We start from the raw sequence: 72,089 nt of genomic DNA on the forward strand, positions 1-72,089 counted from the left end.
AAAATTAGTCTTTATGCGGATGACATATTACTGTTTTTAAGGAATTTACATTCTGTAAATGAAACAGCAATGATCATAAATGAATTCTCCTCCATATCAGACTATTCCATTAATTGGAATAAGTCTGTTTTATTACCACTCAACAGGAATATGGAACAAAGACTCACAATTCCAGTTAAAACAGGAAATATCAAATATCTGGGTATCTACTTTTCACCCAAACTATCAGAACTGGTGCAGCTAAACCACACCCCATTACTGAAAAGCATACAGGACGATCTAACACGCTGGACCAACCTGCCTCTGTCCCTTATGGGCAAGGTAGCCACGGTTAAAATGAAAATCTTACCCAAAGTTAATTATCTCTTCTCAATGATTCCCACACAACCGCCATTAAAATGGTTCAAAACATTAGACTCATCCATATCAAGCTTTTTATGGAACAATAAACCTGCAAGAATTAGTCTAAAAACTTTAAAATCTGCAAAAAGCTGTGGAGGATTAGAATTACCTAACTTCCACAATTACTTTCTTGCAAATAGATTACAATACATCTTAAAATGGTTAAAAAATAATCCAGAAACCAACTCATGGTTAGACTTGGAACAGGTGTTATGTGGAAAGATCAACCTGTCACAGCTACCATTTATTAGCCAAACAGTTAAAAAACAGGATTGTTTCAAAAGCATTAATATAAATGCCACCTTAACAGCCTGGTGGGAATTTCTCAAAATATCAAAATCATCAATTCAACCGTGCAAAATGACACCCATCTGGAACAACCCGGACATCCTTATTAACAAAAAAATGATTCACTTCCCAGCTTGGCAAGCAGGGGGCATAAAACAACTAGAGCACGTAATTATTGATAGAAGATTCATAACCCCCCAGGAACTTCAAGACAAACATGGAATAAATAACTTCTTGGAATATCAGCAACTTAAATCAAGTATTACTAAAAAGTATAAAATTAAAGACGACGATTTAAAGCTACCAGATGTAGTTACCACTCTGATTAATTTTTCAATGAATAGAACTCTCTCCAAAATATACAAACTTTTATGTAATTTAGATAACAATATTGCCCTTCCAACAAAAAAATGGGATGCAGATTTGAGCATCAGCACAGATGAAAGCTTCTGGTCAGAACTTTGTCTAAACACCTTTAAACTGACAAAAAGTCCAAATCTGCAGCTAATCCATCTCAAAACTCTTCACAGAATTTACTACACTGGACAGAGGATGTTCAAGATGGGTCTCAGTAACTCAGACATTTGCGAGCACTGTGATAATAATCTACCCGACAGCTACATGCACGCACTGTGGTTCTGCACTCCTGTCCAGGCTCTCTGGCAGCAGGTATGTGCCGATTTATCAGTCTGGCTTAAGGTCTCAATCACTGCCTCACCGTCACTTTGTGTGCTTGGTGACATGAGTGCCATCGATATAGAAAAAGGATTAGCATCTATCATTTTCATAACTCTTTGTATTGCCAAAAAAACTATTTTAATAAATTGGAAAAACAAGAAAAATATAAACATAAGTCAACACAGAAATCTGCTGTTTGATCATATCAGCTTGGAAAAAATGTCAGCCCAAAGCTCAAGTAACTTTGAAAGAATTCAGTCTCTCTGGTCTCCTGTGGTTGACTCCATGACTTAGGGGGTGGAGGGCTTGGTCGTCGCTGCTCCTTGCCCTTCTGCCGTGGTTTGGGGTGGGGGTCGGGGCTTCCGGTGCCTGGCGGGGGCGGTGGGGGGCTCCGTTGGTCGGGGGGTCGGGTCCGGTGCCTGGGTGGGGCGGGCTGGGGCGCTGCGTGGTCCTCTGGGCTTGGGTGTGGGGGTGCGTGGTGGGGGGGTGGGGTGGTGGTCTGGCTTGGCTTAGGGGGGTGGTCCCTTTGCCTGTGCTGGGGGGGGTTGGCGGGGGGCCCTGCTCGGGTGGGGGGGGCCCAGCGGCGCCGGATGGGCTGCCCATCTGCACCTGGGGCTGGGATCGGCCCTTCCCTGGCTCTGGGACGGGACGGGACAACCCTCTCGGGGCCCCCGGTCGCTCTGGGTGTCACCCGCTTCGGCTGCGGGGTCTGGGGTGGGGTGGGGTGGGGGGCTTGTCGGCCCCGTCCTGTGGGGGGGCGTTCTGGGGGGGAGGGGGGGGGCATTATTAGTACGGGTCGGGGGGGCTAGCGGGTCGGGGTCTCCGCTGAGGCAATCAGTGGTTGCCTCGGCCGGTTGGCCTCCTCGGTCCCGTCGAGGCCTGACCAGTGCTCTTCTAGGGCCGGCGTCTGGGGGTGGGGGCCTGGGCTTGCTCCGGGGGGGGGCGACGCTTTCTGGCTCCTCTCTCTCTGTGTGGGGTGGGTGGTGCCGGGCCTGGGGTGTCGGCGCCTCCGGGGGTGGGCCCCTGGGCTGGGTGGCCCTGGCCCCTTTGCTGGGGGTGGGCTGGGGGACGGCTGTTTGACCACCGGGGGACAGTCTACCAGCTGTCCCCAACTTACCCCCTTCCTTATATAACCTCATATTAGGGTGAGGGGGTGGGGGGTCTAGCCTGCGATGCGCCTTGGGGGGGGGGGCTACTTGGGAGTGGCCCCCCTCCTATGGTTGCCGTATGGAGTGGGCCCCCCCTCTTTCGGTTTTATTTGCACCTTAGACATGTAGGGTCCTTGGTAGGGGGGGTGCTTGGACATCACTGCAAGCAAGCAGCAGATGTCCTCCTGGCACCCTACCCGCCAATTTTAACCGCACCTTAGACATTTAGGGCCCCTTGGTGTGGAGGGTGAGGGGACATCACTGTGAGTAATCAGGAGATGTCCCCTTAGTGCCCTACTCGCCAATTTTAACTGCACCCCCCTTAGTACACACACCCCTCCCCCTTCAATATATACATTCAAACATAAACACACACACATGCACACAAACACCCTCTCAAACACCCATACACGCACACACATTTTACAAGGAAGGTGGGACCTGGGTCCATCTGTCCCCTACCCCTTCCCTGGTGGGGGGTGCGGGCCCCTTGGCGATGGCGGCCGTGTCCCTTGGGTCGCCCGGGGGGCGGTTGTTCCCTGCCTGTTCCCGTGGGAATGGGATGATAGATAGTCTTGCCCTACTCATGGCTGATTACCTAGTTCAGGTGTGTCCAGCCAATAATCTTGCCCTACTCGTGGCAGATTACCTGGTTCAGGTGTGTCCAGCCAATCAGAACATGCCAGAGCAGGGTATGCTGGAAAACATGCAGGAATGCGGCCCTCAGTGCCCACCTCTGGTCTAAGGGGTGGAAATAAATACGTTTTTTTCCCTTTTGACTTGTTACTGAGGATTTTGTCGGAAACTCAACAAAAACTTTCTTAATCTTTGTGCTGTTGAGAGCTGGACTTCCTGATATTTTGAACCACCGTTCTGCTCCAGAACCCAAATGCGGTTGGGTTTAGAACCATGAATCACGATTTTTCTGACGGAGAGCAGAATTCGTGCAATCATGGCTTCTCATCCAGATCCCCCCCATAAGCTGTAGAGCAAAGAAAAAGAAGCAAGAAGAGGGGAGACGCTTTTGCTTTAAAGGGAAACAGTAAATTCTAAAGGTACATTTATAGTTCAGCACTTTTCAGGGTCACTGACCCCCAACACACACACTCCCACTCCTCCACCCTCGGCTTCCTCTCTGTCTGCGTGATATACACATGCAGAACACACACCCCTCCTGTGATTAATGCGCCTGGGAGTCCTCCATAAATTTCTAAATGGAAAAATCTCCAATTCTGTCTGTTTCTTTTTACAGTTAAATAAATCGACCTGGGTGGCTTTCTCAGCAGGACAGAGGCAGAACCTGTTCAAGTCAAATTACCACCAGTACATTCATAAATATCTGTGAGGATTTCTACCAACGTTTGTGTAACAACAAGAGCAACTCCAGACAAAAACTCCATACAAATCTAACTCAATCTTTACGGCCGTGTCACAGAGTCACTACGTACATTTTCTGCATATTGCACGGGTGGAAATTGGTCAGACGTGAATATACGCGGAAAAAGTGAGAAAAGTTGTGGTCTTTACGTGAAATTTTCACAGATGCATCACGATTGAACCACGTTAAAACCACAAAAAAAGTTCAAATAGAAAACGCAAAGAACACGTATATCTACATCGAACTTGAACCGTGCGTGTATGTTGCTCTGCGCAGATGTGATGTGTGCGCCGTATCAGTGATATAAAATGTATACATGCGTAAAAAGTAAAAAATATGCACAAACACAAAAATTGCGTAATTCTCATTCTACCAAAATTTTTAAACATCTCAAAACTGAATTCCCGTAAAAAACCTGCCTGCCAAAACTCTCGCCGAACATCTGCGCACATCGACAAATGACAAACGCAAGAAACACTTTTGAATGTATCACGCAAGATCGAAATTTAATTTGTTAAAAATGCAAGAAATACAAGGAATCTGGAAAACTTCACCTGCAATCTTCAGTACCCAGGTTGAATTTTTAGCTAAAGATTTCTATTAATCAATTTTAGGTCAATGAATCGGGTTGTTTAAAATAAACCCAAAACTGATTTTTTATCAGATCGTCAACCACAAATTATGACACAAATCGAATCATTGTTAAAAAGAATGTTTAATCCCTTGAAAACAACTTCTTTTTCTAAGTTAAGTTTGTAAGCAAACCTTTTAAGATTCATAAGTCGATACAGTTTTTGATCTTTATATCGCCCTCTACTGGCAAAACATGGTAAAACGTATTGGTAGTTTAGGGATTTAATGGAAATGTACCTTCTTCTCTTTATTCAGAAAAAGTTATTATAGATACTGAAATATAATAACAAAAAACAACCTGAACTTGTTTTGTTTTTTTTAACTATTATTTTAAACCAATTTTTGGTAAGTGGACGTTTGTTACGGTTAAAGCCCATCAACAGCTACTTTCAAAATATTTGGATGTTTTAAGCACATAATTGCCAAAGTCCATCAGGGCAGAAGGCTAAAAGTCTGTTGGTGGTTTTGGATTCAATAATACGATTTAAACATAAATTCTGGAAAACATTAAGAGGCTTCCAGTGTAATCAGAACAGCTGAACTGTGTCCATGTAAAACAAGACTGAAACTGCCTTCCAAAAAAAAAAGATTTAAATAAAAAATTAAAAAAATATACAACATCCATTCTGTTTTAAGGCAATACTTATTTTCCATATGACTAGGTTTAAAGGTAATTTAAAATATTAATTATTCTTTCAAGTCCATGTACAGCTTTAGTATGTATTTCTAATAAGATAATTAGAAAACATTTGTTTTTTTTATCAGGTTTACCACGATGAGCCATGCACGTATACAACACATGTACCAGATGTACATGCACATCTACTATGTACTACAAATACTAAATTTAAAGTAACACGTCAGCATTGCATCTCTTTATAACACACATTAGCATGTTAAGGCTAATGCATTGTGGAGTTTATACATTTTTGTCCCTGCTCTCCTCTAAAATGTATTTTCTTTATTTTTCCAGAACTTTTGGGAAAATTACAATAAATGGAGAAAATTGGCAGATAGACTGAATGAATGTGAAATCTGCCCAGTGGAGGAAACCTTTCAAAATTTCTCAAAACTCTGCATTTAATAGTTTGAAGAACTTTGTAACAGTAGTCAAACTAATTCAAAAATGTACCACAATTCATTTCTTTTGTGGTCTGGGCGGACTCCAGACATTTATTTTCTCTTCTATGTCATGAGTTTATTGTTTTAAACACCAGAACATCAATGAAGTAAACACACACGTCAACCTCATCCTTGCCGTCTGAAGTGTGTGTTTGAATTTGAGTGTGTATGTGTATGTGTGTGTTCCGCTAACACCACTCCTGCTATCCAAAGCCTAAATGGAGCGAGGTAAGAAGAAAACAGCTACTTCATTGTTAACGATCGTAATCTTGTAGTAGTGCAGAAAATCGCTTCACTCATCATTAAGCTTTGCAGCCCAACTGGGAAAAACAAAAACATGCACTTGTGTGCACGTTTTTATGCAGTTGTGAGGACCAGAATCTGCCAACACACCAGCTGTTTGGGGACACTTGTAACACTTGATACAGACGATGTTTCCGTGCTGATTGATTGATGAACCGGGTTTCGTGGTGAGGGTAAGGAATTCTTTTGTTACAGTCTTTTTTTATTAACCTGATAAGACCTAAGCTTTTGTTTTATATGGCTTTTTTTATTTCTCTTTGAAATTGCCCCTGTTAAGCAGAATATCCTACTGTAGTTATTTAACCCACAATGTGATGTTCAAACATATGCACGCCCGGTCACCGATATGCCATGCGGTAGAGCAGGTCGTCCAATATCCGAAGGGTTGGCGGTTCGATCCCCACTCTCCCCAGCCAGCTGTCGTCTCCTCGTCTGCAGCTCACCGCTCCCCCAGGGGATGGGTCAAATGCGGAGAACAATTTCCCCACTGTGGGATAAATATAGTACATCTTTTTTTTTTTATGGGTGCTGTGGGTTTTTGGGTCGTCCGGGCCCGTGGAGGTTCATAGAGAGGAGTGGCCACATCTTACGGGGGCAGCCGATGTGTCTTGCAGTTTTTTCTTGAGGGTCATACAGCCGTTTCAGGGTACATTACAAAAATCCATCCCTTATCTTAACCTGGTGTATCCCTTTTATGTCATGAGGTAGCTGGAGCCTGTCCCGGCTACTGTACCCCGCCTCTGGCCTGGACAGAGGCGGGTTACACCCTGGACAGGTCACCAGTCTGTCGTAGGGCACACAATCACTTTCACACACGAGCACACCAGCATAACCACATAACCTATGCAGCACATTTTTGGACTGCTGGAGGTAGCCAGAGTGCCAAAAAAAAAGCAACGCACACATGAGGAGAACATGCAAACTCTACACAGATAGATCCTAGCCGGGATTCAAACCAGAGACTTCTCATTGTGAGGCGAGAGTGCTAACCATTCTGCTACAGTGCAGCCCACGTTATAAAAGTGTAACATAAAATTATAAGTCTATCGTGACGAATTTGTAAGGCTAATGTAAGTTGCAAGCACTTATGATGCAAGGTGACATCTTCCAGTCAATAGAAAGGTGCGAGTCAGTGCCCCCTTGCTGACCGTGCACAAATGCAAGTATCCGTAGGACACCTCTAGGTTGTGCACACACTCTGGTAGTCTAATTTCTTTGCTAGAAACAGCACCAATAGGCTACTTGGACAGGTCGTAGGATTTGGGGGTTAAAAAAGGAAAATCCCTGCATCACACCTACTTTATTGCTTTACCCATGTTTGTTATATAAGTGTTCGCTACAACCATAATAAAAATGTGTATGAACTGTTTCGCTCTACGGGTTCCGGATAAAGCTCTTGTGAAAGCAGTTGTGACCTAGGCTTAAATCAATTCAGTTGGGTGTTGAATTGTATAATTCCCTTTTTTTTTTTCTAATACTGCATTCTTGGTAACAGACCAGTCTAGAAAAGTCCTGCAGTTTCAGCAGCTGCTCATTTGGGGTACTGTGTCATTGATGAGCTTTTTTAGGAGTTCCTGCTTTGTTTTGTTTATGAGATTAAAATGCAAGGCACTCACATCACTTAGTTATTTTAATTCACATACAATCTTGCTTGGCAATCCTTCTGGATCAACACAGTTGGTGAACCATACCAGAGTTCATTTGCAAGTAAATCGAGAACCGCTTTAGTTTAAAGAGAAACATTGTGTTGTGAACCAATCAGTCAATTTTATCCTTCAAGTTTCTAAAGATTGTTGTTTATCTAAACAAAAATACATCTGTTTTTTCTACAAGTTGGAGTAAATGTCTCGTCTCCAAGGCCACTGTGTTCATTTTCTTAGCTTATGCTGACCTATAAATGTGCTCGTCAGATACACATCACATAGTCCTTTAAATATGCAGTGGTTTCTATTTCAAATATACAGTGTGGAACACATGAAAACATATCCAACACAAGTTTTGACCAAAGACCTTGTGTGTCCTCACCAAAGGAAGCCCTGACCCTGAATCAAGAATGTGGTGGTTGGATGGTGATCGTCTTGTGTTTGGGAATCTCTAGCTTGTGGGTTTATTTTGTGTTATGCACAAAAAACCCGCGTAATGTGTCAGTGCATAACACTGGGGGATGTAATAAGATGGGATTGACGGATCTGCGGTTGGATGTGGAACGGCTACTTTAGTAAAAACAGGAATTTATTAGTCATATAAAACAAAAACTAGCTACTGTTACACAATTATTCTCTCATATAGGGCCGCAAAAAGTGTTTATGCATCATATGCGTTGCATGGGGCACCGGCCAAAGGGAGCGCCAAACTGAGTCTGCAAAAATTATTTGTAGTCCGTATTTTTTTTTTTCACAGCTTTTTGTGCACATATATTTACATGATATGATCAGTAACATAGGCACATCGTAACTGATTGGGCGCCGCAGCCGCTCCTCCATCCCTCGGGTCTTGTACAGAGAGCGCAATGGAGCGTGCCTGAGCGCTCTCTCGCGGAGAGACGCGCGCCCTTCTGATTGTTTCTATTTGAATTGTGTGATCATCTGATGACAGCGCGCTTTAAATGGAAAGGCAAAAGAAAAAACAATCTGGGGCTCAAAACAGAAAACGCAAAAGGGACAAAGATGTGGTGAGAATGGAGAAAAGCTTCTCTAAATGGTTGAGAGACAGCAGGTACGTTATAGCAGTGATAAAAACAGGTTTGGAAACATTCAGGTTAGAGCCACTTTGGTCACAAGTGTCTTGCAGCTGTACTGAGCAGGATTTACAGTATCAATAATTATGAAGAGAAAAAATGATCTTGTTTGAGCAGATTTTGTTTTAAATAATTTCTTTAACTAGATGTACCAAAACACTGTAAAGGTTTTTATCCTTTGACTGAAACAGCACTAAATGATGATAAAAGCTGCTCCTACGGGCAGAAGGGAGACGTATGTGTGATGGTGGCTTAGATGGTGTTTTTGTTTCTTTCTATGTTAAAAGTTTGGATATTATTATTTTTTAAATGACTATTTAGTTTACAGCTTTTTGCTTTTAATATCACTTTGGCTGAACGACATTTTGGGTTTTAGATAAACATTTGGAGATTTTTGACAACAATAAATAAATCTATTCTATTCTATCCCACCACTAAGTGATATCCAACACAAATATAATTTAACCCATGTGCTATCCTATGACCCCACCCTTCCATTGACGTGTTCTCCCTACCATGACAAAGGTGGATAAAGGTGAAGGGATTTCATGTAATCCATGGACACCAGTGAAGATCACAAATCATTGAAGAAAAAAGGTTCAGAGCACTGTCTAGTGGGTCAAGATGACCCAACCCCCAATGTTAACGTGCCTATGATAGCACAAGGGATAAAATTAAAAATGTTTCTATTTTTACATAGTTTAGTCACTGTATTCTTTTAAAATCTTCCTAACACAAAGTTTGTATCACACAGCTGTGAGGATGGAGAGAAGGGCGAGAAAAGAGAGAAAGAATCAGGACAGATGGAGGAAAGAAACAGGTTGGTCTTATGGTGGACGTTCAGGGCAAAGCCAGTTCATACCAAGTCAGGCATTATGAAATAGTATTCTTAATTTAAAAAAATGTCTATTAGCAAGATGTTTAATTTATTCAAAACATGAAATAATCCTTGCTTGGCCATATGATTTAGTGGAGATGAACACAGGCAAGAGGTGAAAGAGACAGACGTGAGGCTGGTGATGCATCTGATGGAAAAGAGAGCAGAGATGACCTACAGTAGGGTTCATTCAACTATTAAAGTCACAAAAACCTAGATGCTCATTCTGGTTTAAACTTCTGCTGAACACCTGTTAACTTATTTTGGGAAAACAAATGCAGACATACATGACAAGTCAGTACCAACAGAGAATAACGAGGAGAGAAGTTCAGATGATGATGATGATGCTGATAGAGAGAAAGAGAGACGATCAGCTGATGATGAAGAGGGAGAAGAACAGAGAGGTACAGGGGACAGGGCTGGGGCATTTACCACTCAGAAGATTCTTCTGAATGGCCTTCAACACACAAATTTGGGGAATCATTGAGGCAAAACACAGTTAAAAATAGCTCACAAAAATGTTCTGCTGGGTCATATCCATAATCAGATAAGAAGTAATGAGATGTATACATATAAACAATAAAGGTGTTGTGTGGGTGTTTAGATAGCTTTAGGAGGGGTGGACGGGACGTTTTATTATGTGCATTTATGTCTGTGTGTTTGTGTGTGTGTGTGTGTGTGGGGGGGGGGGGGAGTTACGTGGCCGCATACCCCTATGAAATTAGGCAGTTGTGCCCGTGCTCTCATATATAGTCTTTTTAAAGGCTGTGCCATACAGCCACTAAATACAAAGTGCACATTCTGCAGGTATGACATTTCCATCTTTTATGATTCATAGATTCACAGATGTATCACAAATGCACCACGTTAAAACCACAGGTGAAATTCGAAAAAAACCACGCAAAGAACATGTATGTCAACATAGAACATGAACTGTATGGGATTTTTGTGCTATTTATATGAAATTCATTAGTGATCCTTGCATCAATTGCGCAATTTTAATGTGATGTGGGCTATATATGCGATATAAAAGTTGTACATCGGTGGTACATGTGTGAAGAATCTGTTAACAAACGTGGAACGGTTGTGGAATGCCACAAAGTTGCAGATGCATCTTAAAATAATCACAATTGCGAAAGATTTCTGAAAAGTTGCACATAAACTATGTAAAATACACATAAACTGCTCATTTCTCAACTGGACAAAAGTTTCGAACAGCTCAAAACCAAATTCACATAAATTCCCATCGGCTGAAACCCAAAGAAACACTTCTGAATTACGTATACCAGGCATTTATCATGGAAGACCAACATTTCATATGTGGAAATGCACAAAATGTGGCTGTGGCTCCTTTGGATTGACAACTTAGCAAAAACAGAGACTTCAATACCTTGTGATACTTGTGATACGGTGTTGTGTCTTTTTAAAAAAACAATTTAAAAGAATCCTCCAGCCCTGTCGTATTATGAAGCCATTGTTCCATTGAAGTGATTCCAAAATAAAGGTTTTCCTGGAGGTCAGAATGCCTGCAGAAGCCTCATGATGTAAATGTTTGTTGATCCGTACAGAAAAGAGGTTTAAGTGTTTGTTTTTGACCGCTCTTAAACATTCCCGCCTGACTCAACGATCCGCAGAGTAACCGCATCCATTTTTTCTGCCTCGACTACGTGACACACTGACCCTCTGTACCAACAACTGTTCATACCATCCAATGCAACGACCACAGCAGGATTCCTCTTTCACCTGTTTTGGAAATATCTGCTAGTTTAGCTGCGATCCATGTCACTACCAAAAAAAAAAGGGGGGGGGGGGCATGTTGACGGAGGGAATTCCAGAATAAGACATTTTCAGGGATTATTTACAGAAGGAAAACGTTAAGATGTCCAGAATGTTCTTTTTCCAAGAAGGATTTCCATGAATGTTACTAATTATGTCTGTGGTGTATCCAGGCTGCCGATGGTCAGGAACGGTGGAAAGAAGTCGGGGGAGGGGGAGGGACGGGAGGCAAAAATGAAAAGTAGTTGCAATGTTGGATGATGGAAACTGAAGGGGAAAAAAAGGAAAGAGACTGCTCTATAATATGAGGCTGAGGGCAGGAACTGAGGGGCAGCAACTGGAGTGTGAGAGCGCATTCACACTGACAGGTTCAACTGGCTAAACCACCAAGGGGTTACTTTATGAAATGACCACCATAAACTTCTGATTTAAAATATTTCTTAACCCTTTTAAAGTCGACAATCTTCCGACTACAGTAACCGTTGACGCATTAAAAGTGATTCCAGTGGATTCTGAAGCGGAGAAAAGCAGCCTTGCGATTACATGCGACACTCCACAGTAGTCAAATCCGATGAATCAGCTGATTCTATTGCGGAGAAAAGTGGCTTTGCACCACTACGCAACACTTTTAAAGCAACACTGGTAAAGTATCAGTATAAAGCCGACGTGTCAGCCAAAGGGTTACGGTAGGTCATAGAACGTGTGTTATTTAGAAGTCGGCATCAACATCTCTGGTGTGAAAGGGTTAATCTGCAAGTCAACTGATGGCTTGTTGAGTACTCATTCTATTAGCTTGTCCTCTTTTTGTTTTACTTGGTTTCTCTGCCCTCTTGTGGTCTGGAGTTCTCGCAACTGTTTCTTCTTTCTGAGAACGTTAACATTCATCTGCTTCTTGTTTGTGACAGCTTATAGCTAATGGAAGCAAATTGAAGCGATTGGCAAATATGGAAGGGATAATGCCCAACGAGGTGTCCATTACGTAAGGGATAATGCCCAACGAGGTGTCCATTACGTAAGGGATAATGCCCAACGAGGTGTCCATTACGTAAGGGTTAATGGCCGACGAAGTGTGCGGTTACTACTTTTTAACGCACGCCGTGGAAGCCTGAACCGTCCGACGCGAAGCGGAGGACGGTTGCTTCCGCGAAGTGCGTTAAAAAGTAGTAACTGCACACTTCGAAGGCCATTAACCCGCTTATACCATGGTCACTTACAAAAGCAATACATATTAACCAGGTTTTAGTCCTTAATTCTTGTTTTTTTTTCCGATTTGGATCACTTTTCTCATAAACAGCGTACTATATGTTACATATAGTACATATATATAACATATAGTCCGCGTCGCGCAGCACCACCGCTGCAGTCAAGAATCGGCGATATATATATGCTGATCGTCCCGATGGGTTGAATAAAGCATCAATTCAGAGGGAAAGTTAATCGCTTACCGCTTGTTTTTGCCCAGATGATGAAACAAAAGGTTGTTTTACAGAAGCCGGCGCAGTGATACAAATCATTCAAGCTAGCCGACCGGAACTTCTTTTTTCATCGTGCGGTTATCAGGTTTTAACGCATACCCAGCAGCCAATCAGAATCGAGTATTCAACCGGACCATGGTATAACAGAAATTAACGGATGATACAGATGCCTGAACCGTCAAACGCAAAACGGAGGACGATTGCTCTCATGTAGTCCATTAATTATCCAGTTTATACTATGGTCACTTGCAAAAGAGATAATTATTTGATCCATTTTGGTACTTTATACTTATATGTTATACTTACGTAATTTCTTTTTTGTTTAAATCACCTTTTCACAAAAAGAGCACTATTTTACAGGTTTGCGGTGTGTTGTCATGCTAATGGCTGAGCCAGAACCAACCTCAAAAAGGGAAGGAAAGCGATATCTATGCTGATCGTCACGATGGGTTAAATAAAGCATCAGTTCAGAGAGCCTGTTTACTGCCTGTTTTTGTCCAGATAATAAAGCTAAAATTTGTTTTAACCCTTGTGCTATCTTAGATGACCCCACCCTTACATTGACGTGTTCTCCCTACCATGACAAAGGTGGATAAAGGTGGAAAGATTTCATGTAATCCATGGACACCAGTGAAGATCACAAATCATTGAAGAAAAAAGGTTCAGCGCACTGTCTAGTGGGTCTAGATGACCCAACTCCCAATGGTAAAGTGCCTAGGATAGCACAAGGGTTGCAGAAGCCAGCTCAGTGATATAGAACTTTTAAGTTATGCAACCGGAACTTCTTTTTTAGGTGTGCTATATCACTTTTTAATCCACACCCAGCAGCGAATCAGAATCGAGTATTCACCTGGATCATGGTATTGGTAAGGGATAATGCCAGACGAGGTGTCTATTATCAAAAATGAATGGAGGACGCATAGGCTGAACCGTTTGATGGGAAGTGGAGGACAGTTGAGGACAGTTGAGGAGACAACTTCTGATTACATTCGAGTCAGCAACCACGTGATCTTGGCTTGTCCATCATAGAGACATTTGAGGACAGAGATCTTTTCTACTGTCTTGCTGTTGCGATCTTCCAAGTTTCTGTTGTCCTGGTTACCAAATGGCATTTAGAGCGTTTCAGTAATATAGAACATTTAGGCCATGTGACTGGAACTTCTTTATTAGCTGTCCATTATCACATTTTAATGAACACTCTGCAGCCAATCACAATCAAGAATTCATTTGCAGAATGGAATAAATATTAATTGAGCTAATCATCAGGAGAAGATTATTTTTTAAGAAATCTTATTATTTAAGTGAATAAAACCACAAGTTTGAATTTAAAAAGGAGCGTTTTTCCAGAATCTTCTTTGTTTAATTCAAAGGGGTTTCAGACTATATGTCAGATCCAGTTGTTGTCCGCTCTCCTCTGCAGAACTGTTTATAATTTCTACTCCTCACTGAATATTCCACTGGTATAATGAACAGGCTGAGAGTTTTGGATCTGTAAGCCTGAGCTTGGTGGCTCCATCAGTCGAGCTTTATTTCCCTTTGAACTTGTGAAAACAGGCAGGAGTGAACAGGCGTCCCAGAGTGTGGTTCCGGGGTGAGCTAAACATCCTGAGACCGGCTCCAGGTGGATCCGTGACAAATGCTACCGCGTCACGCCTGCTGGGAGAAGGGAAGGAGGGGAATGCAGGGCCTGAACCAGGGATATTTTAGCATCTGTGTGCGACTGAAGTGACCTTCTGCTCCCCGACTTCTGTGTTTAGACGTCCGCCTGTTTTTCTGCCTGTGTGGGTGACAGGCTGCAGATTTCAGGTCTGCATGCTGACCGCCTGCGAGAGCAGAGGGTAAACAGACACTTTTGACTTTTGGCTGCCCTTCCCTCGACTCATTCTGCTCGGTAATCGTGTCATTCATCCCGCTTTGTTCGGCAGAGGCGGCCGCTCACCGGAAGGATTCCTGCACGGATTCCAGCGCATGATAGAATGAAGGAACAACGTGCTGTCAAAGCACTGGAGGAATCATTTCTAACAGCATTTCATCAAATTAGCATCTAAAAATGAAGGAACTAAGATGCAACTTCTGTGGTGCAACTTACAAATTCTATTCTGTGTTTTCAGTCTCTTTCATGTTTTCACTATCGGCAGTAAAATTGTACATACTTTTTCCTAATGCTACATACACAAGAACATGCTAAACGAGCATTCTTACATGATCTCTTACCACACATTGTTCACACTGGACTGTCGCTACCCGATACTAGCGCATGTACTCAACGTTGGAAGAGTGTGAAAAGTTGAAGCAGCGCACATTTCTTGAATCTTGATCACTGCAGCGGCGGAGGGACATGCAGCCCTAAGTCGTTACAGCTCCCCCTTGAAACAGAAACACTTTTGGACACCACTACAGCTTCAAATACTCGTGCAATTGGAGCAATAGGGAGGAGCCAGAGGGTGAGGGAAACAATTCGGATTCGGCCTTGGTTTTGTAAAATTCCGGCCGGGCACAAACCACGACTAATAAATTATCAACTTTCAAACAGTTTCAAGTCCATGATTGGTCTGCTTGAACTTTTTTAAAAAGGTCATGCACGTAGAGCCTGCAAATGGTCGTACAAACTTGCGTAGAGTTTTGAAGCGATAGAAGCATTTACGCCCGTTTACATAGCCTTTTCGTTGGAAGTGGTCAGTTGACTTCGCAGCTTACCCAACCTGATGTAAATGAAGCATTAATGCTTCCTGATCTTGACTTGATGAGTTTTTTTCTTCATTACTGACACAAGCTACTGTTTATCAGACGCTACAGAGCTTTATTTTATGACCTTAAATCAGAGCTATTGGTGTGGGGATTGCTGTTGGGTTTTTTCAGCTCCGAGGGGAAAAAAAAGGGAAGAAGTCAGACGTTTGTTGTCTGGAAAGCAGACTCTCTGGTGTTTGTGTGAGCTGGATTCCCTGCAGGTCAGCCAAAGGCTACAGGAGCACTTGTCTGGGTCTATTTTTTTCGGAGCTCATCCTCAAAGGTAAATATTTTTCTCTCCAGAAAAAGAAGGGTAAACAGAGTGAGAGAAGGATAATGAGAGAGAGACATCAAGGACACAACGAGACAGAGATAGAGATGACGATGTGCTGCCAAATATGCTACCGGTTTCAGTTTGATGGCGGTTTCCAATATCAATATAATTTATTTTCTATTGAAATGATTTTTTTTATTGGTATGGGTCGATTTGATTACCTTAGACAGATGGATCTGGTTGGATCGTAGGAATAGAAATCGATTAATTGATTACGTTGATTCATTGTTACACCCCTACTTAATAGGATTATTTTTCTTGAAAGACAGAAAAAAGAGGGGCGGGGTTACATTCTGAAAAGAACCCGTGATGGATGAAATCTACACACTTTCTACTCTTTTCTCAGGCAGTCATGAACATTTTCACATTTTTCTTTTTGCTTAAACTGTTAAAGTTCAAACCTTTGTTGAATAATAAGTCCACTCGTTTTCGTGGGTTGGCAACATTCTTCAAGACCGCAGTATCGTTAAGATCTGACCTCAACGGTTCTGCTATCAGTACTGGAGAAGTCAGATTTAGACGCAGCTTTCACTGTGGGAGTTGAAGCAGAGACTTTCTCTGGGACCGGATCGATAAGCAGTATCAATAAAAGTAGTAGTACCGTTTAAACCTTAACGATACCCATCCCTACTTGTCAAGTGAGTATAAAACTCGTCATAATGACTTTCCAGGACTCCAGTGGAAAAAACAGAGATGTCCCAGTTCCAAAAGACGGCGGGTTATATGGAAACATTTCTGGCGTTTGTCATACCTTTAATCAGGAATTCCTTCACAGGCGTTTTTTCATGCAGCTTTTTCAGGTCTGGTTTCATCGGGACGTTTTGGAGTGTCTGATTATGGCATTAGACGAAGACTTTTTCTTGGAAAGGAGCTCCTTCTTCAGGGATGTGTGTTTCAAGTTTCACTGAAAAAAACAATGATGGTCAAACTTTGGGCTCTGATTATTGTAGAAATAACAATTAGGACGATTTTAGTCGATTACAGATTTGGAAAACGACTAATTTCTAAGAGAATATTTCTCTCATTTGAAGGTAAGGTTTCACTAATAAACCCTTTACAAAACTACTTTCTTTCTCGTAAAAACAAACTAAATAAACATGATAAATGGAAAGTAACAAAGTGCTAAAAAAGGAGAATCTTGTCTTATTATGTCCCGCCTTCCATCTTACTACATTTTATGCAGAAATTTTTACAAAAAAAAAAAAAATCGACTAATCTTTTCAGATTGATTTAAATAAAATGTCTTGTAGTAACATTTTAAAATATAAGGTTTGTCAGAAACCGAAAGCTTAAAAAAAATAAATGCAATCTAGGGACCGGTCCAAGTCGGTCTGTGGCCTGAAAAAGGTTGGAGACCACTGATGTGGACTATAATGGTTACACCAGTCTCATTTTTTAATTTTTTGTAATCTTTTTCCATTTTATGTTAGAATAGAATAGAACAGAACTTTATTGGCCCTACAGGGGGAAATTATCTAGTTACCAAAGCTCTATTAAAAACAGCTGACAGATATAAGTAACACTTCCAATTACACGTAAAATGTGACTAAATTTGATCAAGTGAAGGTGGAATCAGAGGCTGGGAAGATCATCACTGAATTGATTCATCATGGCGTTCACTTTCCTACAAGGACGAGGATTTTAAAGTCTAAATCCTTCGAGGCCAAGACTGTGGTGCTCCATGCTCCTAAGATCAGAGAAACCCTCTAAAGCTCAAAGGAACTCTGCAGACTTCCTAAGACTTCAGTTTCTGATGTGAAACACTCGTCTTCACGACTGTTCTTTTCAATTCCTGCCCTGGTGATTAAAAAAAAAAGGATGTTCTTTTGAACTTCATTTTATGTGTTTGAATATGTTAGGCAGAACTCACTAAAAGGTAAAAAAAACAAGAGTCTGATATCAGAAGAAAAGAACAACTTGAGAAAATGCGATTCAATCATCGTCGTTTTGAAGACGTGGTGGAATGGCAGAACTGGACCACACTGCATATTTCCTTCCATCGCGTCTTTAAAGCTCCAGCCAAATTGGCAAACATGTTGGTCCTGGCAAACCCAAGTAAAGAGAATCCCAGATATGTTGTTCTGTGGGGATCAGCTTGAATAAATGTTGAACAGTTAAGCCCTGGTTAGGTCTGGTTCAGACCTGCGTGGAAACCACAGCGCTGGAACATCCAGAGGACTCAGTGGGAAACCTTTGGATCTTGAACCATAAAGATTTGTCACCTTCTGGTTCACTCTGGTTTGCATGATTATTAGTTATTAAATTGACAATTACAAATTTAATAAAGTAGCTCTTGGGGAATGTTTGAAAGTCCATACTATTGGCAGTAGTTGAAAGCAAAAGTACTGGCAGGCCTTAGACAGTAATGAAAAACTTACTCTGATGATTTGTCCATCTGCTTAAAGAGGACATTCAAGGGTCAGAGCTGCTCTGTTCTGCCTCATTGTACTACAGCTCCTTATTTTACGAACTATCAGGGCTAAAACAGACCTGATCTATGGAGGTAAAAGTTCAGTTGTTGGCAATTCGCTGTGTGATGATGGCCCTTTTTCTTCATCAGTCAAACCAGGTCAATCTCAAGCTACATTTACACTGAGCGGTCCGGTCCGGTCCGGTCCGGTCCAGTTTAGAATGGTCGAGGCATATCAGATAAGCGTTTTTATTCCAAGTTGGACCGTCCTGACACACGTGGGGTGAAACTAACAACAAGAAAAATGTTAAAAGTGTATGTCGGTTCAATCACTTGTACTATATTTTTACTGATTAAAAAATATTTAATCAGTAATTTGTGCTTTGCAGTCATTTTCCATTTAAATTGACCATTTTTGGGGGTTTTTTCTTTTCAAAATCGCTGAATTTCCGCATTTGCCGTTCAGATACTAAGAAGTGACGTGCGATGAGGCACCAGCCCGCTGAGCTTCACCTTGGATTGCGCAATACCTATGCAGTCAGACGATACTGCTGTCTCTGTATGTCGGTTCATTCACTTGTACTATATGAGCTGAGTTTACATAATTTAGCAGATGTATATGATGCACAGTGTTTGCTTTTATAAATAACTGTATGTGAGGGACGTGTTTCTTGTGCTGAGCGCTAAACGCCGGCAAAAAAGCAGCTGGGTGAGGCCAGCAGTTCTCGTGCCTCATGTTAGGGGGCGCCGGTGAGCCCTGAGATTATGACGCTAAAAAATACTAGAAGAAGTGATAGCAAGCGGCAAGTCATTTTCTTCAGAAGGAGCAGCGTATGGACTTTATTTACAAGTAAAGGTAAGATGATAATAATGTTTGCGCTTTTTTCTATGCTGCAGTTTGTATATGAAAAAAACACGTTGAAATGATATTTTAAACAAAACACGTTAACTGTTGTCAATCAAATGGTGAATAAGTTACTCAGTATGGTTCATATGTTTGTAAATCTGACTGATGACGTCAGTGCCTCACCAGCCATTAACCTCACCGCATGTCACTGACGTCATCGCCCCGCCTCCCCTCTGGAAATGCTAAGTGGAATTGGAATATGCGACAGTATTCGCAGGGTGGATGTGAAAATGAAAATGCAATCCCCTCTTTGCATTTTCGTTTTAATTATGACACAGAATAAGCGGTTTTTAAGTAGAAAATGAAAAAGCATTTTGAAGTATTGATTTTTCATTTTAATTTTGAGTCATTTGATGCAGTTACATTTTGAAAATGAAAAAATCAAATGAATGAACTCAGTAGGGGTGGAATTATATAAGCTTGCTTTTTCCCATTCCTTTTCAAGCAATAAATCAAACTCTACTTATGCTTTAGTTAATGATCAATGTATTTAATTAAGCAAATGTGATTTAAGTGCCGTTTTTGTTTTGTTTTATTTTCCGTCTTTTTAAACTATGCATTTCATAATTTCTGTAATGAGTTTGATAAATATGTGTAAATTGTTTCTTGCTTTGACTACGATGCTTGAAATAAATCAATAAATCAAATCAAATCAAAAAAGCATTTCTGGTTTTGACATTTATTTTTAATTATGCTACAGAATCGCTTCCATAGAAAGCTAGCTCACTTGACCTTGTTGCAATTATAGTTGGATAAAAAGTGATTGATACAAAATTTTTTGAAACCTTTAACATAAAATACAATTAGTTGCAGTCGTGCACACATTTCTTAGAAAAGTTCTTGTGTTCCTCTTTTGCCGTTGTGTCTCATGTAAAGACACACCAGTTGACCTTTCCGGTTGTCATTTACAGTCAGACACACTCTGGATCAGTCGTGTACAGAACTGGCTCGCTTTCCCAAATCACTGCAGAGGTAAACTAGCAAATGTCATCCATCTTCTGAGTTCAAGTAAAATACACAAAGTTGCATGGGCCAATCACTTGACAGCATAAGTGCACACACGCCCATGGAGGAAAACTGACAACATGATTATAATGATAATGATGTCTTTGTGCATTAAGTCTGCAGGACCTGAAGCTGGCTACTGACACTGCAACACACAGTCAGGCTGGACAAGATTTCCTACCGAGACAAAAGGGGTCTTGATTTCAAATTACACACTTTTCTGTCTACATTTCTTGCTATACACAGATTCAGACAAAAGTCTGGTTGTCTCTGTTTCAATGAGGAGACTTTTGGCCAACGTACAGCTCAAGAAAAACACTGAGAATTAGCGTTCGGTTTAAGATGCGGCATGCTTTTGGTCAGCTGTGCTATCCAGACCTCTATTCATAGAAAGCCACAAATTTATCACTCCCATCTCAATGCTTCGTTCGTGTGCCTCAGGAAGAAAATAAGCAAAAGCTGTGCGTTCAGGAGAGGGGATGGAGACACAGCTGGATGATGCTGATGTTTGCATGAGTTTGCGTTCACCTAACAGTCTGTAATCATGATGTCAAGCTAACCGTTTGACATACATCCTACAGTTGCAATCACAGGAAAGATTCACATTCTTAGGGGACCTTGACTGCATCCCAGTGACAATCCATCATCCAGAGAAAGTGGTACAGTACACACTCACGCAGTCCTGCGGTCATGGAATATTCTTTAGTTGTTATTCAGCATGTGAACTGTAACTGACCCAATCGCTGCTTTGAAAGAACAAAAAGTACTTCTCTGATCTGAACCCAACTCAAGTGATATATGGACAGAGGTATTGGAAGAGCCGTGTTCATGACATCATCGTGGAACTGCATTTAAGTATAGCGCAGGTTCGTCTGTTCTAGCTCCATTCATTCTGCAGAGCACTGTCGAGATCCGACGCTGATGCTGAACAAGGCGGCCCTGTTCCTGTTCCAGTTCATCCCAATGTGCTTGTTGGGGTAGAAGTCACGGCTCTGTGTGAGCAAGTCAGGCCTGTTTTCAATGACTTTCATGGGTGCTGGATGACCCCTAAACTAGAATGAGTAACTATCTTCCACAAACTATTTTGGTCTTAGAAACAAACTACCCTTATGGGTGGATACGGGCTGTCTGCAAAGAATAAAAGGACAAAGCTTAAATTACCTAATTTAGGAAATTAAGCAATCTAAGTGCAGTTGGCGTCACATTCCTACGGGCGTCCTACTGGCACATATATATCACGTGCACACTACATGCATGATGCAGCATTTGTACTTTACTTTAGAGTGTGGCATAAGGACAAAGTACCGCATAGCCATGCAAACATCATAAGTGTGTTACATTCAAAGACTTCACGATACACTTACCATAAGCACAACAATGGTACGTTCCATTTTCATGACGTCCTAAGAGGAAGTTTTTCAAGCCTCAAGGGAAATGCAGGACACACCTGGGCTCCCCTTTATGATGCGTCCATTCCTCTCCATTACCCTCTAGGGCAGGGGTCACCAACCTTTTTGAGAAAAAAAAAGACACAATTTAAGGACTCCCTTTTGTGTGCCCTTTTTTTATTTGCTCATTTTACACACAAAGACATGCATGAATTTTCTATACTCGTATTACAGGGGGGTCAAAATCAGTTGCAGAGGGGGCCTGAATCCAAAACACACTTTAGGTTGCAGCCAACAAGATAAACATTTATTGAACACACTAAAGCTAAACTTTTAAACCTTTCAAACTTTAACTTAATTTTAACTTTTCAAACATAAATGTAAATAAAAACATACAGGAATATTAATCCAGAATAATAAATATATCCTGTCAAAATTATGCAAATATGAACAAATAAAGCCAGGAAATTTTAATAATTAGAAATAATAAATCAAATTATTCTGTTTTCTTTACTCTTTTGTCATTTTCTTAGGGCTCAACTCCTGACATCATTTTCTGCAATAAGTTAATTTCTTCTTGGTGTGTGATGTTCTGTGAAAGTCTTCGGTCCTGTGTGTGTCTTTGGTCCTGTGTGTGTCTTTGGTCCCGTGTGTGTCTTTGGTCCTGTGTGTGTCTTTGGTCCCGTGTGTGTCTTTGGTCCTGTGTGTGTCTTTGGCCCTGTGTGTGTCTTTGGCCCTGTGTGTGTCTTTGGCCCTGTGTGTGTCTTTGGTCCTGTGTGTGTCTTTGTGAAACATATCAGAGGGATTTGATTATTTAAAAACCTGCTATTGTGAAAATCATGTTTAGGTCTCATCAAACAATAAAAACTAAATTACAGAACTCATCCCCGGGATTACTCCAAAGATATTTGGCATTTTTCTAATTTTGTGCAACACCAACATTAAAAATCCTCCAAAATCCTCAATACTTTTATAAACAAATGATCTATAGTTTATTTATGGTCTAAAAAGTGCAGCTGTTTTCCTGCCTGCATTCCTGGCTTTCTTTATTTATAAGTAACTATCACCAACTAAACAACCGTAAAAATAAATTTATATGGAAAATACAGACAATTATTAAAAATGTCCACAATATTTAGTAAAGAATGACGTTATTAGAAGGAGCTGAGTAATTTAAGCCACTCAATGATCCAGGTGTTGCGCAATGGTCTCCATGCGACTTTTCACCTCGCAACCTTTGGCCACTACCACTCCCCTTCTCCTCCTCACAGACACACGCGTCTCTTTTTCAAAGGCAGAAACGCCGATTCGCAAGTTTCAGGGCGTTCCATACTCTGCCATATATTTCACGATAGCAGAACTAACGTGCATCAATTACCAATAGCAAGCACTAAATCACCACCCTCTACTATCCAGGCCGGTACTGTTGCACTCAAGTCTTGATTCACTATCCTCTTACTTAGAAGCAGCTCCACTGCACATGTCAGAATCTGCTACCCGTGCCCCATGCAAAGCACAACCCCGGTTTGTCAAAAACGACAATCACATAAGTTAGCAGACAATCATATCTGTCTGTTTATTTTGTACATCCCCAACACCAGCCAAACAGCATTAACTTCACTTCTGCTCACAGCTCCCTCACTTATGGTGAGCGATTTAACACAACCGAGATTCCCCACTTCCCATGAGTCTTAGAAGCTGAAGGCTGGGCTAACCCCCAGATCGCCACAATATTTTTGATTTGCTATATGAGCAGTGCTATTTTTGGAGCATTCCAGTTAAATAATATTCACCCTTCAAATTATTTTTTTTACATTCTCGCTTTAACTGGGATAGTGATCTTTGTGTCTTTTGTGGAAATGATGTAGAAACTGTGGAACATCTTTTCTTTGAATATTTTCATGAAAAAGAGTTTTGGTCTTCTTTTCATAATTGGCTCAAATCCAAAAATATCATCATTAACCCTTTAAATTGGAATACAATTAAAATTCGATTACAGTTAATTGACAAAAATCTGGACTTTCTGATTAATGCACTGATTGTAATTTCAAAGCATTTTATTCATACTTGTAAATTCTTAAAGGTGAAACCTCACATTAATGGATTACTCAACCGTCTCAACCTAATCTCTAAATCTTTACATTACATGAATCATAAGAACGCCCAGACATTGTGTAATTTATTTGATCTATTTTTACTATTTCTTACATTTATTGATTATTTTTTAAGTTATATTTGTTTTCATATTTGTTTTTTTGTCTACCTTTATCTCAGAATTGATATTGTTGTCATTGACAGACATGCCGTGGTTGTTTGTTAAATATTTGCTTCAATTAGAAAAAAATTAAAGAAAAAAAAAAAAAATTGTGTGCATTCCCTGCGGGCGCCACAAGGGGTGCTCTGGCGCCCGCGGGCACAGGGTTGGTGACCCCTGCTTTAGATGATCCTCTGAGGTCCACGTCGTCTCTTTGGCTGGTGCATCTCTTCCAGAACATTTTCTCCTTCCATCAGACGTTCTGTGGTTCTGTTCAGAACCGGCACTCTGGGAACCGCCTCCTTAGAGAGGAACTTTAGTGGTTTAGCCTGACTCTGGGGGGGTCAGTGATGGTCTTCTGGATAGAGTCTGAAGTCTCCCCACATAGAACCAGACTGAACCAAACTGAATCAGGCTGAACCTGACTCAAACAGACTAAACCAGACTGACCCGAACTGAGTCAGACTGAACCAGACTGAACCAGGCTGAACCTGACTGAACCAGACGGAGCCAGACTGAACCAGACTGAGCCAGACTGAACCAGGCTGAACCAGGCTGAACCTGACTGAACCAGATGGAGCCAGACAGAACCAGACTGAGCCAGACTGAACCAGGTGGAGCCAGACTGAACCTGACTGAGCCAAACTGAACCAGGCTGAACCAAACTGAGCAAGATTGAACCAGATTGAACCAGGCTGTTACTTGACTGAACCAGACGGAGCCAGACTGAATCAGACTAAACCAGACTGAACCAGGCTGAACCTGACTCAACCAGACTGAGTCAGACTGAACCAGGCTGAACCTGACTGAACCAGGCTGAACCTGACTCAACCAGACTGGACCAGGCTGAATCTGACTGAACCAGGCTGAACCAGACTGAGCCAGACTGAACCAGACTGAGCCAGGCTGAGCCAGCTGCAGGACATGTGTGGAACCTGCAGCTGCTTTGATGATCAGTCGGTGAAACTGTTTCAAACATTCATGTCCCTCAGAATTTAGGCAGATTCTCTAGTTTTCTAATCTTCAGAAATCCGGTTTTTGTGGGTTTTAGCAGCTGGAACCCAGTTTATGTCCAAAAGAATCAAGTCAGCCGTGGAACCGGAAACTGGGTTCTATTCGTGGAACAGAATCGTGTAAATGTTTTAATGATCTTGTTTTAGGTCTGTAGGAACCGGTCCGTCTCAGAAACTGAAGTCTAACTTCAATTCTGATGAATCAAAGTTTATTTTAGGCGTCGGGTTCACGGTGGCGGTTTGGCTGCACCAAAAAGAGCAAAGGGCAAACCTTAACTCACCATCCTCTCTCTCTTTTGTGCACGCACACACGCATACACACACACACACTGTGGTAAAGAGAGGGAGTAAAGTTCAAGAAGACCAGGAGGAGAAAGAGATCACCGTGCTGCCACGCAGGAGCCAGCCGGACGCCACGGGGGAGAACGGCGGGGTGAGTCACACACAATCACACACACGGACTCGCAACACAGAGACACAACATGACACACAGACTCACAACACGACACAGAGACACAACATGACACACAGACTCACAACACAGAGACACAACATGACACACAGACACACAACAACACACATGCAACTCAGTTGGTTCTGTTCTCATCCTGTTCAGGGTTCTGTGAGAACAGAACCAACAATGAGATCCGATCCAAACATGAGTGCCAACCAGAACCTCTGCTGTTCCCGTTCTCATGGGGGTTCTGATTGGTGGTGGTGTGAGTGGACCCTGCTCTGCTGGGTTCTTGGGTGTCCACAGAGTCCAGTGAGGGGAACCACGGTTCCCGTGTGGTTCTGTTCTTTGGTTCCTTCTGAGTTTGTCGTTCAAGTCGGTCCACATTTGTGTTTTGGTGCTGAGCCGTCCAGAACCACAGAGCGGGCTGCTGGGCTACATCACAGAGCTCACAGAGGTCTGAGACCCGTCCAGAACCTCCTTCGTCCATCCAGCTCTGTGGAGAGAAGTGGATCAGTACAGTGGCCCTGAAGGTCAAATCGCTCCAAACGTGTTAAAGATCAAAACGACAAACAAACAACAACAACACAACAGGGGGGTATTCCAGGAAGCATGTTTAAACTAGCCTGACTTCAAGCCTGAACTCTGGCTGAAATCCGCCTGAACTTGCTTACTCTGGGTATGTCGGTTCCAAAAGACCGGATATGAGATGGTGTAATTACGCTCGATTTTGTAACCCTGGGTTAATGCACGTGCACTTCAAGTACATAAAGACATTCTCAATGGATCGCCGATTTCCGGAGTCACCATGGAAACGCGTGGAGAATAAAAGAGAGCGCTATACTTCAGTGAGACGGAGTCTGAGATTAATGACGGCGTATGAAGATTATACGTCCATCAAAAAAGTAGTACGGCTGAATCATCAGCAAAAGAAAGAGTTTCTGCTTGGAGAAAAAGAACAGACAAAGTAAACGCACGAGTTTCTGATCTTATTTCCATTTTCATGTGATGCATATATATATATAAAAAAAAAACAAAAAAAAAAAAAACGCCCCTCTCACCCTCCGCGGGTGGTTTCTCCTCCAAGCTCGGGTCCTCTACCAGAGGCCTGGGAGCTTGAGGGTCCTGCGCAGTATCTTAGCTGTTCCTAGCACTGCGCTTTTCTGGACTGAGAGGTCTGAGGTCTTTCCAGGTATTTGTTGCAGCCACTCCTCCAGCTTGGGGGTTACTGCCCCGAGTGCTCCAATTACCACAGGTACCACTGTCACCTTCACTTTCCATGCTTTCTCCAGTTCTTCTCTGAGTCCCTGGTATTTCTCCAGTTTCTCATGTTCCTTCTTCCTGATGTTCCCATCGCTTGGCACTGCCACATCCACCACAACAGCTTGTGGTGAATGTGGATATATATATATATATATATATATATATATATATATATATATATATATATATATATATATATATATATATATATATATATATATATATATATATATATATAACTTATCAAAATTTACCAACTTAAATGAATTAGTTCTATTGGTAACAAATAATTGAGTTAAATTTATTCAACCTAATTTCTCACATCTAAAAAACTCAACACTTGTTAATACAACTCAAATTTACATATTTATTTAACTAAATGTCATATTATTCCAATTCAAGTAATATTTTTTCCATCTTAATGAATTATATTTCTTGAACTTTCATATGTCTAAGTTTGAGCCGGCAGATCCTCATTTTTATAACAATAAAAAGAACAAAACAATGTATATTTAGCGCAAACATTCATTTAGGAATTTTTCGACATTATCTTCATACAATTAGTCTGTAGTGGTGCTATATAAACTCATCATTCTCTCTCTTCCTCTCCCTCATGGTGCAGAGACTTAAGCATAGTAGGTCAAAATAACTCGGCAAAACACAGTAAAACAGCTAAACAACTAAACACATTTGGTCAAAAACCCACACTTAAACCCAAATCCGTCCAGACAGGCAAAGGGAATAGTATCCCACAATCCCTTGCGGTGCATTTAACAGCAGCACCAAAGTTACACCTACTTAATTGAATTAATTTGAATGAAAGCAAAATAAATGTCTGATAACTATGTCTTATTTTTAAACTGACTTAACAAACAAATGATTTACCTTAACTGAAGCAAATAATTAAGTTAGATCAAAGTAAAAAGTTTATTTTTCCAACATCCATTCGTGGTCTTATCACCCTCTCATGGTGGAAAAAGTATCATCGGAGCTTCTTCATCCACTAAATCATCTTCAAAAGGACACGCCATGCTGCTTCACCGCTCTGAAAACAAACTAACCTTCAACTAAACCTACTCCAGAACAGGTTATGTTCAGAGCATGAGTTGCTATTGCAACTAGACATACCCTGAAACATACCTCCATTTCTGGGACCGAAAGCTGAGGTTATCAACTTCCTTAACCTCAAACTTCCCGTGGGAGCTAGCATGACCTGGGGGGTATTCCAGAAAGCAGGTTATGCTAGCTCCCACCTCCAAAAACCTCCAAGCCCCCCCCCCCCAAAAAAAAAAAACCTTTGTGAAACATATCAGAGGGATTTGATTATTTAAAAACCTGCTTTTGTGAAAATCCTGTTTAGGTCTCATCAAACAATAAAAACTAAATTACAGAACTCATCCCTGGGATTACTCCAAAGATATTTGGCATTTTTCTAATTTTGTGCAACACCAACATTAAAAATCCTCCAAAATCCTCAATACTTTTATAAACAAATGATCTATAGTTTATTTATGGTCTAAAAAGTGCAGCTGTTTTCCTGCCTGCATTACCTGCTTTCTTTATCTATAAGTAACCACGTTTATATGGAAAATACAGACAAGTATTAAAAATGTCCACAATATTTAGTAAATAATGACGTTATTAGAAGGAGCTGAGTAATTTAAGCCACTCAATGATCCAGGTGTTGCGCAATGGTCTCCATGCGACTTTTCACCTCGCAACCTTTGGCCACTACCACTCCCCTTCTCCTCCTCACAGACAAACGCGCCTCTTTCTCAAAGGCAGAAACGCCGATTCGCAAGTTTCAGGGCGTTCCATACTCTGCCATATATTTCACGATAGCGGAGCTAAAGTGCATCAATTACCAATAGCAAGCACTAAATCACCACCCTCTACTATCCAGGCCGGTACTGTTGCGCTCAAGTCTTGATTCACTATCCTCTTACTTAGAAGCAGCTCCACTGCACATGTCCGAATCTGCTACCCGTGCCCCATGCAAAGCACAACCCCGGTTTGTCGAAAAAGACAATCACATAAGTTAGCAGACAATCATATCTGTCTGTTTATTTTGTACATCCCCAACACCAGCCAAACAGCATTAACTTCACTTCTGCTCACAGCTCCCTCACTTATGGTGAGCGATTTAACACAACCGAGATTCCCCACTTCCCATGAGTCTTAGAAGCTGAAGGCTGGGCTAACCCCCAGATCGCCACAATATTTTTGATTTGCTATATGAGCAGTGCTATTTTTGGAGCATTCCAGTTAAATAATATTCACCCTTCAAATTATTTTTTTTACATTCTCGCTTTAACTGGGATAGTGATCTTTGTGTCTTTTGTGGAAATGATGTAGAAACTGTGGAACATCTTTTCTTTGAATATTTTCATGAAAAAGAGTTTTGGTCTTCTTTTCATAATTGGCTCAAATCCAAAAATATCATCATTAACCCTTTAAATTGAAATACAATTAAAATTCGATTACAGTTAATTGACAAAAATCTGGACTTTCTGATTAATGCACTGATTGTAATTTCAAAGCATTTTATTATGGCCCGCAGCAGTCATAGACTGCAAGGACCATATTGTAACTGGTACAAGGGTCGAACACTCAAAAAGGTCCAAAACGTCAAAAAAACGCGTCAAAACGCCAAAAAATGGGGTCAAAAGTCCCCCAAAGCACAAAACGACACGACAATTGTGTAACGCAACAAAAATACACACACACACGCACAACACCAACGCAAAAACGTAAAAATTGTAGTCGCAAAAATGACGACAAAAGCACAAAAAAGCCCCAAAAAGCCCTCAAAAGACAGGTATAAAGCCCAAAAGACATGCCCAGCCTATAGTAAAAGACAGGCCGCATTGAAATACATAGGCCACCTGACTGCAAAAACTTCTATATTGTTTCTGCTTCGTTTCATTATTATGGCCCGCAGCAGTCATAGACTGCAAGGACCATATTGTAACTGGTACGAGGGTCGAACACTCAAAAAGGTCCAAAACGTCAAAAAAACGCGTCAAAACGCCAAAAAATGGGGTCAAAAGTCGCCCAAAGCACACAACGACACGACAATTGTGTAACGCAACAAAAATTCACACACACACGCACAACACCAACGCACAAACGTCAAAATTGTAGTCGCAAAAATGACGACAAAAACCCGAAAAAGCCCCAAAAAGCCCTCAAAAGAAGGGTTTAAAGCCAAAAAGACTTGCCCAGCCCATAGTAAAAAACAGGCCGCATTGAAATACATAGGAAATCCTAACCGCAAAAACTTCTATATTGTTTTTCGAATGTTTATTATTATTCTTCTTTCTAACGGATCCGTTGAGCTCAAATTTGACCCCCACCACATACCCGAAAACTCACCAAAATTGGCACACACCTAGGATAAATTGAAAATGAATTTTTGGCAAAGACAACGTCACCCCCCCGAAATTGATGACATCACAGCGAGCGTTCCCGTAAAAAAAATGAATGGGCCGAAATCTGTTTATGGGGCCAAAAAAAAATATTTCGAAATAGAGCTATGAAACCAAAACACGCGTGTTGGAGATATCCCAAAGAAGTTTTGAAATCATTATGGGATGGCCACACGACCTACGGCTTGGCGGCCATTTTGTGGCGAACTCGGAGAAATGGCGATTTTCGTGTTTTTTGACAATATGGGAAAACGACACTTTTGCTTAAGCGATTTTCACGAAATTGCACACACATGCCAAGACCCTGATTCTACAATAACCAAAGAAGTTTGGTTGACCTTTGACCTTGGGAAGGGTCGGCCAGCTTGAATTTTCATAAAAAAGCACCTTTAGAAACGTATACAAACGAAAACTCGTCCTAGGGATTTTTAGCGATCTTTTTGAAACTTCTCGGGCATCAATGGCAAGCTACTGTGGACAAAATGTTGGAATTAGAAGTTGTAGAATTTGAAACGCGTGCGCGTGGCGAATTCGCAACCGTCGCCATTTTAGCTAGCTCGCACATATTTTATCGGAATAGCCTGAAACTGAAATATGCGATACCCTGGCCCACACTGAACAAAACGATGTCACATATGACAAAATCGATGAAGGAATGTGGCCGTGGTAAACAAAAAACGATCGCAAAAAAAAGTGCTGACTCGGCAAAAAAACTTTTTTTCGGATTTTATTTTTATGAATCGGCTAGCGAAACCCAGATAACTTTGTCGGGTATATCCAAAGAAAGTTTTGAAATCATTACGTGATGGCGACACGACCTACGGTTTGGCGGCCATTTTGTGCCAAAATCTGCCATTTTGAGTTTTTCGCGTTTTTACACAATATGGAAAAATGAACTTTTTTTCGAGCGATTTTCACGAAATTTGACGCACATGTCCCTAGCGTAAGCCTACAATCACCTCTGGAGTTTCGTCGACCTTTGACCTCGGGAAAAGGCGGCCATCTTGAATTTTTTATAAAAAACACCTTTACCACCAGATTCAAACGTAAACTTGTCGTTGGAATTTTCATCGATTGGGTCGAAACTTTTTGGGCATCAATGGTAAGGTACTGTGGAAAAAATGTTGGAATTAAAAGTTGTAGATTTTGAACGGCGTGCGCGTGGCGAGCTAGCAAAGTGGCGCACTGTTATAACTCCCATGCATTTCAATACAATACAGTGAAAATTGAATGCATGCATTAATGCCTGAAACAGAATACATTGAAAAACACTGGATATGGACATATAAGGAATGTGGGCGTGGTTAGCATAAAACCACTGTTGCTAAGGACAACAAAAAGTTTACTTTTACCGATTTGTCCGAAACTGACGTCAATCTGTTCGTCCTCCAGAGAGGACCAAAACATAAAATGGTTGCTATGGAGATAAAATCAACAGAAAAGCCGCCATTTTGGAAAAAGTGGGTTTTTTATCAACTTATGACATGTAGCTCTCGCCAATGGAGGAATGTGTTTTTCTGAGTCAGTTGATGATGCTAATCGCTATGCTAGCACTTTAAGCTATGTTAGCATAACTAGCATAGTTAGCATAATTAGCATTTCAGGTATTGTGTTTTTCTGAGTCAGTTGATTATGCTGATCGCTATGCTAGCAATTTTAGCCACATTAGCATAGCTAGCATAGTTAGCACAATTAGCATTTTAGGTAATGGGTTTTTCTGAGTCAGTTGATGATGCTAATCGCTATGCTAGCACTTTTAGCCACATTAGCATAGCTAGCATAGTTAGCATAATTAGCATTTTAGGTAATGTGTTTTTCTGAGTTAGTTGATGATGCTGATTGCAATGCTAGCACTTTTAGCCACATTAGCATAGTTAGCATTGTTAGCATAATTAGCAAATCCAGCCTTGACTAGCTTTTAATTTGCGGGCTGTGAGGGCGGTGAGGTCAGCGGTGGTGCGTAGAGTTGGGCGTGGAAGGCGGGTTGCGTCTGCGGGCCATACAACGCCGCTTGCGGCTTTAATTATTATTATTATTCTTCTTGTCCTATAACGGCGTCTTTGAGCTTAATTTTGACCCCCGCCACATACCCGAAAACTCACCAAAATTGGCACACACCTGGGATAAATTGAAAATGAATTTTTGGCAAAGAGAACGCCACCCCCCCGAAGTCGATGACATCACGGCGAGCGATCCCGTAAAAAAAATGAATGGGCCGAAAATCGCTTATGGGGCCAAAAAAAAAAATTTTGAAATACAGTTACGAAACCAAAACACGCGTGTTGGAGATATCCCAAAGAAGTTATGAAATCATTATGGGATGCCCACACGACCTACGGCTTGGCGGCCATTTTGTGGCGAACTCAGAGAAATGGCGATATTCGTGTTTTTTGACAATATGGGAAAACTACACTTTTGTTAAAGCGATTTTCACGAAATTTCATACACATGCCACAAACACGATTCTACAACTACCAAAGAAGTTTTGTTGACCTTTGACCTTGGGAAGGGGCGGCCATCTTGAATTTTCATAAAAAAGCACCTTTAGTAACGTATACAAACGAAAACTCGTCCTAGGGATTTTTATCGATCTTTTTGAAACTTCTCAGGCATCAATGGCAAGCTACTGTGGACAAAATGTTGGAATTAGAAGTTGTAGAATTTGAAACGCGTGCGCGTGGCGAATTCGCAACCGTCGCCATTTTAGCTAGCTCGCACATATTTTATCGGAATAGCCTGAAACTGAAATATGCGATACCCTGGCCCACACTGAACAAAACAATGTCACATACGACAAAATCAATAAAGGAATGTGGCCGTGGTAAACAAAAAACCGTCGCAAAAAAAAGTGCTGACTCGGCAAAAAAATTTTTTTTCGGATTTTATTTTTAAGAATCGGCTAACGAAACCCAGATAACTTTGTCGGGTATATCCAAACAAAGTTTTGAAATCATTACGTGATGGCCACACGACCTACGGTTTGGCGGCCATTTTGTGCCAAAATCTGCCATTTTGAGTTTTTCGCGTTTTTACACGATATGGAAAAATGAACTTTTTTATGAGCGATTTTCACGAAATTTGACTCGCATGTCCCTAGCGTAAGTCTACAATCACCTTTGGAGTTTCGTCGACCTTTGACCTCGGGAAAAGGCGGCCATCTTGAATTTCTATAAAAAACACCTTAACCACCAGATTCAAACGTAAACTTGTCGTTGGAATTTTCTTCGATCGTCTCAAAACTTTTTGGGCATCAATGGCAAGCTACTGTGTAAAAAATGTTGGAATTAGAAGTTGTAGATTTTGAACGGCGTGCGCGTGGCAAGCTAGCAAAGTGGCGCACTGTTATAACTCCCATGCATTTCAATACAATACAGTGAAAATTGAATGCATGCATTAATGCCTGAAACTGAATACATTGAAAAACACTGGATATGGACATATAAGGAATGTGGGCGTGGTTAGCATAAAACCACTGTTGCTAAGGACGACAAAAAGTTTACTTTTACCGATTTGTCCGAAACTGACGTCAATCTGTTCGTCCTCCCGAGGGGACCAAAACATAAAATGGTTGCTATGGAGATAAAATCAACAGAAAAGCCGCCATTTTGGAAAAAGTGGGCTTTTTAGCAACTTATGACATATAACTCTCACCAATGGAGGAATGTGTTTTTCTGAGTCAGTTGATGATGCTGATCGCTATGCTAGCAATTTTAGCCACATTAGTATAGCTAGCATAGTTAGCATAATTAGCCTTTTAGGAAATGTGTTTTTTTGAGTCAGTTGATGATGCTGATCGCTATGCTAGCACTTTTAGCTATGTTAGCATAGCTAGCATAGTTAGCATAATTAGCATTTTAGGTAATGTGTTTTTCTGAGTCAGTTGAAGATGCTGATTGCTATGCTAGCACTTTTAGCCACATTAGCATAGTTAGCATAGTTAGCATAATTAGCATTTTAGGTAATGTGTTTTTCTGAGTCAGTTGATGATGCTGATTGCTATGCTAGCACTTTTAGCCACATTAGCATAGCTAGTATAGTTAGCATAATTAGCATTTTAGGAAATGTGTTTTTTGGAGTCAGTTGATGATGCTAATCGCAATGCTAGCTCATTTAGGCACATTAGCATAGCTAGCATAGTTAGCATAATTAGCATTTTAGGAAATGTGTTTTTCTGAGAGAGTTGATTATGCTGATCGCTATGCTAGGACTTTTAGTCACATTAGCATAGTTAGCATAGTTAGCATTATGAGCAAATCCAGCCTTGATTAGCTTTTAATTTGTGGGCGGTGAGGGCGGAGAGGGCCGCGGTAGTGCATAGAGTTGGGCGTGGAAGGCGGGTTGCGTCTGCGGGCCATACAACGCCGCTTGCGGCTTTAATTCATACTTGTAAATTCTTAAAGGTGAAACCTCACATTAATTGATTACTCAACCGTCTCAACCTAATCTCTAAATCTTTACATTACATGAATCATAAGAACGCCCAGACATTGTGTAATTTATTTGATCTATTTTTACTTTTGCTATAGAGCCTTACATTTATTGATTATTTTTTAAGTTATATTTGTTTTCATATTTGTTTTTTTGTCTACCTTTATCTCAGAATTGATATTGTTGTCATTGACAGACATGCCGTGGTTGTTTGTTGAAACAAGTGCGCCAGTGCGCCCGCGGGCACAGGGTTGGTGACCCCTGCTGCAGACTGTGTAACTTTGTGTGGAGTTGTGTTTCTACAGACTGTGTGACTTTATGTGGAGTTGTGTCTCTGTAGACTGTGTAACTTTGTGTGGAGTTGTGTGTCTACAGACTGTGTGACTTTATGTGGAGTTGTGTGTCTGTAGACTGTGTAACTTTGTGTGGAGTTGTGTGTCTGCAGAGTGTGTGACTTTATGTGGAGTTGTGTGTCTGTAGACTGTGTAACTTTGTGTGGAGTTGAACCCCCTCCTCCTTTTCCTCCTCAGTCTGCCTTCCGACACTCTGACTCTTCATCTCGTCTTCCTCAGTCTTCATCTCACAGGAACCTAACCCCCCCCCAATGATCAATCATATGATCATCTGAAGATCAAAGAGGTTCCAGCAGCAGAACCTCTTTGATCTTTTCTGGTTTTGTCTACTGTTGAGGAGCAGGAAGTGAGAAGGAGAACCTCCAGAGACCCTCCACCTCCCCTGTGCTCTCGTTGACCTTTGACCTCTAAATACGTTCTCCCGTCTTCCAGCGGTTCTGCAGTGGAGATGATCTCCTCGGTGAGTAAAGACGACTGTCTGCGTGTTCGGGTTCTTATAGAACGTTCCTGGGCGGCATCAGACCTCCTGACTGTTCTGTCTTTCACACTCAGCCCACTAGGGGGCAGCATCATCCGACCTCTGCGTGACTTCATTGTGACCTCTGCATGACCTCTGTGTAACCTCATTGTGAGATCATTGTGAACTCATTGTGACCTCTGTGTAACCTCATTGTGACCTTTGCATGACCTCTGCGTGACCTCATTGTGACCTCTGTGTAACCTATGTGTAACCTCATTGTGACCTCTGCGTGACCTTTGTTTAACCTCATTGTGACCTCTGTGCAAATGATGGTCAGAGTCAGGAGTTTGGTATTTTCAGAGGTTCTCGGGCTCCTGCTTCTGTGATTCCTGTGACATTCATGGATCAGAACCCAGTGTGGTGGGGGGGTCTTGTTGTTGGTGTTCTGGTTCTCCTTCAGGTTGAACATTTCCGTCTCTGTGTTCTCTGTTCCACCAGATAAAGGCGCCACGCTCCTCTTCCTCCTGCTGTGGGCCTTGTGCCACTTTGAGGAGCAGATGTCCACGACCGCGGGGGCTCCTCAACCTCCTCATCACCAAAGGTACAGAAGAGCGGTCCCCCCAAATGAGTAGATAACAGAAAGAAAGGCATCATGATGAACCTGAAACCTAGGAGGAGGAGGAGGAGGAAGAGGTGGAGGAGGAGGTGGGTTAGGCTTCAAACGAAGGCCAGACGAGGACTTGTGTGACCGTTTCCAGAAGATTGATTAAAAGATGGAAAGAGAACTTTGGAGAACACAGAGGAGGTGGAGCTTATGGAGCAGGAGGTCTGTGTATAGGAATCTGTCCCGTCTCTTTGCAGCCTGTCTGTTTGCTCTGCTGTTCGGGGGGGTCTGGTCCATCACTGGAAGGGAGTGCCTGCCTGGGGGGAACCTGTTTGGCATCATCATCCTCTTCATCTGTTCTGTGCTGGGGGGCAAGCTGGTGGGAATGATCCAACTGCCAACACTGCCCCCCTTCCCTCCACTGCTTGGTACAGTCCAGCAAATGAACCCTTTGATGCTGGATGCAGACTGATGGCAGACCGTACCAACTGACTCCAGACGTCTGTGTGTGTGTGGTCATGTTTGTGTGTGTGTATCTGTGCATGTGTGTGTGCAGGCATGCTCCTGGCTGGGCTGCTGTTGCGTAATGTTCCCTACATAACCACGGCGGTCTTCATCGACACTCGTTGGTCTGCGGCTCTAAGGAACATCGCCCTGTCCGTCATCCTGACCAGAGCCGGACTCGGACTGGACCCCTCAGTGCGTCGACCAATCTCAGTCCACGAACATACACTGACCAAAAATATAAACGCAACACTTTTGTCATTGCTCCCATTTTTTATGGTATGAAGTCAAAGATGTGAAACATTTTCCACATACACAAAATAACCAGTTCTCTGAAATAAGTATCTAGAGCTTGTCAAACTAAGCCAAAATGTGCAAGGCGAGAGCAAATGTAACAGCCATTAACTTATTTGACCTTCAGGTGTTCACTTTGATTAATCTGGTATTGTATCGATCCACAACATTGACATCAGAAAACCGCTCACCCACACGACGCCACACACGCTGTCTGCCATCTGCCCTGAACAGTGTAAACCGGGATTCATCCGTGAAGAGAACACCTCTCCAACGTGCCAGACGCCATGGCATGTGAGCATTTGCCCACTCAAGTCGGGCAAATGGAGTGAGGTCGAGACCTCGATGAGGACAACGAACATGCAGATGAGTTTCCCTAAGACGGATCGAGTAGCCCATGGTGATGGTGGGGTTATGGTATGGGCAGGCGTATGTCATGGGCGAGGAACACAGGTGCATTTCATTGATGGCATTTTGAATGCACAGAGATACCGTGACGAGATCCTGGGGCCCATTGTTGTGCCGTACATCCAACAACATCACCTCATGTTGCCTCATGATAATGCACGGCCCCATGTTGCAAGGATCTGTACACAATTCTTGGAAGCTGAAAACATCCCAGTACTTGCATGGCCAGCATACTCACCGGACACATCACCCATTGAGCATGTTTGGGATGCTCTGGATCGGCGTATAGGACAGCGTGTTCCAGTTCCTGCCAATATCCAGCAACTTCGCACAGCCATTGAAGAAGAGTGGACCAACATTCCACAGGCCACAATAGACAACCTGATCAACTCTATGCAAAGGAGATGTGTTGCACTTCATGAGGCAAATTGTGGTCACACCAGATACTGACTGGTTGAGTCTGAGTCCCCTGACCCCCTCAATAAAACAAAACTGAAGATTTCATAGTGGCCTTTAACCAGTGTAAGGCCAGTCTAAGGCACACCTGTTCAATAATCATGCTGTCTAATCAGCATCTTGATATGGCACACCTGTGAGGTGGGATGGATTGTCTTGGCAAAGGAGAAGTGCTCACTATCACAGATTTAGACATATTTGTGAACAATATTTCAGAGAACTGGTTATTTTGTGTATGTGGAAAATGTTTCACATACCATAAAAAATGGGAGCAATAATAAAAGTGTTGCGTTTATATTTTGGGTCAGTGTACATGTGGTGTTTGAGGGACTCACACTGACTGTGTGTTTCTGTGTGTGTGTGCAGGCCCTGCAGCGTCTGAAGGCGGTGTGTGTCCGTGTTGCGGTGGGTCCTTGTACAGTGGAGGCGTCCGTCGTGGCCGTGGTTTCTCACTTCCTGTTGGGTCTTCCATGGACGTGGGCCTTTATCCTGGGGTAACAGAGTGGTTCTGTGGCAGGAACCTGTGGAACGTGTTCCTCACCTGCAGGTTCTGCTGTCTTGTAGCTTCGTTCTGTCCGCGGTGTCTCCGGCGGTTGTGGTTCCATCAATGTTGCTTCTGCAGAGAGAAGGACTGGGAGTGGAGAAGGTAACCTGCAGACCTGCTTCTTGCCAGCAGGGGGCGTCCCGTTGAACTTGTAATACTGTCGTAATGGGGGGGGGTTCTCCTGATGAAGTGTCCATGACTCCATGACTCACTCGGAACTGTCCGGAACCGTCTCTTTAAGGGCATCCCCACGCTGCTGATGGCAGCCGGCAGCTTGGACGGCATCCTCGCCATCACCGGCTTCTCCACCTGCCTGGGAATCGCCTTCTCCACAGGTGAGACTCTCTCCTGCCCCCCACAGCCGCCGTGGACCCTCCCCCTCATGAGAGCGTGCTGTGCTGCAGGTTCCACGTGGATGACCATCCTCCAAGGCCTGCTGGAGGTGGTGGGAGGGGTCATCTCCGGCCTGGTTGTGGGCTTCTTCCTGTGTTTGTTTCCAAGCAATGACCAGGTGGGACGGCTCGCCGTGGTGGTCTCACTCCTCCCCCCGATGACGTCACATGTCTGACCGTAGCTCTGCTGCCCGCAGGAGGACCTGGTTTTGGGGAGGACCCTCATGCTGTTGGGTCTGTCGGTGTTTTCCGTCTTCTTCAGTCACGTGGTCGGGTTCTCTGGAGCCGGCAGTCTCTGTACGTTGGTCCACTCCTTCTGTGCTGCTCTGGGCTGGAAAAGTGAAAAGGTACGAGGACCCCCATCCCACCAGACCACCGGCCCACTGCCCACGCTAACATGAAGGTCCATTCCAGGCTCCGGTGGCTGCCATGGTGGGTCGGTCCTGGGACCTGTTCCAGCCTCTTCTGTTCGGTCTGATCGGAGCTGAAATCACCATCTCCACCCTCAGCCCCAGCACTGTGGGTAAGAGGAACCACGGAGGTGTCAGGGTGTCCATCAGAACCCCAGAACTTCACGAAACACCAGCTTGGTCCCCCCCCCCCCCCCTCACCCTCCCCGAACTCTGACCCGTTCAGGTCTGGGCGTGGCCTGCATCAGTCTGGGTCTGCTGGTCCGTCTGTTCGTCACCTTCCTGCTGGTCCATCACGCCGGATTCAACCTCAAGGAGAAACTCTTCATCGCTGTGGCCTGGCTGCCGAAGGCCACCGTGCAGGTGAGGTTCCAGCAGGAGGAGGCTTCAGATGGGTTAGGGGCTGTCTGGTCCAGGCATACAGCCCCCCCCCTGGAGAACTGGAGTGTGATCTGTGTTCCTCTGCTGTGTTCTGTGGGTGTGGATCCTCACCACCAGAAGAACGTAAAGATCAGAAACCATCAGAGCTGACAACAACAGCAGACATCAGTCCAACCGTAGAACCATCAGAGCCCCGTGACACCCCCCCCCCTCCCCCGCAGGTTCACTGAAGTCGCCTTCAGAGGGTTTGATGGTTCCGTTTCCTCGTCTCCAGGCCGCCATCGGCTCCAAGGCGTTGGACATGGCAAGGGAGGAGGGGGACGAGACTCTGATCAAGTTTGGTTTGGACGTGCTGACCTTGGCGGTGTTGGCCATCCTGACCACCGCCCCCATCGGTGCCCTCGGTATCGGACTGGCAGGACCACGCCTCCTGGCCCGTCACATCAAAGGTCAGTCCTCCTGTGGGTGGAGCTCAGCCTAAACATCTCCACCTGCTGGATTTGGGTTTCCTGCTGAGGTTTGATGAAGCTGCACATCCCCCCGTAGTCATCCTCACTCTTCATTATAAACTTGCTGGCTTCCCCTGACCTGAAAACCCATGAGACGTTCAAGGAAGTGGTCTGACTTTAGCACCATCAGATGGTTCTGCAGAACCAACGAGGCGTTTTGGTTCCAGAGTCCAGCCTCCAGGTGGAAATACTGCCATTTACTGGTTGATCTGAGGATCTAAGTGGACTCAGTGTGACGCTGAGTCACGGTTCCCTCAGTCTGCAAAGTGAGGTCTGTCCTGGAGAGAACCCGACCTCAGACACCATCTGGGATGAGTTCGGTCCAGAACATTCATCAGTTTAGTCTTCATGAACCCAGCAGGTTCTGAACTCCAGAACCACAGAGATGTCCTCAGTGTCAAAATGTTGTTTCTCCGTCTGTCCCGTCCAACTCTTCTGTTGTGAATCTGTGCAGACGAGGCCGACGGGGAAGCCGGACCTTCTGGTCCCACAGAACCCGTCCAAGAGAAGGACAGCAGGATCCCCGAGAGCAGGCTGTGAAGCTCCATGGAGGAGCGGCGGCGCTGCGTTCCCGCCATGACGCGGCGTTTGGATGAAGGATGAGGGACGTCTGTCTTTGCTTTGGTCCTCTAGTCCAAATGTTACAGATCTGACAAGGTTCTGGTTCTGGTTTCAAACAAAAGCATGGTTTGTTTTGGTGTTGGGTTTGAAGTAAAGATCAAAGGAGCTGAAATCCAGCTGGTCCAAAGTGTGTTCTCCCTCTGTGTTGATGGTTCCTCAGCTGGGATCCTGTCCTGGTTCCAGTTCTACACTCCACTGTAGTGGGATAAAGGTCAAAGTCTCTGAGTCGCACAAGGACACCACCTGTCCTTACAGCCCTCTGATCGTCTTCTGGTCTGTTTCCAAAGTGTTCCCAGTATAATGATGATGACAATGATGGTAATGATGATGACGATGATGATGATCATCCCATTTTAGCCTAAATCCAAAAACCTGTCCTTTTCTAGGACATAGTTTCTGAAGAGCAGCAGGATTTCAATAGAAATTCACCTCTGAGTTGTGGGCGGGGCTGTAGGCGCCAAGCAAGCCCCCCTTCCCATCATCCATCTGTTTACCCACTCCCCCACTAGCTTACAGCCCCTCACACCCCCATCCTAACACCAGCAGTTCAACAGAAAGACCAGCAATATCAGATCCATCCATGATCCAGTTCTGATCCAGATTCCAGCTCAGACCAGGAAAACAGAGACGTTCATGGATCTGTTGGTCTGACAGTGGATGATCAGAAAGGGGCGGAGCTTGGATACTATGGCCCCGCCCGCCCGCCCCACAACTGAGAGCAGATTCAAACGGCAGGTTTTCATCTAGTCCTGACCTTCTTGATTTAATTAAAGAAATCCTCAGAAACACTGATTTGATCTTAAATTAAATGTTAAATCTCACCAGAACAAAAACAGTTTTCATCTGAGGGAGTCTCTAACGGAAGGAGAGACGCCTGGATGAGAATGAAAAGAGTCCTTTTCATGATCAACACTTCAGGAACCAAATCTTTCTCTGGACTCATGGCTCTCTGGATTCCATAAGACGTTCAAGGAAGTGGTCTGAGGTTAGCTCCATCAGATGGTTCTGCAGAACCAACGAGGCGTTTTGGTTCCAGAGTCCAGCCTCCAGGTGGAAATACTGCCATCTACTGGTTGATCTGAGGATCTAAGTGGACTCAGTGTGACGCTGAGTCAAGGTTCCCTCACTCTGCAAAGTTCTCTGGACTCAGGGCTCTCTGGACTCAGGGTTCTCTGGATTCAGGGTTCTCTGGATTCAGGGTTCTCTGGACTCAGGGTTCTCTGGATTCAGGGTTCTCTGGATTCAGGGTTCTTTGGACTCAGGGCTCTCTGGACTCAGGGTTCTCTGGACTCAGGGCTCTCTGGACTCAGGGTTCTCTGGATTCAGGGTTCTCTGGACTCAGGGCTCTCTGGACTCAGGGTTCTCTGGATTCAGGGTTCTCTGGACTCAGGGCTCTCTGGACTCAGGGCTCTCTGGACTCAGGGCTCTCTGGACTCAGGGTTCTCTGGATTCAGGGTTCTCTGGACTCAGGGCTCTCTGGACTCAGGGTTCTCTGGATTCAGGGTTCTCTGGACTCAGGGCTCTCTGGACTCAGGGCTCTCTGGATTCAGGGTTCTCTGGATTCAGGGTTCTCTGGACTCAGGGCTCTCTGGACTCAGGGTTCTCTGGATTCAGGGTTCTCTGGACTCAGGGCTCTCTGGACTCAGGGCTCTCTGGATTCAGGGTTCTCTGGATTCAGGGTTCTCTGGACTCAGGGCTCTCTGGACTCAGGGTTCTCTGGATTCAGGGTTCTCTGGACTCAGGGCTCTCTGGACTCAGGGTTCTCTGGATTCAGGGTTCTCTGGACTCAGGGCTCTCTGGACTCAGGGCTCTCTGGACTCAGGGCTCTCTGGACTCAGGGTTCTCTGGATTCAGGGTTCTCTGGACTCAGGGCTCTCTGGACTCAGGGTTCTCTGGATTCAGGGTTCTCTGGACTCAGGGCTCTCTGGACTCAGGGCTCTCTGGATTCAGGGTTCTCTGGATTCAGGGTTCTCTGGACTCAGGGCTCTCTGGACTCAGGGTTCTCTGGATTCAGGGTTCTCTGGACTCAGGGCTCTCTGGACTCAGGGCTCTCTGGATTCAGGGTTCTCTGGATTCAGGGTTCTCTGGACTCAGGGCTCTCTGGACTCAGGGTTCTCTGGATTCAGGGTTCTCTGGACTCAGGGCTCTCTGGACTCAGGGCTCTCTGGACTCAGGGCTCTCTGGAGTCAAAGTTCTCTGGACTCAGGGCTCTCTGGACTCAGGGCTCTCTGGACTCAGGGCTCTCTGGACTCAGGGCTCTCTGGACTCAGGGCTCTCTGGACTCATGGCTCTCTGGACTCATGGCTCTCTGGATTCCATGAGACGTTCAGGGAAGTGGTCTGAGGTTAGCTCCATCAGATGGTTCTGCAGAACCAACGAGGCGTTTTGGTTCCAGAGTCCAGCCTCCAGGTGGAAATACTGCCATTTACTGGTTGATCTGAGGATCTCAGTGGACTCAGTGTGACGCTGAGTCACGGTTCCCTCAGTCTGCAAAGTTCTCTGGACTCAGGGTTCTCTGGATTCAGGGTTCTCTGGACTCAGGGCTCTCTGGACTCAGGGCTCTCTGGACTCAGGGCTCTCTGGACTCAGGGCTCTCTGGATTCCATGAGACGTTCAGGGAAGTGGTCTGAGGTTAGCACCATCAGATGGTTCTGCAGAACCAACGAGGCGTTTTGGTTCCAGAGTCCAGCCTCCAGGTGGAAATACTGCCATTTACTGGTTGATCTGAGGATCTAAGTGGACTCAGTGTGACGCTGAGTCACGGTTCCCTCAGTCTGCAAAGTTCTCTGGACTCAGGGCTCTCTGGATTCAGGGTTCTCTGGATTCAGGGTTCTCTGGACTCAGGGCTCTCTGGACTTAGGGCTCTCTGGACTCAGGGCTCTCTGGATTCAGGGCTCTCTGGATTCAGGGTTCTCTGGACTCAGGGCTGTATGTGGGGTTTGTTCTGCTCACCAGAACCGTGAGGAGGTTCTTCATCAAAGTTCTCGGTGTAGAGGTACCACACCAGTTCCACACATACACACACACACACACACACACACACCCACACACACACACACACCCACACACACATGTGATGCATCCTTTTGTGTTTCTGTCTTTATTTAACATTTTACACAACATGCATGCATTTTCTAGACTCGTATTAGGGAGGGAGGGGGGAGGGGGGTCAAATTCAGTCCCACTGGGGGCCTAAATCCAGAACACACTAGGTTTTGGGCTGAACAAGATGAACATTTACTGAACTCACTAAAATTAAACTATTAAACCTTTAATACTGAACTTTTTGAACATAAATATCAATAAAAACAGGAATATTAATCCAGAATAAATCAAGTTAAACCTTAAATAACATTTAATATTTTTCTGTCAGGGTGGGTGTTAGGACACAAGCGCAGGACGCCAGAAGGTAGGTTTACCGAAGATTTAATTCTAATCGAACTCGAAGTAGTAATCAAAACGATCCGGCGATAAGTGCCGGACAACACACAGAATATATACACAACAGTGAATGGGAAACAGGTGCGTAACCAGGTGCGAACAATGAATGAACGTAAAGACAACAAGTGTGATGAGGGACCAGTAACCGGAAATGTCAAAATAAAACCGGAAGTGAACTGAAACAAAACAAGCCGCCCTGGCCCCGGTACCTAACATTTTCTCTCCATTAAAATATATTCTGTCAAAATCATACAAATATGAAGATGCTGCAGAACAAAACAAACAAATCCTGGAAAAATTAATAATAAGAAATAACAAATCACGTCTTTCAGTTTTCTTTGCTCCTTTATCATTTTTCAGAGCTGGACTCCTGCATCATTTTAGCAATAATTTCTTGGTGTGTGTCGTTCTGTGTGTGTCTTTGTGAAACACATCAGAGGGATTGGATAAAAAACAAATTGCTGTGAATATTATTTTTAGGTCTTATAAAATATTAAAAACTAAACCATAGAACTCATCAGTGGGATTACTCCAAAAATATTTGGCATTTCCCTAATTTTGTGCAACACCAACAGTAAAAAACCAAAAAACATCAGTCCATAAAAAATGATCTATAGTTTATTTATGATTTGATAAAGTGCAGCTGTTTTCCTGCTGTCTGTATGTCAAATACTGACACCAGCTAAATAGTTAAAATATCTACCATAGTCAGTAAATAATGACATTATTAACAAGAACTGCTGAGTGATCAACAGCACGCCATGATGAAGGTGTTGCGTAATCGCACTTCTCGCAGCCTGCACCCACCACCCCTCCCGTTTGCCTTCTCTAAGACAGGAGCGCAGAACTGCTGGGGGGGGGGGGGGGGGGGGGTACCCTGGTTCCAGGCCGTTCCAAAGTCTGTGAAATAACAGATAATAGCAAACCGAAAGAGGCACAATTTTCTTTTCTTCCAAGCAGGAGGAGGCTTTTATTGTGAAAGAACCCAGACACCAAAGCCAGAATCAAGTCCAGTTTCTGATTCCGTGACACTCTGAGATCAAAGCTTCCGGTTCTGCTTTCATCTTTGTGAAATTCCTGCATTTGCTTGTTTTTGCCCCCCCGTTGGTTCTTAACGGTTCAGAACCTTTCAGACCCTGTTCTCCTCTTCTCAGTCAGAGCTGGGGGCTCGGCGGCGGGTCCGCAGCCTGCTGTCGGCCCGCAGCAGCAGCGACGAGTTTGACGAGGAGCCGCGGCCCCAGAGGGCCACAGAGCTGGCAGCCAGGTCCCACCCGGGGGCCAGTCCCAATGAGGAGGAGGAAGAGGAAGAGGAGGAGGAGGAGTCCGACTCTGAAGACTCTGATGAGGATGAAGATGAGGAGTCTTCGCAGGCTCTGGAGTACGACCCGGCGGACTACGCCAACCTGCCCGTCAGCACCGACATCAAGGAGCTGTTCCAGTACATCACACGGTAGGGCCTCCCCACGTGCACGGTCTACACACGTGCACGCTCTGACCTTCCTCTCCTTAGGTACACTCCTCAGAGCTTCGATCTGAAGCTCCGCCTCAAACCGTTCATCCCAGACTTCATCCCGGCTGTGGGCGACAACGACGCCTTCCTGAAGGTACAAACACTCATACGGTCCAGACGGTTCTGTTCTGTCTGACGGCACCCTGCTCTGCCATCTTCTGATTGGCCAGTGATCCAGGTGATTAGCCATGGGTGGAGCCAGAGGATCTGGTTAAGCCCCTCCTCTAAGGTCACCGAAGTTTGAGTTCTGGTGGTTCTGGTTGTTTCACTGACCCAGAGTCAGTAATAGTGTATGGACCCATACAGACCATGATGTTCTGATCTGGTTTCAGTTCCTCCTGAACCAGCAGTTCCAATCTGCTGAGAAACAAGTAGTTGTTCAGAACCAGAACTGGACCAGAACCAGGACCCAGCCCAGCTGGGCCCCTCTAAAAGTGTGCTGGTGTGGCGTTCAGGTCCCCCGTCCGGATGGGAAACCAGACTCTCTGGGTCTTCTAGTTCTCGATGAACCTAGTGTGAAACAGTCGGACCCTACGGTTCTGTCGCTGTGGCTGTCCGAAGAGAGCAAGCAACACGGAAGTGCTCAGGTACACACACCTGCAGACACACACACCTGCAGAGAAACACACACCTGCAGACACACACCTGTAGACACACACACAACTGTAGACACACACCTGTAGACACACGCACACCTGCGGACACACACACCTGCAGAGAAACCCGTGTGAGTCTTTGGTCCCGTGTGTGTCTTTGGCCATGTGTGTGTCTTTGGCCCTGTGTGTGTCTGTGGACCTGTGTGTGTGTCTTTGGTCCTGTGTGTGTCTTTGGCCCTGTGTGTGTCTTTGGCCCTGTGTGTGTCTCTGGACCTGTGTGTGTGTCTTTGGCCCTGTGTGTGTCTTTGGCGCTGTGTGTGTCTTTGGCCTTGTGTATGTCTCTGGACCTGTGTGTGTGTCTTTGGTCCTGTGTGTGTCTTTGGCCCTGTGTGTGTCTTTGGTCCTGTGTGTCTCTTTGTGAAACATATCAGAGGGATTTGATTATTTAAAAACCTGTTATTGTGAAAATCCTGTTTAGGTCTCATCAAGCATTAAAAACTAAATTACAGAACTCATCACTGGGATTACTCCAAAGATATTTGGCATTTTTCTAATTTTGTGCAACACCAACATTAAAAATACTCCAAAATCCTCAATACTTTTATAAACAAATGATCTATAGTTTATTTATGTTCTAAAAAAGTGCAGCTGTTTTCCAGCCTGCATTCCTGGCTTTCTTTATTTATAAGTAACTATCACCAACCAAACAACCATAAAAATAAATTTATATGGAAAATACAGACAAGTATTAAAAATGTCCACAATATTTAGTAAAGAATGATGCTATTAGAAGGAGCTGAGTAATTTAAGCCACTCAATGATCCAGGTGTTGCGCAATGGTCTCCATGCGACTTTTGACCTCGCAACCTTTGGCCACTACCACTCCCCTTCTCCTCCTCACAGACAAACGCGCCTCTTTCTCAAAGGCAGAAACGCCGATTCGCAAGTTTCAGGCCGTTCCATACTCTGCCATATATTTCACGATAGCAGAGCTAAAGTGCATCAATTACCAAAAGCAATCACTAAATCACCACCCTCTACTATCCAGGCCGGTACTGTTGCGCTCAAGTCTTGATTCACTATCCTCTTACTTATAAGCAGCTCCACTGCACATGTCCGAATCTGCTACCCGTGCCCCATGCAAAGCACAACCCCGGTTTGTCGAAAAAGACACTCACATAAGTTAACAGACAATCATATCTGTCTGTTTATTTTGTACATCCCCAACACCAGCCAAACAGCATTAACTTCACTTCTGCTCACAGCTCCCTCACTTATGGTGAGCGATTTAACACAACCGAGATTCCCCACTTCCCATGAGTCTTAGAAGCTGAAGGCTGGGCTAACCCCCAGATCGCCACAATATTTTTGATTTGCTATATGAGCAGTGCTATTTTTGGAGCATTCCAGTTAAATAATATTTACCCTTCAAATTATTTTTTTTACATTCTCGCTTTAACTGGGATAGTGATCTTTGTGTCTTTTGTGGAAATGATGTAGAAACTGTGGAACATCTTTTCTTTGAATATTTTCATGAAAAAGAGTTTTGGTCTTCTTTTCATAATTGGCTCAAATCCAAAAATATCATCATTAACCCTTTAAATTGGAATGCAATTAAAATTCGATTACAGTTAATTGACAAAAATCTGGACTTTCTAATTAATGCACTGATTGTAATTTCAAAGCATTTTATTCATACTTGTAAATTCTTAAATGTGAAACCTCACATTAATAGATTACTCAACCGTCTCAACCTAATCTCTAAATTTTTACATTACATGAATCATAAGAACGCCCAGACATTGTGTAATTTATTTGATCTATTTATACTTTTGCTATAGACCCTTACATTTATTGATTATTTTTTAAGTTATCTTTGTTTTCATATTTTTTTTTTTTGTCTATGAGACGTGATGACGTCATAACGTACGCCCATGAACGTGAACTCAGCCACAGAAGTCTTCAAGATGGCTTAGGTCCGATGCGAGTGTCAGCTGGCCCAAGTTGATAACGCACATACGTCTAGGTAAGTCGTATTATTTTATTTTTTATTATATTTTATGACTTTCGACTCCGTATTATATATTTGTTGCATCTTTTGATGTTCCTTCTAGTATATCCTTTCATGACGTGCCCTACGAGTTTGTATGTATCTTCGAATATTTGTTCTGAATTAAACAATTATGTATGTTTTGCAGTATCATGTCATCAGAGAATTATTGCTTGTGGTTAAAAGAAGTTGTTGGGGCAAAGTTTCAAGTTTTACGTTTACCGAGTTGGTTGGCGCAAATTTTAAATTATCTAACCGTTACTACTAGCTAACCGCTAGCACTGGCAGAGCGGCTGCCACAGCCACATATGAAATATGACTATGAAATACGATGAAATAGACTGGGAATTGCCTTTTTTTTCTACTACATTCTACCACAGGCTCTGTGATTTCGTAATCGTTATGTTTTTGTGTAACTTGTATTTCACGTAGTAACCTAATAAATGCAAATGTGGGCTAAGGTAGCTGCCTTACGCTAACATGTTCTCGTATCTTCTTTTAGTGAACCGGCGGTGCGTTTGAAAAATAAGAGCGGAGGTAAGTTTTGATTGTAATTAACATGGCTGCAATATTTAAGACACGAGCAGCTCCCAGTCCCACGAATCCTCCGGCTATGGAGAACATTTGACCTTATTGACAAATTAAATTAATTATAAAAAAGTAAAAATGTCCAAGCTACCTTAATGTTATGCAGCAGTTATAACTTTGTCCTGAATTGGGCTCGAGTTAAAGTACTAAATGCATCATATAGTTTGCTTAAGACTCAAAAAACGGTATTTTGGCCACTGGTTTGGTTGTGATTTGTGTTTCACAATGTCAAATATTTTAATATAACTGTTTTGTCTCTTCCTAAAACATCCTCTGAAATATGTCATTCTAGCTAATGCACAAATATTAAAAAAATATTAATATGCAACCTAGATTACATATTGTGGACAGAGTATTGAGGCTATTGTAAAATGCAGCGGTTTTTCCAAGCTACCAGTAGCTTGAAAAAGCTTTAAAATGCGTTTAACATTTTAATTTTTTTTTTGTAAATGTGAGCTGAGTTTCATCGCATCACAAATGTCAACCTGCGAAAACAGTTTTATTTTGACCTGGACAGACAGACGCAGAGGATGCTGATCTTGTTGAGACAGAAGGCAGCACGAACCGGAAGGCTCTATGCGACATTCTGCACCTCTATGATAAACAGGTGAGGTGTAACTGCATGGCATGATCAACATTATGCATTAGTGTAGCTAAAAGAAGGGGCTGACTTGGATCGGTTCATACTAATCACTGAGCGTTTCTAATAAAGTGAATGACTGTAAATGTTTACTTGTTTAATTTATAAATAATATGATTAATAATATTAATATAACATAAAAGTAAATTTATATACACAGGTATATAAATATACATACATATATATATATATATATATATATATATATATATATATATATACATAAGTATAATTTCAGTGCATGTCTGTCCGCTCAGTACAGCAGTTGTGGTGGAAGATGAGCTTGTGGTAGGCGACATTCCCAAATGGGTATTTTTTTGAGCGCTAATGTTTGTAGGGAAAGGGCAGCCTAAGAAAATACAGTTTTATGTGGAAAAAGGCTAATAAACCATTTTTGCTTTTCTTGAAATGTAAGAATGCTCTTTTTTATAAAGTTGTATAAGGAAATGGTGTAAAAAAGATTAGTGCTCGTTTTTTGCTTTTCCTGAAGACTGATTTTTTTTTTTATGGCTTGTGCACTTTTTCTTAACACAAATTGTGCAGTGTTTTACATTTTCTAGTACCACAAGTTGTTCAAATGTACTTGTGTAAGGTGGTTTAAAAATAAACTTGCAATTACAATTCTGCCTCAGTTTTTCTTTTGTAAGAATGTCCCTGACTAAGAAGGACAAATAAGACTAGTTTAGACTTCAAATGATTCATTTTGAGTTGAGATATATTAAAGTTTTTTAGTTCATTGACTAATGTATTAAGGTTCAATAAAAACAAAATATTCTAGTTAAGTAAAGTAAGAATCTTTAAGTTATTTAAATGAAAAGTTATAGTTAAATTTAGTTAAATTGTTTTATTTTATTCAGCTCAAAGATTTTAAGTTCAAATAACTTGTACTTTGTAACCCTTGTGCTATCCTAGGCACTTTAACACTGGGAGTTGGGTCATCTAGACCCATTAGACAGGGCTCTGAACCTTTTTTTCTTCAATGATTTGTGATCGTCACTGGTGTCCATGGATTACATGAAATCTTTCCACCTTTATCCACCTTTGTCATGGTAGGGAGAACACGTCAATGGAAGGGTGGGGTCATAGGATAGCACAAGGGTTAAGTAAGTCAACTTAAAAATTATTATGTAATCTGTTTCCTCAAAAATTTTGAGTTAACTGAACTTATTCGGGTTTACAGTGTACATTGTAAACTACGGAGCCCGTGTCCTGACATTAAGATATAAAAATATATCTTGTTCCCACAGATTAATATCTTGTTCCCACAGGTTATTATGTCGTTCGCACGAAATACTATTCCGTTCCCACAAGATACTATTGCGTTCCCTCAAAATACTATTCCGTTCCCTCGAAATGATTAACTCGTGCGAACGCAATATTTATGTCGTTCGAACGCAATAATTAATCCGTTTGAATGCAGTAATTATTCACGTCATAAGTCATACACGCGGATATGCCCTCTGTACGCCGGCAAAACTAAGCCGCTTTCAGCGGTAACTTCCGTGTCTCTGTGACCCATATTCGTTCAAAAAAGGAACATGAAAAACAAAAATGATCACTTTAATACTGTCTCAATGAATATAAGAAAAATATCAAAAGATTTATGATAACTAGGCTGCTTTGTCATACGATAGCTCCTGCTAGGCTACTACTAGCGCCGCCGCAGAGCTCTCTGATGTATGCCGGCATTTGGGCAACTGGCTGGTCTGTTGTCAGACAGCTGATATTGTAGTTTAGGGTCGAATAGGAATAATAATATTCAGGACTTGTCTTTTATTAACTTTAGCAGTCAGTTGCTTTACATTCGAAGGCTATAAGGATACATGCTAACTGACTAGCCGATCATTGATCCTGTTATTAATTTACGTCATAGATTTACAGCAGATCCCTTCACATTTCTGTCTGTGTGTTTCTCATTACATTGCATTGAAGACACTGAGGATGTTTAGAGAACAGATTTATTTATTTTTAAAAGCACAGAAGCATCCATCGTATTCACGTTCACATCATCTGGTACGCCCTCCGGTCATCTTGCTGCAAAAGCCGCTTCCTGCCGCTACTTCCGTGTCTCTGTGAGCATTCAATAGGGGTAAAAATAAAAGCAAAAATGGTCGATCTGTTATTGTCTCGATGAAAATCTGAAAAATATCATATTAAGCTGGCAGCTTCGCCTAAAGCACTTACCTTTAGCTTGTAACATAACAACAATAGCAGTACGTCACGTTTCCCACAATGCTTTGGTGCCAATCATTGGCCAATCACCGTGTCCCTGTGACCAAGGTCTAACAACAAGACCAATGATTGGCCAGTGATTGGCAGCAAAGCATTCTGGGAAACGTGACGTACTGCTATTGTTGTTATGCTACAAGCTAAAGGTAAGTGCTTTAGGCGGAGCTGCCAGCTTAATATGATATTTTTCAGATTTTCATCGAGACAATAACAGATCGACCATTTTTGCTTTTATTTTTACCCCTATTGAATGCTCACAGAGACACGGAAGTAGCGGCAGGAAGCGGCTTTTGCAGCAAGATGACTGAGGGCGTACCAGATCATCATGTCAATGAACGTGAATACGATGGATGTTTTTGTGCTTTTTGAAATAAATAAATCTGTTCTCTAAACATCCTCCGTGTCTTCAATGCAATGTAATGAGACACACACAGACAGAAATGTGAAGGGATCTGCTGTAAATCTATGACGTAAATTAATAACAGGATCAATGATCGGCTAGTCAGTTAGCATGTATCCTTATAGCCTTCGAATGTAAAGCAACTGACTGCTAAAGTTAATAAAAGACAAGTCCTGAATATTATTATTCCTATTCGACCCTAAACTACAATATCAGCTGTCTGACAACAGACCAGCCAGTTGCCCAAATGCCGGCATACATCAGAGAGCTCTGCGGCGGCGCTAGTAGTAGCCTAGCAGGAGCTATCGTATGACAAAGCAGCCTAGTTATCATAAATCTTTTGATATTTTTCTTATATTCATTGAGACAGTATTAAAGTGATCATTTTTGTTTTTCATGTTCCTTTTTTGAACGAATATGGGTCACAGAGACACGGAAGTTACCGCTGAAAGCGGCTTAGTTTTGCCGGCGTACAGAGAGCATATCCGCGTGTATGACTTATGACGTGAATAATTACTGCGTTCGAACGGATTAATTATTGCGTTCGAACGACATAATTATTGCGTTCGCACGAGTTAATCATTTCGAGGGAACGGAATAGTATTTTGAGGGAACGCAATAGTATCTTGTGGGAACGGAATAGTATCTTGTGGGAACGGAATAGTATTTCGTTCGAACGACATAATAACCTGTGGGAACAAGATATTAATCTGTATGAACAAGATATATTTTTATATCTTAATGTCAGGACATGGGCTCCGTGGTAAACAGATAGTTAAAACAAATAAATAAATCACCTCGTTGGCTGCATGCCGAGATGGGAGTTACTCTTAGTGTCCTCTCATCCACACCTGGTATTCTTTGCATACAAACGTGGTGCTCCTGCTTCCAGCGTCTCTCTTCTCTGTCCATACAATGTGCGCTAAGCAAGGTAAGCACTTTGGGTATTTTCAAAATAAAATTACCTTCAAAATAAACTTCTCATAACTTAACCAACATTTATCAAACAAAACACAACAGACTAACAAATGACCGTTACAGTTGGTGACCCCTGCTCTAGGGTACAACCCAAAGTTCAGTTCTCAGATCCAGTCAGTGGTTACGTTTGGAGCAGGAAACAAAGGAAATTTCTGCTGGGACAGAATGAAAGGGACTGTTGGGAACTGAACGTATTTTCAGTAAAGGATGTCAAAACGATTACAGAGAAGAAATCAACAGAAGTACAGCAAAGAGTGAAAGTACTACAAAACATCTTTAACAATTTTTATGAACCTAATGTACTGAGGAGAAGCTTCTCTCTAGCAGGATTCATGGTAAAGACATCAACACACTTTCCGTCCAGCACTCAGTGGGAGGTTTAATCTTGAGATAGAATACAAGCCCTGACAATAACAATGACACCCTCAGGAGACCACCTCTATTCAACATGTAGAACATCAATAACGCAAGTTTGCGTTGGACCCACTCAAGATCAAGAATGCAGTGGGACTACAGAGGTGGACCTCTGCTGGTTTGTTTAGCAGTCTTTCCACATCTCTCCAGAGGAAGACATTCTGCATTAATAAAAGCAGGAATGCATGTTTGGAGACAATTCTCCGTACAGTCCAGATCCACTCTGTGTGTTCTGCATGTTTCAAAGCCAACTGTCTGTTTGACGAGGTTCAGGCCCGCACCATCATCATAATATCACAACTAGACAGAAATAGGCCATTAAAAAGAACAATAATAAATCTAAAAAACACATTATTGGTTATCAGGGCCAACTTCCATAATGTAGTTCCTGAATCTACATTTGATCTGTTTGTCTTTTTTTTTACTCTATAATAGAGAAAAAATAATTCAGTTTAGAATATCTGTGTTGAGTTATAAAGACGATTAATTTTAAAAAAAAGCCAGCAAAGACTGAAAAATATATCATACAAAGTTAACTGTCTAATAAATTACAGTAAGTAACAATCAACTGTAATAACATGACCCCACAAATCCCTACTACTTAAATGTTGTGTGTAAATCTAAGAAAAAAAAAACAGTTCTATCTAAAATAAACATTGAATTAGTAACCATATTAAAAGCTCAGAACAAGTTACAAATTTATGAGAAAACAGTAGTACATTTAACAAAAATATGTATAAAAAGGAACATTTTATTAGCATTGAACTCAAAGAACTTAGCCTGAACGTGTTCTGGCCCAGGGTTTACAGTCCAGCTCTTTTCAAGAAAAGAAACTCATATACTTAGTCCAAAAAAGGAGAATTACAACTTCCGAATGTGGATCAAAGCAACAAAAGGAATTGATCAATTTTTGCTGATGAACATAAAACCTGTAATCAAATTTTCATTGGCTTTCTCCTGGTCATATCAGTGCCTTTTATTATTGTCACAATAGGCTTTCAACCATGATTTACAATGGGAGGAGCCCCTTGAAAACGAGATGACACGATGCTTGACTTGTGTGAAGTTGGCCCTGATAACCAATAATGTGTTTTTTAGATTTATTATTGGACTCTAAGCATCAAGTCCAGCCATAATTAGCCTGTTACATGCAGACGCATGCTTTTTGTAACAGTATTTATCACTCCAAATGTACTTCTGCTGTAAAGACATTGAGATGTTAACAAATCTTGGGTGAGATTGTTTCTGTTTATTTCAACAAAGACGCAGTATTTTAAACTTGAATGACTACACTAGAGACTTTATTTAGCTAAGCTGGCAAGCCGTTTTAAGCAGAGTTACAGACTCATTTGCTGCTCTTTCAGTTAGTTTAGCCTTGTGCTACAGATAAGGGCTAACAACATCAGGAATACAGATGATATGAGCTTTAAAGATTCACAATTGCCTTTGTTGAACTTTGAAATAAACAGTACATTTATCGTCAAAAAAAGAAAAAGAAAAAAAAGAAAACGAGATGACACATCTCAGTGGGCTTATCCTACAAACAAATACATGATAAATAAATTACTAAAAAAAAACAACAGAAAATGTGTTTTTCGAGATTTTTTTTTCTCATTTTCTCTTTCATAGTTTGTGGCTAATTAAAAACTTTCTCCCCCACTTTTAGTAGATGTCAAACCTTCCACCAATGAAATGAAGTGGTAGGCCAACACGACTCTTTCTACTCATTCTATCATTCATCTAAAATGCTCTGATGCAGTTGACTGTAGAATCCAGGCTTGTTTTGTGGTTTCTGGGTTGTGGTGTAGAAGGATCTACACAACTATTAAAGGTTACCAACTGTCCTACATGGTGGTTGACCATCAGGCCACCTTCAGCACTTTAGAAGGTGTTTTTGAACGATGGATGGATGGGTCGCTGGATAGGAAGCAGAAGCAGAAATTAATGGATGGACCAATTGGCCACTGGAAGGATGGATGGATGGTTAGGTCGATGGAAGGATGGACCAATAGACCACTCAATGGATGGATGGAAGAAACAATAGACTGCTGGAGTTACTTGATGGACGGACCAATTGGTCACAGGAGCGATGAATGGATTAACCAATGAGCCACTGGATGCATGGACTAATACATCACTGGATAGATAGATGGATGGATAAATAGACCAATGGACCACCAAATGAATAGATGAACCAATGGACCACTAAATGGATGGATAAAAAGACTAATGGACGACTCAATGGATGAATGGATGGACCAAGGAGTTACTGGATGGACAGATAAATGGGTAAGTGGATAGAGATGGAGAGATGAATGTGTGGATGGATGTTCTATTCAGATCTTTCTATGATCTGCTTCATCACCGAGAAAGTTCCACTTGTCGAAGTGATAAAGACCGAGATGTAAAACAACTTTTGTCTAAAAAATATTTTTCTTAAGGGCCACACAGATAACACTGTTACGCCATAGCATGAAGATTTGTTCTTTTTGCTGCTGCCAAGCATTTTGCATATCACTGTTGAATTTTTTAAAATCCCCAATCAACCAATCATTGAAGGTGAAGGCATGAAACGTAAGAATACAAACATCACACATTACTGCATGTGTTCACTGATAATGTCCAGAGAAGACAAATACACTCTCCCAGAACAGAAGCCACATACACTGAAGAAAACCATGTAGAAACGCACACCTGCAAAAGATAGAGTGGAGTTACAAAAAAAGACAGACATGTATCAGATTCTAAAGCAACATTAACTTGTGTAAACCAAAAGTCAGACAAAGTAATGATTTACTTCTCTGACTGAGCCTCCTCTTTGTAAACATCCAAAAAGCCATTAGCCAGGATCTGAAGCTCCGCCATGCTTCTGCTGTCTTTGCTTATTTCTTCTGCAGAGCACAGGATCTGATTCAGCTTTTTAGAGTGAACTCCTATGTAAACTCAGGCTCAGATAGCAGAAAAAGGGAAAAGAGGTGGAGGAATCTCAACGTGGATTACAACTCTAGGATTACCCACAGGCACTTCCTGTTACACATTCAAATAAACCCTTCTCCTGGGAGGATATGCTTCATTCCTTAGTCATGGAAGGATTACACCTGATTAGCAGCACAAGTTTAAACTGAGCGGGAAAATAATTTTTTTGTAAATAAATGCGATTTTTAAAAGTTTTCTAAACTCTGTCTTTGGCCCAAAAAACCCCCAACACATTTTAAATCACATTTTAGTCTGTAGGTTCATGAACTCGAAGTATTAAGCCATTAAGAGCTGAGATGGACCCATAGCACCCTTAAAACTGAGTCATAACTGCACAATCCATATCCACCCATGGGGATACGGATTGTCTCCGGTTAAAAGATGGACAAACTTGTACAGGACATATGAGAAACAGATCAAGGTTGTAGACCGCTCTGTGAACCAAGTAGAGCGAAAATGTCCATACACAGTGTTTTCTACTGCGGGCGACAGGTTGTAGCAAACATATTCAACACACAAGGGTAAGCAAAGGTAATAGTAGAAGGAAGTAGATGAGACACAGATGTGTCTTGTGAATTTTTCACTTTTTTAGCCCCCCAAATCTTGCAGACCGTGCAAGATTTCTAGTGCTGTTTACATGATATGTGTGCGCTCAATGCATGAAGCTTGTCTGTTAGAAATAAGGAAATTAGACAATCAAATTTGCATAGACATCCTATGGGTGTGCACCTACATACCCAGTCCATGCGGTTAGTAAGAGGCCAGTACCTAAACCCTACTATCAACTAGAGTGTGGTGTAAGGACACCATACGACAGCATCAACCGTATGCCATAAGTGTTTGAAACTTGCATTAGCTATACCAACACTTCACAATACACTTACCACATCCATGACAATGGTATGTTCCATTTTTTAATGAGGTACCTTTAGGTGCCCGTACAATCATCAAGGGAACTGCACGACACGCCTGCATTCTCCGTAAGATGTATCACCTCCATGGCCCAGGACTACCTAAAACCCTCAGCGCTAGTACGGATTAACTCCCTGTACAGGTGCAGGTGACTACAACTTTAACGGTACAAGATCTGGTCCAGTTCAAATTGTTCTCTACTGTCATTCCACCTTTAGATACACATACATACATACATACACATACATGACAACTTAACGTTTTCCTCCCAAATCTGTAGAATCATACAAGTATGCTTTTTCAGAAAAAACATACCAAGACTCATTTGGCTGATGGTTGACTTAGATCATGGTTGTCAGAATCCAGGCCACAAGGGCCGGCGTCCAACATGTTTTCCAACCAACCTGCCATTGAAGGCAGTATTTCTGGAAAACCAACAGGAGGTCGGTCCTGGATTTTGACACCCCTGACTTAGATGAAGGTATTCACAGCATGGCAAAGCTAGATGGTAATGACTACATGTATCCAAAAGACCTTAGTTGGACTTTAGGCCTTCTGCTTTGATTCCTTTCCAAACACTCTTAAAAAAATGTCTGCTTTTATTTGACTTGACCCACCTGATCCAGGTAAGTTAGGGAACCAGTTTCTGGAAAACAACCACAACTCTGTCCCTAAAAGCTGAGAATTCTCAATTGCAACTTTCGAAAGCTCTCTTATCCTTCGGGACAAACAGGTTATCAAGTTAAAGATAAAGATACTGGAGCTAAAGCTAAAATCTCCAAGTTTTTTAAAGGTATTTGTATTATTCAGATGTGGATTTGAGTCCACGATCTTCCATGACAGACGGTTACTCTCAGGGGTCAGGCTGGTGTCTAAAGGATGCCTCAGAGAGAGAAAGAAAGAAGCACCCCACCAATAGTGACAGCTGTAGGTAATTTCTACCAGGTTGGTTTGAAGCTGCTGAGCCAGACTTTAGGGACCAGTTCCAGTTTTTTCTAGCATTCCGTTTGCTTAAAGGTTATGAAGTGTTGCGCCCTTTTGGAGTTTTTGAAATTCCTGAAAATGTCAGAAATCTTTCAGCAGAGCAGCACAAAGCAGGTCATCTATAATCAGAGGTTTTCACAAGTTTTAGGTTTCCTCTTCTAAGAGTCAGAAGGGCAGATGAGGAGCTAAAACCCGGAGTCAGACTGCAGTAGAAGCTGCAAAATACATCAAGTCTGCTTTTTTTGAAAACAACTTGCTTGAAAACAACTCATGTCTTCTTATTGTAATAAAGATGTATATTTTTCTTCATTTTTAAACAGTTTTGTCTGTTATTTGTCTCACAATAAGCTTTCTGTTCCTTTTTTAAATCGTTTGTGTATGTGTTGAAGCTGCAACGTCAGAGATGCAGATAGAGCAACCACCAGTGATAACAGGATTACCAGACAGCCGTGTTTCATTTGAGCACTTAGCAAATACAATCTGTGGATGTGTGAGTGTGTGTGTGTCGATTCCTGGAAATCCTGGTCGGAATTGGCCTCCTCCCCAATTGTCACTCCAGCACACACACATACACAGCTATTTAAAAAGCCTTGGTCGTCTTTCACAGGTTCACAGATCACATTTCTTTTGTTTTCTTCACTACAGTCAAACACAGCGTGTTACACAGTCCAAGAGGATGAGGAGAAATCTATCCTACCATTGATGCCAAAAGCTCAAAATAATGCAAACACACACACAGACTGCGGTCAGAATTCTTGGATTCAGTCAGTTGTGTCCATGGGGGTTTGTTAGGAGAATTCCTGTAACTGAAACACTTTGAGTGCATTTTTACTTCTTTTTTTCTTTAAAAAAAACATCTACATTCTTCAAATAATCATAGTTTAAGATTCCTTCTTGCCTTGCCTGAGTGGAATCTGTCACTCCATTCTCTGATGATATGTTTAGATACATATATTTTAATGCTCTCAGTTTTACCCTAAAAGACCTTGTCATAACAAAACTTGCACCTGCCAAACTGGTTTTATTTTACTGACCAGAAGACTTTGAATGACCTTCCGTCCGTCTGTCCTTATTTCCACCATGATTGTTTTGAATTATTTTAATGAAAACAGAAAATTTTCCCAATACTAAGCCATGGGGTACACCTTTGGAGAAGGAGTAAACAGTAAATGCATTAAAATAAGGGTCGTCCATAATGGGGCAGGCCTGCTAGTAATTGGATTATAATTTTGTGCTTCTGTCAACTGTTCAACTCCTCCACTGTATCTGAGAACTGGAACCAGTTAGTGTGACGCCACCCATAGAAAGTAGTTTATTTTTGGACTCCCATAGTACGGACACCGCGATGTTGGAGCTAGTAAGCAGTGATTGATCTAAGTCAGTATGAGTCATTGTTTCTATGGTAACCATTCTCCCTAATCAGGAGCAAGCTTGTTAGAGGTCCACACCTCCATCACGTTAAAGCGAGAATGTGTCCATCAAGCATTTTAAATGTTGGATGAGGGCGCCAGCAGGCACCACATACTTTCATTGAGGCATCTGATTGGTCAGTTTATAACTTGAACTACAGACAAAATATCCTGAAAAAAAATCAGATTATCAAAAACATATAAAGAAATGTAGCAGAGCAAGAATGGTTATTCTGACCAATACAATGAATGAGTAATAGTTGTTTTTTCTCTATATAGGTCTATGGGATTTTGGCTTCTTGGAGCCAGTGGGCACTTCCTGTTGGACTGTCAGGGGGGAGGGGCCACTCAGTCCAGTTCTCATGTACAGTCACCTGTCCTACTTAAAAATTGTACACAAAAGTAAAAAAAAAAAAAAACAACTTTAAATGGTGGAATATAATCAAACACCAACTATTATTTAAGTTTTGAGGATGAAAATATTTGTACAGTTTGCAACAATAAAGTGATAAATTGGAGAACAAAGATTTTAATGATTTAAACTTTTCTGGGGTGGGGGTGGGTCAGCCAAACTGGCATTAGACGACCCAGGACAGGAAGGAAGGAAACAAGAAAGCTGGAAAAATGGCCGTAGGCTGAACGCTTTGGTGGCGTTACAATTCAACTCATTGGTCCAAAAGATTTTTATGAAATAAATCCATTTGTGTTATTCTAGATTCCAATGACATTATTGAAGGTTTTAGAGCTCTGGGGAGGGTTTAATCATGCCTCTACAAAAAAACAGTTTATGATTTAAAGCATAAGTCACATGGGTTGTCTGTGACCGCGGAAGGTCATAGACAGGAAGTGTCCTTTAGTAGTTCCCTTGAGTTCCATACAACCACTTCAAAGGGTGTCATGAAAATAGAATGTACTATTTTTGTGTATGCGGTAAGTGTATCGTAAAGTATTTGTGAGGCTAATTCATTTAAGCTGCACCCAGCAGTGCCCTTAAGACACTCTGTTTGCTAGAAAGAAGTCAGTACTGGCCCCTTAGTGACCGGACGCAAATGCTGGTTGCATGCACAGTGTGTGCACGTGGTAGGTAAGTTCCCTTAGGAGTCCATGCAACCTACACTTTGTCTTATTTCCTCGTTTCTAACATTCAGGCTGCACGCGATGAGCACGCACTTATCACACGAACAGCACTAACGAGCTGCTTGTGCAGTCCACGGGTTTCAAAGAGGTTAAAAAAAATGAAAACTAGGCAAAACACGACTGTAATTTCTGCTACTTCCCCCTCTCGTATTGGTTAAGTGTTCACTACGACCTGTCGCCCGCGGTATGCCCATAGAAAAAACGCGAATGAACATTGTCACTGAGCGTCCTACAATCTTGATATATCGTGTGGCCACCTGTCTAACCCGTACCGGTTTGACCTTTTTTTTTTTTACCAGCAGACAGCCCGTACCCACGCCTGAGGGCAGTTTCACCGATTTTTTTCTTATTTTTTGTTAATATTTGACTCCACGAAACCGTAAATGTCAAATACTCCCTAACTGGTGGAGACTGGGCTAACTGAGGTGAATCATGGAGGGTCAGAGAAATGTCAGAGGGTTGATTGTTTTTGATCAGAACCAATAAGATCATTAACTGCAGGTTTTCTTTTAAAACATTTGGAGCTGTCAAAGTTTTCTTTGGCCTCTGAGGCCTCCTGTACGGGTTTTGCTGCTCAAAAGTTATTTGATGAATCCAGATGTTCAAAAAGAACAGAGTTTTACAGATGTTAACCACATAACCCAACAGATCTGTTCGTTTTCGAGGTTATTTCCTTGTCTCTTTAATTAGAAGAAATGTCCACACTTTCAACATCCTTTGCGTTGCAGATGCTTTGCTCCTTACTAAGCAGTTTTCCAGATATGAGGTTAGAGTGAGCAGATTTTCGAGGCCCACACTGCTCGGAAGGTGATGACAAGAACTCAAAACCTGAGAGCTTTCCTTCACATTAAAATGTCTTTCTTTCGTTTTATTGCCTCGTATTTTCTTTCAGTCTGTGTTTTCCTCTCCCTTCCTTTCCTTCTCAGTCTGATCCAATTTAACACAACACCAAACTTTATTGAACAAAATGTTTGGCATTGTTTCATGCAGAAAACCTCAAAAAATGTGATGGTTTGTCTTTTTGTACTTAGTTTTAACAGTTATTAGTGCTTTATTTCAGGTAAAATGGAGGCGTTTGCTTTCCAGGACAGCAGTAAATCAGCTGGTTGGTGCTCGGACATTTGGGGCTAAAACCGGAAATCTGCATTCTGTCATGGTTGTCCAAAGATATAATCAACAGTTAATTCAAAATGAGCACAAAATCATTCAAAATGATACAGATTTTCTTCGACAAATTGTGAAAATAAACTTAGATTTTAAAGTACATAAATATGAAAAGTGCCCTCTTCATTCCTTAAATTAACTTATAGCAACTTATAGTGAATCCTGGATTCTGAAGGGCTACAAAGTTTCCATAGTGATAATGGACACCTGAAAAAAGAAGTTCCGATCACATGGCCTGAATGCTCCATGCTAATGGGCTGGTCTGAAAGCTAGTTGGTAACCAGGGCAACAGAAACAGTTTATTTCAACAGTAAGACAGTAGAAAAGGTCTTAGTCCTTCAAATGTCTCTATGATGGACATGACAGGATGAAATGTTATGTTGATTTTAATTCTGGATGGTCATCTTTCTCTGTCTTGTTTACCTTTTTAATTGATGCAGAATAAATAGGTGTTTTTTAAATAATTTGTTATTAATAATTTATATATATAAAATGCAGCAAGATTAAAGTAGTAATAATTGATTTCACATTTGTCTCTTTTTTTTTTTTTTTTTTTTTTAACTTGTCCTGTCCAACAGCTGGGCAGGCAGATGAGAGCTGAGGGCCTCTTGTGTTGGACATATTTTACTTTAGCAAGAGGGGTTATTAATCTTCAGACAAACCAAAGGTATGTCTGAATAAACCCCTTTTGTAATTGAGGCCAAACTTTATTCATTTCAACCATGTTTGAAAATCTTTGGTGTTGGACCAGACGGAAAAGAAAAGAAAGGAAGAAGACAGAGGTATGTTAGAGAGGGGGGTGATAGTGAGAGGGGGGGTAAGACCATGAAGCAGCATAGAGCAGACAGGTTTACTGGTTGTTTATCATTACGGTACGGTTCAAATGTAGTACAAAAAGGGCGGGTCACATAACTCTTTCATAAGTGACCATGGTATAAGCGGGATAATGCCCTTCCAGGTATTCACTATCAGAAATGAATGGACTTTGTGGTTCAGGCCTCCATGTCGTTCACTCACTTCTAGTAATGGACACCTCGTCGGCATTATCGCTTATTTGTTTCACAAACAACCAAAAAAATGATCGAAAATTGAAAGAGAATCCTTTTTGTAGTAAGTGACTCGATAATAATTAACAAAAAAAACCTTCATAGTTCCAATAATTCACTGAATAACACGGAACCCTGTAAGGTCACGGCCTCACCACAACGGAACACGTCTGCTTCATTTTGCTCAGGAAAATTCACATTAAAATGAAAACAAGTGATCTAAACATGTGTTGCAAGTTGTCTCTTTTTGATCTTGTAGTAACTGTTCTGGTGTTTTGTGTCTTTTTTTCCTGTTCTGTCTGATTCCAGACGGTCACAGTAGATGGCAAACACTTGTATAGTGCCTTTTTACCTGGATGAAGTCCCATTCACTCATGAACACACATTCACACTAACACAGCGCCAGCCTTTACCCACCAGCAGCAATGTGGCATTTATTGCATTTCTATTCCAAGGAATTTTGGGAAATCAAACCTGCGAACCTCCGATCAGAGGTCTACCTCTGCACCACAGCCACTATGTGTTGTCTACATAGTCCCCCTGATGGGTTCTGGTTCTGCTGGAGGTTTTCTTCCTCAATTTACTATCAGAGTTCTGCTTTACAGTCCCCTGATTGGTCGTTCAGAACTGAAAGTTTATCTGTTGATATTTTTTATAAATAATCAAATTACAGGGATGATAATCTGGATTTGGATTAACCCTTGTGCTATTTTAGATGACCCCACCCTTACATCGACGTGTTCTCCCTACCAGGACAAAGGTGGATAAAGGTGGAAAGATTTCATGTAATCCATGGACACCAGTGAAGATCACAAATCATTGAAGAAAAAAGGTTCAGCGCACTGTCTAGTGGGTCTAGAGCAGTGTTTTTCAACCAGTGTGCCGCGGCACACTAGTGTGCCGTGAGAAATTGCCCTCATTAACTGATCTAAAAGAAATTACCATCTCCAGGAAATCAGCTCTTTGTTCATCCAAACAGGCCCTGATAAAACACTGAGAAGTTAAGAATATGAAATATCATAAAATTATTTTTTCTTTGTGTTTATATGATTCTATTAAAGACATTTTGATAAGAATAACGGGATACCGCGATTTAGCTGCAGCTATAAGTGTGTAAAGAAAAGTCCCGCCCCTTTAACTGTCTCCACCAATCATTCTTGAAGGCTAAATCACATGTCATCAGTCTGACCAATCAGAAGTGGTTAAAGTCTTCACTTCCTTGTTTCGATTTAGCGCAAAAAAGTCTCTCTGTTCTAACAAAAATACCAGCTAAAGCTCGTCTTTAGCGGTGTAGCTTTCCACAGAATCCGGTATCAGACTGGAACAAGTGAACAAAACCATGAAGCTCAAAGACGCTGGTCTTACTGCGGTCGGCGGATTACGGGCACTACATCTCCCATGATGCAGTAAAGTGACTGTCTTAGCGCACAATGAGTCTCTCCTCTTAACGTCTTAAAACAACGAACACACATCAAACAGTTTTTGAATCTTTTGACTTAATTTTTAATACATCTTTTAGAAAAAACAGCTGCAGCTTCCAGCTTTTTATGCAACATTTATCACAAAAATGCACGTGAGATTGCAGAACGGCTGTAGATCAATACAGACTGAGCTTTTTTTTTTTTTTTTATTTATCTATTTTTTTGGATGCTGGTGTGCCGCGGGATTTTTGTCAAGGTTAAAGTGTGCCGTGGCTCAAAAAAGGTTGAAAAACACTGGTCTAGATGACCCCACTCCCAATGGTAAAATGCTAGCACAAGGGTTAAATAGGAATATAATCATCCTCATTGGGTATTTTTTCTTGGTTTTCCTGTTTAAATTGAAATGGTTTTAGTTTAGTAATCTTCAAATAAGTGGAATTTTATTGTACTGAAGTTTCTTGACAGATTCGTCTAATTCAGACATGAAAATGTAACTTTGGATTGGTCACTGCTAAGCAGTAGTTTTAGGAAAACTGATCGTCCTCTGTTGCTACTTTTTGCTAAAAAAAAACTCGTTTTGTACTGCTTCTCGTTTTATACTAAACACCAAAATGACTTTGCAGGAAATGATTGTTAGGTAATTTAATCCACAAATAAACCTGAATAGGTTGATTTAGGAAGATTTTAATTCCTGATTCTGACTTTGGGAAATGATCAAATTCACAGATAAACTTCTCATCTTCACCGTCTGTCCAAAAACCTTCGTCTCAAATGGTCCATAAGTTCCTGGAGACATAAAAAGATAATGATCCTTCAAGTTCTGTAAACCATTCACTTTTCCAGAACCTTCTGTCTAACCACAGAAAACAGAGCATAGAAAGTTACACAAACACGCACACACTGACCATGAAATGTCTCATCTTTCCATTTTTGGGGGTAAAAATCTGCATTGAGAGTAACTCAGGAGGAACAAAGGAGGAAAAGATGAAAGAATGTCAGAGAAAATATGGTTTGAAAAATCCTTCTTTAAAAATGTAACAATGAGCAGAGATGTTTCTCTAAAGTTCACATCTGCGTCATCTGATCCAAACAATGAGGATAATCTGAAAGAACAAACTAGCTTTGAATCCAGGTCATTTAACCGGCAAACAACAAACAAAAAAAAGAGCTCTGTTTAATCTCAACTGGGCACAAAACTCTATTTATTGTTTTGCATTTTTGCTCACACGTAAACCAAAGACAGCTCGAGAAGTTGGACAAACTTCTGGAGTCACAGAGAAGCCCAACATAAAACAGATGCAAACAAAGGGCCAAATAAGGAGGGAATGTGTTTGTCTTCAGGACCCAAGAGAGCGCTCTGCCGCGGCGGGACGGAGGAGGATGGATGCTGCTGCGAGAGGGCTCCAGTTCTTGTTAGCTTTGGAGGCTTCGGCGTCCAACAAAACCTGCTGAAGAACATTTGATGAAGTGAAAAGCTGCTGTTAGGCCAGAAGAAGGAATATAAACTGATAAAAGGAAGGAAGGAAAGAAAAAATACAAGATGAAAGAATCTAATCAGGAGACAAAGCAAAAGGGAACGATTAAGACGGAGCAGGATTTTTGTAAGGTTTTCATTTCTATAATGCCAAGTTTTCTCCAAGAAATTTTGTCTAAAGAACAAAACTTAAATTTTTGATTGCTACTCTGTACGAGGACTTGATCTGAACAGGTGCTGCGGGTTTTTGGGTTGTCTGGGTCTCTAGATGGTTGTAATTTCAGTCAGGCTGTATGCAAGGAGTGCACATGTATCACATGGACATTTTCACTCCTTAGGCTCACCGAGCGGCCTACCACCTTGATATTACATTCGGAATGTAACTCAAGTGACCACTGGATCCCGTGTTACTGCCTTGCTCAGGGGGACAGTGGTACAATAGGATTAGAGCAAACACGGCAGAAGATCCGTCTCATCAAGGTTCAGTTCGTCCCAAACAAGTTTCTCAGGACTTAAAAGATTCTCTGTTGAGTTTGTTAGAACTGGATACCTGTTTGAAAGACTTAACTTATTTTTACTTTAAATTCTAGTTGTAATATTTATTATAAGGCTGGAAAGGATAGGATAGGGATAGGATAGGATAGGATAGAATATGGATAGGGATAGGATAGGATAGGATAGAATTTGGATAGGGATAGGGATAGGGATAGGGATAGGATAGGATAGGATAGGATAGAATAGGGATAGGGATAGGGATAGGATAGGATAGGATAGGATAGGATAGGATAGGATAGGATAGGATAGGATAGGATAGGATAGGATAGGATAGGATAGGATAGGATAGGATAGAATATGGATAGGGATAGGGATGGGGATAGGATATAACTTTATTAATCCCACAAAGGGGAAATTCCCCCAATATTGAACATGGTTTCAGAACAACCCAAACCAAGATCAGACAGACAACAGAAATGCTCACAGACAGTTCAAGGTTTACTGTGGAGCAGCCATGAAGAGGCGCACCTTCCTTAGAGTGGGTTTAGATGGGTTACGAAAGGAGGATTAAGTCATTGGCGGTGGGAAAATAAATAAATAAAACATCTCAACAGTTTGTATTCTGCAAACAAGCACCCAGAAATCCAGAGCGCTATCCGGGTTTTCTCGCCATTTTTCTGATAGCACGACCTGAGATCAATAAAATGCTGAGGCTCGGTCGTTGTTAAAGAGCGTCGGCACGAACGCTTTTGTGTGCGATTTAATAAGCCAACGATGTCGTAGTGCACGGGGTCAAACGCACTATAAACACACCACTGCGCTGAAAGTCAGCGGGGACAGGCTTCTAACAAACATGTGCATTTCCATTGTGGGTGTCACGTTCTTGTGGGCTTGTGTTTGCGCCTGTGTGCTGTTGTTTGTGTTGCATGTGTCCTTTGTGTTTGTTTGTCTGCAGTTTAAATAGGGGCACTGGGAGGCTAAAAGAGCCAAGCTGGTTTTCTGGTCTCTAAACAGAGTTAACGAAGAGACGAGTCAACTGGAGGGCAGAGAGGAGAAGGAAGAGAAAGACAAAAGAAGTGATGACGGAAATCTGGATTAGAAAGAAAAACAAGGAAAGACAATTCTTCAAGTTCAAAGCTAACAGACAGTGATATAAGGGAGGTCCTGAGTCCTCATATCCAAGCTTTTGATTCCTCTGGTGGCCTGTGAAAAGAAAAGTGTGCTGCTTTTTGATCTGAGTCACAACCGATGGAAGAAAGTGTGACGTAACTCTTGATGAGATTAAAGAGGTCTGCCAGGGCCTGAAATCCTTCCGACTTTAAACTTTGACCTGCCACCATAACCTATTAAAAAACAAAACCCTGATGCCTAAATTACATGTGAACACTTAGATCAATGCTGAGTTACAGACCAATGCAAATGGGACGTAAATGCTAATACTTGTCATGTCAGAATTGAGTCTATTTATCTGTGGAGAACAGATATTCATGGAGAAAAACAGTTTCAGAGACTAGTGGGACTTCCACTGAAAATATAGACTTGAGCCGTCAAGGACTTTTAAAAACTTCCATCTATCCACTTCCTGATCCCAATGGATCCCTTTCGGGGTCACGGGGTCACCGGAGCCTGTCCCATCTACTGTTGGGTTGAGGGGCAATTTAGGCTACGGTCAAATATACAACTACCATCAGCAGAATTTTTACGATTTCATGTCATTGCCCGATATTTTGAAAATCATGACATGGTCATTAATGTAGACGGTGGCAGTCAGGTATCAGTCGGGCTGGGGGGGACGCCATCACGAAATCGGGTGACAGCTAGGCGGCCACAGGGTAGTGGCAGCAGCTCTGATTGCATGATGTGTAAATCCCTCCGGAAGATGACCATCCATATTAGCTGCCACCCACTGACTGTATGATATAACCGGATGAATCGCATGTAACGTCACCCACAGAAAATGCTTCCGGTTCCAACCAAATTAAGTCATTTCAGTTCCCATTTCTCCCCGATACGTCCGTTACCTTATCGGAACCAGATGTCCTCAGTAAGGCGTATACATTGGTCCGTCTATATTTCTATGGCAACCACTCTCTCCAATCAGGAGTGAGCACGTTAGAATACCACACCCCTACCACTTAAAGTGGGCCCGGGAGAAACTGTCAATCAAATGCTTTGAATGTTCGACACGAAGCCACCTACTTTTATTGAGGCATATTGTTTTATTACTTCACACCAAGACTGGGAAAGGCCAACTAAAATGTTTTTCTTAATTGTTACTCATTTATAAGCTAATTAAAACCAGGTTTTTCCCCAGTTCTACATTTTTTTGTTGTTGTTTTGTAATACACAAATCATATATCAACCTGAAACAAAGCTGTGACCCAAAAACCAAGTTTTGAACTAAATCATGGGGAAGGAAAATCGTTGCATCCCAATTATTTATGGCCCCGCCCTCTATAAATCACACAACTATGGAAAGTTTTAACGGAACTGGCAATAATTAAGAGTTGCAATTCTGCAGATTTTTTTTGCCCTACTTCGCGCTGGTTACCTGGATCAGGTGGGTTGTGCCAATAAGAAGCTTCAATGGCAGGCAGGCCTCTGGGTCTTGAGGCGTGGAGTTTGACACTTGTGACCCAAAGTGTGATGTCAAGTATGCAGCATCGCCAGAATTTAAGAACCTATCGTCAGGGATTCCAACTATAGACTTTTCCTTGAGGCACAACAAGTTTACAGAATATATGAGTAACACTTTTGAGTTCAATGGTAGTTAGACTACTAAAGAATCCACAGAAATACTGATAAACCCAACATAGCCTTGTAAAATAAAGGCGTAAAGGTGGAGCTCGACTCCAGGTAGGGTAAGGCCACAACCCTGCAGATGTCACAGCTCATTCTGCAGACCTACTTTAAAAAGGGGGACGGATGAATTCTGTTTTGAGACTGCGGTTCTATTAACAGACTAATCTAAACATTACATGGAAATTTCATTTCAGCAGCAGGAACCTGAAACCTAAAAACTTATATTTAAAAGTGTAGCCTTTGTTATTTTTGAACAGGAGAGCTTTGATTCTTTTTTGCTTTAACGGCCCACATTTACACACTCTGCAATAAAAGGAAGGTGATTAATAACAAGGTTTGCATTTAATTAACCAAACTCTGTCATAAAAACAAGCCTCTTTTATTTGACTTCTCGTTTTGTCCTAAGCACCTTTCCAAGTACAGATTGTTTGACTCAATTCTGCTCCTCTCCAACTGGACCACCACAAAGTTGGCCTGATGGTCACTCTAATCATCCTCCAGTCTGAATCAGCCCTGAAGACACGGACCATCCGCACAGTTCCAGACCCCGCGGAGCCTCGGTTAACAAAGGACCTCGATTTGGTCGGCCCTTCCTGTCTCCAAGCCAAGAATCAACAAATGTGTTGGCGATTCTGGAAGTTAGAAAGAAAAGGACGAAAGAAAAGAACTACATTTGGAACCCAAACTTCTCCAAGATAAACAGTGAAGTCTTTAGATCTTTATTTGATTGGAATAATCCAGATAAACGTTTTATTTTCAGGACACACTGCTCAAAGGGTGTGCATCTCCACTGGGGTCTGACTCAGCCATTATCAAACAATTTGTTTTAATCTCATGATGTCGATCAAGAGCTAGAAAAATGGGAATCACATTAAAAAGTCAAACTGGATAAGGGAGGGTTTGGTCAGACTGGCTTGTGTAATGTCTGGCATTAAAACTACCTAAAATTAGTAAGAAGCAAAGAAATCCACTGGTAGTCGTTTCAAGAGTTCTAAACAATCGAGAATTGCTAGACAACAGGTCTGTTGTTGTTGGCCAGGTGTTTAACCCTTTAAAATCCCACTCCAATCATCTTTGGATCTATTGTCAAAGTGTTTCCAGTGGTTTTTTAATGATGATTATGATATTGTTTTTTTTTCGAGGACATATTTTCTGCAGAGCGCCAGCAGTTCATTAAAAATTCACCTCTGAATTGTAAGCGGAAACGCTGCCTACCTCCCTGAGACCGAGAGCTCTCGAAGGCAGGTAGACAACATGTTTTCCAACCCACCTGCCTTTGAAGCTTCTTATTGGCTGAACACACCTGATCCAGGTAATCCACAGCAGATAAGGCAGCGTTTCTGGAAAGCCAGCAGGAGGCCGGCCATTGAGGCCTGATTTTTGCCGCTAGCTTACAGTCCCTCACACCCACAACCTAACATTAGTAGTGCAACAAAAATGGTGAGCAGGATTTGAAGCTATCCAGCCGTGCAGTTTCGAGCCAAATGTCAGCTCAGACGAGGAAAACGAAGATCTACATGGACCTAGTTGTCTACTAGCGGATGCATCAGATTAATCAAACAGCATTCTTTCGTCTGCTCCTGATTCACAACAATTTAATTGAAGAAATATTCAGAAATGCAATTTTAAGCCTAATTTTCTTTATGTATGTCCTCCATCATGAGAAAAATGCCACAAGAACATGTTAAAAGCACATTTTTCATCACAGCGGGTCTTTAAATTACACAGGAATTGTTCCCGGCCATAGCAACTAACGCACGCTCTTTGAACTTTCATAATCGTTCAACCGTTATCCGTTGGAATTGCGATAGTTGCATATACAGTTGAAGAGTTATGTCTGTCAACACTGGATTCCCTGCACCGTCCAGTCAGATGCATATTAGCCCTCAGACAATTACAGAATGTCTCAAGTCAATGAGCTGTCGAAAGTACAATCTAATGTAAAAGCCTCTATATACAATAAAACAGGCACCAGAAAATGATATAACAAAAAAAAACCATCTAATGAACAGAGAAACGTTTCTAAATGGCAGGAAAAACGAGAACCTGAGAAGCTTTCAGGTATTCTACTGAGGAAAGAAGTTCTTCAAACTATCTCAGGACGGTCTCCGGCTCCGGTCCAACACAGACAAATGCAAACAAGGGAATGCACCGAGACAAAATCCAGAGAAACAGCAGTAAATAACTCTGTGATGTAATGACGGGCCTCTCAAGGAGTTCAATCCCATCGGGATGACCACTAAGAAAGCTTTTCCAGATCAAGCAAACACACTAAAGACGCCATTTACCAAGAAACGGCTCATCATCCTATTGTCAAAGATGAATAAATAAATAAAAAGCATTGTCTGCTGTGGTTTCAGGATTTATGGTGCATGCAAAGAAACCACACAACTTTAAAGAAGACCAAACATCTGCGCTGACATCCTTTTGCTGTCCTTTTCATCTTTTTTCTCACTTTGATCTTCACGTGGCAACATTTTCTTTTCTTCTTTTACCCCTTTCTCAGTCCTGCCACCTCTGTACTCCAGATCTCTGTTTTGTGTCTGGATTGGTTTCTCAACCGCAGCGCTCCTCCTCATCCTTCTCCGTCTGATTGTCTTCTCTCCGGTACCACGATTCTTTGGGTCCTTGCAGATTCAGACCCGGTTCTGCTTCCCTGAGGGGCTGAAAACGTCCTGAACATGAAGCCGTCCTGAACATGCGTGTTTGCATGTGTTTCCATGATGGCGTCCTCCAGCTTTGGGCCAGACTTTTTTCTGGACATAGGAAAGAGGGGGGGATTATGGGAAAAAAAAATCAAGTGAAGCTTAAAATATGACCAAAAAAGCATTTGATATTTAACTGTAACTGTAACTTCCACCGAGCAGAATTCTATCGACTTGATGAATTTGGCTGAGGCTGTGTGTGAAGAATAAACTGATTTATTTTGATGTCAGCAGCCTCAGCATCTGTCCACATTAATGACATGTCCTGCTGTGATGGAAAACACAAGTTTCCTTCGTTCAGATATTTGACCGGCGAAGCGTGGACTCACTTACCTTCCGTTTACGTTGGTTCCC

General features: G+C 42.1%; 2 protein-coding genes and 1 long non-coding RNA gene across 5 annotated transcripts; all 3 read left to right on the forward strand.

Annotated features, from left to right (window-relative positions):
• Window positions 1-25,179: 25,179 nt before the first annotated feature.
• On the forward strand, window positions 25,180-40,491 carry LOC101155059 (sodium/hydrogen exchanger 9B2). 3 transcript variants are annotated; one of them, XM_023948844.2, is made up of 14 exons: window positions 25,180-25,288; window positions 35,125-35,241; window positions 35,740-35,842; window positions 36,103-36,273; window positions 36,402-36,544; window positions 37,874-38,001; window positions 38,072-38,153; window positions 38,293-38,386; window positions 38,456-38,562; window positions 38,641-38,790; window positions 38,858-38,966; window positions 39,080-39,216; window positions 39,509-39,683; window positions 40,198-40,491. In XM_023948844.2, the coding sequence occupies exons 2-14, from the start codon at window positions 35,230-35,232 to the stop codon at window positions 40,281-40,283; spliced, it is 1,497 nt and encodes a 498-aa protein (XP_023804612.1). In that variant the 5' UTR covers window positions 25,180-25,288; window positions 35,125-35,229; the 3' UTR covers window positions 40,284-40,491. The 3 variants fall into 3 exon arrangements, with proteins under 3 accessions (XP_023804612.1, XP_023804613.1, XP_078792887.1); XM_078936761.1 differs by having other exon boundaries at window positions 25,213-25,288; window positions 35,119-35,241; XM_023948845.2 differs by lacking the exon at window positions 36,103-36,273.
• Window positions 40,492-44,926: 4,435 nt separating this feature from the next.
• LOC101154808 (uncharacterized) lies at window positions 44,927-46,107 on the forward strand (the record flags this gene model as incomplete). The annotated part of the gene is made up of 3 exons (XM_020711811.3): window positions 44,927-45,255; window positions 45,316-45,409; window positions 45,771-46,107. Coding segments are annotated over 3 exons (651 nt in total), but the record flags the coding sequence as incomplete, so codon positions are not given.
• A 763-nt stretch (window positions 46,108-46,870) lies between these two features.
• Window positions 46,871-49,810, forward strand: LOC111949306 (uncharacterized). The gene is made up of 3 exons (XR_002875322.2): window positions 46,871-47,937; window positions 48,464-48,498; window positions 49,067-49,810. It is a non-coding gene; the product is annotated as an uncharacterized LOC111949306 (long non-coding RNA).
• Window positions 49,811-72,089: the final 22,279 nt, after the last annotated feature.

The sequence above is a fragment of the Oryzias latipes genome, chromosome 18, assembly GCF_053564925.1.
Source record: "Oryzias latipes strain Hd-rR chromosome 18, Olatipes_Hd-rR_3.1".
Taxonomy (NCBI): domain Eukaryota; kingdom Metazoa; phylum Chordata; class Actinopteri; order Beloniformes; family Adrianichthyidae; genus Oryzias; species Oryzias latipes.

What these genes read in the sequence shown, in the direction of transcription:
- LOC101155059 (XM_023948844.2), top strand. An exon ending in ACGTGGGCCTTTATCCTGGG is followed by an intron (nt 38,002 to 38,071) that starts GTAACAGAGTGG and finishes GCTGTCTTGTAG; the next exon opens with CTTCGTTCTGTCCGCGGTGT. An exon ending in TGCCGAAGGCCACCGTGCAG is followed by an intron (nt 39,217 to 39,508) that starts GTGAGGTTCCAG and finishes CCTCGTCTCCAG; the next exon opens with GCCGCCATCGGCTCCAAGGC.